Here is a 72,089-nt window from a genome sequence, read left to right on the forward strand (position 1 = left end):
TTTTGTGGAGAGCAGAGAAGCAACTGTGTAATAGGTCAAAACTGAAATTGCTATTCAGCCTAAAATAAACAGTGAAATACTGCAGAAAATTGTAATTCTAAATGCTGATGCGAATGGGCTTTTGGCAAATTCATGTGATATCTTTGCTCTACTGTCATGCTTGGTTTGACAGCTGCCATTGCCTGTCATTTCAGTAAACATGATTATTATTTTTTTCTCCTACAGGTAACAATAACATTTACAGTGTATACATTTCGTGTTCCATTTATAACAATAAAAGCATATACCTCTCTAAGAATTGCTACCTATATTTACAAGAAAATGAGGTTAAATCACCAATATCTTGTTGAACACTAAAAAGACAAAAGAAAGAAAATAATTCTTGTTACAAAGTATGGGTTTTTTTTACAAAAGGTACTGACAATTTATGCAAGAAAATGAAGAAACCTGTCACTCACAAACAACTCTTCCTTACAAGAAACACAGCAGATGCTTAAAAGATTTTACAGATTTAGGGTGGAATCCACTGCTACTAAATTTAACATCTAAAATATGTCCAAACTGTTCTTCTTAATGCATAGTGGTGATGCCCAAGTTCTCTAGAGCTGCAGCAAGAAGAGGCATATGCTTCTGATAGGCAGGTGCCTATCCTATCAGCCTAAATTAGATGGACTGGATTTCATCCCTGGGGTTTTCATCATATTATCCCACCTGCCCTGCTCTATATCAGAAGCAATGTAGGCCATGTTTGGGGAATTATTTGAGAGTTATAAAGCTGAGGACTACTTCAGTATTTTAATAAAAAAGCTAAAATCAAACAGTGGGAAAAATTCCATCCAGTCCAAACATTCTGCTCATCTAGCAGCTAGAAATAGGAGGATCAGTATTTTTTTTAATAGGTGCTCATTTTTAGACCCAAATTTTGCAGTCTTTCATCAGAAAGTGTGCAGGATGGATTGAGAACACATATACTGTATGAGGAATTCATTTCCAAAGGGAAGGCTGCACCATGGGACACTCCCTGGATTGGAGCAAATTACCTTTTCTCTGGATGTCAGAGGAGTGATTCCCAGGAATAAGTACTACAGCCACCACCCTCATGCTCCTTAAATATCAGGCCCTCAGGAATCTGACCTAATTGCTACCAAAAATAATACAATGGCTGAAGGACATGTGCTCTCATGCACAATTAGAGAAAAAAAAGGTAATTTTTTATTGTTTAATTTTGTTTTTCATGACTGGAAAGAGCAACTGCAAATCACACTAATGCTGCCTGGGGAAGGAACAATATCTGAAGCCAAACAAATGACAGCAACTGTGTCCCGAGCAGCAACTCTGCCAAGGAGCACATGTTCTTGACTCCAGAAAATGCCATATCAGTGGATGTGAAATGTAAAAAATCTGAAAAAGCTCTATTAGGAGTTGGATCCTCAACTGATTAAAAGAAAGGAGTCAGTTTGCAGAAGTCAGTGCAGCTGTAATAATTTATATTAGCTCAGAACCCAGCCCTAAGCTTCTTTAATGCATGAGGTTTTATTTCTTAATAATTTATTAAGCATGGTTTAAAAGACAAATCATTGATGGTGATTCCTGTCAGAGAAAAAGCTTTCATGCTAGTTGCATTGTGTCTGACAAGGCAACACATACGGTGGTCCGGCTTCTATTGTACACAAAGAACAGGATTCAATTGCTTAAACATTGGCATCTGTTGCCACTTGAGACATCTCAGGCAACCCCACCTGGTCTCCAGCTGCCTGTCTAGGAGGACACGGGTTTCTTGTAAGTCCTGTGACATACCTGTCAGCCCCATGCAGATGTCTTGAGTATCCTGGGGCATATCAAACGGCACTAGACACTTATGTTCACGCTACTGAATCCCTCCAAAGGTATTTAAGGATAGCTGAAATAATGTGTATTGCGCAACTCCTCTTGATTTGTTGTCTGCTCCTTTTACTGTTTTAAAAAAAAACTTTGCTATCAGACTTGAATTTAGTAGCATTTTTAGCAAGATACATTTCTAAAGCAAAGGAGATTTTTTTCAGTGCTTTGCCTTTGGTGGGGACTATGCAAAGCACAATGCAAAATATTAAATATTATGCAGATCCATAGGTCAAAAATAAAGCAAACAGGTAGCTCAAGTTTCTAACCCTGTGACAGAGTAACATCTGTAAAAACAAAAGCTTGCTAAATTGACAAATTGTATTTACAAGTTTACTAGAAATTGAATTAATTGCCCGTAACTTTGGAAATGGGATTCAATACCAGTCTGCAGCTATCTAAGAACCAAATGTAGCAGATGTTCACATCTGAGACAGGTGTGAAAGGTCTTACAGTAGTGGGTGGGATCTACAGCTCAATTTACACAGCATGAAGTACCATATTCCACCTTCTATCAAATGGCGCAGATCGTCTGTAAACCCATGTTACAATGGATGGACAATGTCTCACGCAGTCTAAGCCATCCCTGATTGTTTGTGTTTAGACAACCAGAATATGTCCAGCTAATAAAATATACTACATATAAATACATATATGTATATACATATACATACATATACATATATACTACATATATATACATATATATATACAACTAGAGAAATACGTGCTCATCCTGAAGAGGGCATCTAAGGCTGGAATCACTCACAGGAACATGGTAATATTGCATGTATCCTATAATGCCTCAGACATCCACAAGGGCTGTCACAGGTCTTTCAGACTAGTCCATGGATAGAATTCAGTTTGAATAACTTTAGTAATCTTAAAATTCATCAGAGTTCATGTTTAGCCAATTGTACTAAATCACTCACTGCATGTGGGCTAATCACCCTGGGCTTCCCTTAAAATCAGTGTACAAAAACAAGGGCTCTCAGGATTCTGTTCATCAGATGTATGAGAGATGTGCATATTATAGCAAGGTAAATCGTGCCATTTGAATGCACACTTTCACCCACTGACTATAGAACTAGTCTAAAGTGACTAATGGATACATGGACAGCCACAGTGAAGGCTGCATATCATTAGATAAATCCCTATAATTTCACATTTAAAAATAATGCACGGTTAAGCAACTTCTTTAGTCTTAACTCACATATTAATCAATATATTTAGTAATGACATTGTGACAACTGATCAAATGTTTTAGCAGGGTAATTGTGAAGGTTAGAAATAGTTCTACTTATATATATAAAACAAATTTCAATAGAGCTTTAAAAACATGGTTGGCTTTATAGTTCCAATGCATCATTAATATGAAGTGAACCTAATCACCTGCTACAAATATTACTTATTTGGCCGTTTATGTTGGCAAATTAAATCTTCATACTGCATATTGTGGAGACGCACTCAATCTTAACTCCAAAAGCCACTGGGAAAATCTTCTGTAATCCACTCAGCTGTGCTTGATTTTCTGCTGATATTTTTTAAGTTTTGTAAACCTAGATGAGATAATATTCTGGCCTTTGTTTTGGCTGCCTGCTTTTCTTACTTACATGTCTGAGTGTAAAGCTTTCATTGCTCATTGAACAGAGAAGGCTCTTGGAATCACTGAGGCAGTACCTTCATGCCCACCTAATTATCCTTCTGAACAACTACAATTCTCTGGATGACTGATGCTTTTTTGAATATTTAGATAATCTTCCTGTGAAGCTTTTTTGTGAGCCCAAACTTCTGATGGAGTCATTGATATCTCTCAGTGCAGTTAAATCAGTTTCAAGTTGCTGTCTTAATAACAAGGACAGTACATTTCTTAAAAAAAAAAAAAAAAAAAATAAAATTAAAGAATTCCTGTGGGTTTGCTTTGGAAGAGGTGCTGGATTTAAATATTAAAGACTCAACAGTATTAAAGGCTACAAAACAACAATATCATTGAATTGAATAGATTCTAGAGAACATTTTGATATATAATTTATATATGTAAATTATTTAGTACTTATGCAAATTAGTCTATTATGAAGCACCCCTGTGCTGTGAATGGCACTTCAGCCCATGGACCCATCAACTTGTAATAAAATAAATATTGAGATAAAATTTGGGTTTAGTTTAAATTTATGTATACTGAGGGGATAAAGCTGCAGGGAAAGTCTGAGACCACAGTGCTTCTTTCTGTACTGAAGATTTAAGAATAAAGTCATCTATGCATTTTATGAAATGGCTTTCATAATGTGAATGTTCTGAAATAAATCTCAGTCAGGATTACAATTTATATCATTATGGCTTCAATTGAACTGTGAGGATTTTTTCTGGTTAGTGTCATACATAAAAAGTACTACAATGCCCTAGAGATCTAGACACCTGAATGGGCAAGATAAAAAAGTAAATTCTAGTCCCAGTTTAATCACAGGTAAAGGCTGTCACAGTATAGAGTGTGATTAGAGAAAAAAAGGAAACAAGATGAGAACCACAGGCCATTCTCCTCTTCACAACTGTAAGGAACAGTGTTAGTTTGTCTAATTAAATGAAAGGAGAAAAAGACAGAGCTTATCAACACTAAGCTGTCATTATTGCCATAGGTTTAGTGAAGTACTCTCCTGGCCCTACTGTTTTAAAAGAGCAGGAGAGCACCAGTGAAACTTAAACTTCTTGCTGGAAATTACCACCTATTCATTGGGTATTCATTCAGGGGATTGTGAGCAACATCCAGCTCTGGGGGAGTAATGAAAGTATGTAATACTTTTGCAAGGAACTCAGGCAGTATACATGTTTGCAACCACTGATTTCTAGCAAGACTTAAAATAAAATAAGACTTTTTCCTTGATGCAATTCAGTTCATCTTTGATGTGATGAAGACAATACTCCTGATCTGGTATAAAATATAGTTTTACTGCATGGGGATGAAACAAAGGTGAAATATCACATTAGGCAATTTGCTTATGCTTATGCTTAGTAAGTCACTACAAAGTAAAACTGAACACAAAGAAAAAAAAGCCTGTAAAATGCGTGTATTTTAGACAGAAAGCTTTCAAAAAGCCTAAGAATGGAGTACCAGAAGGGATTTCATGGGTCATCAAGTCTGCTCACCAGCTGTCTAGTTAGGATTTTCTGTCCTTTCTACTGGAATAACCTTTCAAATCTATACCAGATCCTCACATTGTTATCAGGACTTTTACTCAATGTTATTCATTAGTCTAAAGAATTATTCTCCCTCTCTACTCTGTATTTACACATGCACTTTCTTTTATTTCTATTATTTGGAGTAATAACATTCTCTTTACTCCTTGTCTCCCCTAAGCTCTGCAAGTTAAATTTCTTTTCTAATCAAGTTTTTCATCCTCTGACCATCCAAACAGACCCTGTTCTAGATGAATTTATTGCTTTTGAACACTGGGTAGTAGTTTGGTATTCTAGGTGAGATCTCATAAAGCTTTGTATCATAGCAGTCATGCCCTTTGTATGGTACTGGAATTTTTTTGCCAGCTTTAACAGAAGGTCACCAGTTCCTTGCATCCCAGCAACTTTCACAGCATGCCTCTTTACTTTACATATGATCAATAAGGTGATATTCCCCTCTCATGCAAATGTCTCCTGGTGCAGGAAGTAACTTGGACTTCCTGGTTTACTGGACTTTACCTCTGTTGTAATTTCAGAATGAAGGATTCAGGAAGGTTAAGATGAGAAAAAAAAATAATAAAAAACCCTGACAGTAGCTCTGTACAATAATTACTTTATCTAATTCCCAAAGCTACTCACAGCACTTATGAAACTGAGCTTGAAATTACTACCATAGCAATAACAAATACAATATTATGACCCTTCTAGACATCTGCAAAATAGCTGTTGAGGTTTTTAATGCATGAGCACCCAGAATCATTGGCAAGGCCACATCAGATTCACAGCCATCCTTGGAAATCAAGGAAATGGTGAAAAAATGGCAAGAAGAATACCTCATAGGAAGAGCTTTCAATGCCAGCTACCTAATTTTGCTGCCAGTCATGAAGAATTTGAACTAACACATCTAGATTGCAGTTCTCTCTGAGAAATGAATTTGATTCAACATACTCAGAGGTAGATCCAACTTGTACTAAATAATCACTGCTGGCTATGCAGCTGAGGGCACTTCTGTTTCAAGACAGAGTTGGAGGAAATTCATTTAGACAAACTTTACTGAAGGAAATAGAGACTACTCCAAATCTTATGATTGTTGATTCCATCTTTTACAAAACAAATATCCTAACTGTGTTTCTTTTCCATTCAGTGTCTACAGCCAAGGCAAGAAACAGAAGTGCTAAACTAAAGTGACACTGCAGGTTTGACAAACTAAAACAAGATCAGAAGAAGATGGAAATCCTGGGAAGAAGACTGTACAGGATATCTTTCAGTTTCCTTTAGATGACAATTTTCAGGTAAGAGATGAAGAAACACTAAAAAATTTGTCTCCCCTCTCTACCAAAACAATCTGTAAAGGCCCTGTTGTGCAAGGTCAGAACACCCATAAATTTGCATAGAAGGACAGTATCTTGCACTGTCTGATATTCAAATATTCATTAAAACTATAATTGACCCTGTAGAAAAGCGTAAATAAAACTAAGAATTGCTCATGTTTAGAAACTGGCCAATCACTCTTTCTGGTTGAAATCCTTTCTAGTTTCTGAATTCTCTTTGTGTGACAGACAACACCTTAGAATGGAAGAAATATCACTGTCTGAATTTTTTTCTTTTTTAATACTGACAACTCCACAGAGTGTTGATGTTTATTACAGTAACTCAAAAATATTTTTTTTTCTCATAGCCTTAAAATTCTAGTACTCTGTGATAAATAATGCACAAAATTAACTTTTCTTAAAAATCTGCAGTCCCAGCAGTTGACTACTGAGTCGAATGAAAGTCTGGTTTGGGTAAGGAAGATGGGATTTATCAGAACTAAGTGCTCAGGAAGAATACAACTGGTGATTTCCAGACACTGTAATATTCGCAGTAATACTGATCTCAGCAAATCTCACCAAACTGCAGAGATTTAGCCAAGAGAATAAATAACTCTAACATTACATGGGACTATGAGGTTTTATTACCATCATTTTCCCTGTGTTATCATCTGCCCTTTCTTCAGACAGCCAGATACTGGTAGCAGCTTTAGAAGTAAGAAGTCTTCTTTACAGTCAAATTTAATGCCCATCTGCGAACTGGTTTTCCTCCTAGAACAATATTATTCCTGAAGAACTAAAATAACACTCAATTTTATTAGGAGTTTATTGTTTTGGAATTAGAAAGAGAAGAGAAGAAAGGAAGAGGGAAAGTGCTGTGTCTTTAAACTTGATATCAGGGCCAATACTTCTCCTGGCATAAACCTAAAGCCAAGCTTAAATGTTTGCCTGAGATCCAGAAGCTATAGAAAAATAACACCAATCAGGAAATATGTTTGGAGCCAACTGGACGTCTTTACAAACTCACTGTATACTTCAGCCTATGTTAGTTCTTCTAAAATGATGGCACTAGATGAAAGGCATGAGTACAACAGCGTTTGCCCATTTAGGATAAATTACCATTTACAAGACATGCTTAGTTAAAATAACAGGGCAGTGTTAAATGATATTTTTCTTTCCTTTTCCCCTCTCCTCCCCTTTCTTCTCTCCTTTTTCCTTTCCTTTCCTTTCCTTTCCTTTCCTTTCCTTTCCTTTCCTTTCCTTTCCTTTCCTTTCCTTTCCTTTCCTTTCCTTTCCTTTCCTTTCCTTTCCTTTCCTTTCCTTTCCTTTCCTTTCCTTTCCTTTCCTTCCCTTCCCTTCCCTTCCCTTCCCTTCCCTTCCCTTCCCTTCCCTTCCCTTCCCTTCCCTTCCCTTCCCTTCCCTTCCCTTCCCTTCCCTCCTCTCCTCTTTCTCTTCCCTTCCCTTCTTCTCCCTTCCCTTCAAGAAAAATGATAAATCACATTGAAATTAAAATGTTGTCTTAGTGAAATGAAATCACTTTGACCATTTTCTCACTGAAATAATATTAGGCCTTGTCTGGAGTTCATTAAGTATGTCAAAACATGGACAAGGATAAGGTTCATTTGATCAAAAATATATTTCTACATTAGATTTTCTTGCAACATCAATGGTTTCTGCAAAGATTTACCTGAAAGTCTTCCCTGTATGAGAACATTTTTTTAAATACTGCTCCTCTTCTTCTTGACAAAGCAATAGCAGTGCTAAATAAACCCAATGAAAATGACACTTCAGTTAAAAGAAAGGTTATTAAGAGAATTAAAAGTGTTTATGATAAACTCTTCACTGGGTGTTAGGAAAACTCCCTGTGATCAGTATTTCATATAGCTTGTTACTGGAAAGTAGATAAACTACTCAAGTGATACCACCTGGCATACCCTATGCTCCAAATAACTATTATCATTTGAATATATTGAAAGTAAACTGCATTTATGACTTTTTTTTTCCTGTGGGGCTTTGTAATTTTTTTTTTTCTTAAAAACAAAACAACAAAACAGAATAAAAAAAAATAATAAAAAAAAAAACACAACATAAAGTTCAACCTAATTTCACCTATAGGATTTTTCCTTTCTTTTGAGCCATGTTAAGGACAACAAACGACTGACTGATTACTAGAAAATATTGTAAGACATTTCCCTAGTGTCTCTTTTTTCCTTTCTATCTGTATTTCCAATTACTTTCCTGGCTTCCTATGTGTTTGGCAACCCAGGAGTTGTATTTCATTCAAGCTGTACTTTCATATTTTTTAAATTGCTACGTAATACTGAGTTCCTGATTTGCAATGCATAATGCCTTGTCTCCTGTGATAACTCTGCTAAGTGGGACAGGTCCTGCTTACAAAAGCCACAAACAGCAAGGTAAAGCAGCACTTCTCGTTTCTTTTTCTTGCATTTTGCATAGATTTTTAGCCGTCTGGCTGGGGAGGGAGGAAACACACACTGACATTGTCATCCTGTTGTACTGCAGACTATAACTTTAAACTTAGGAGGTAGGAGATCAGGACTGGATCTGCAGAAAGTTGTACTCTGCAAGGAAAAGATAGCTGAATCCAACACCAGGTAAATACTTGCTTATATATCCTCCTTATACTGGAGGAGGCCTAGCAGCTATACAGGGAACACAGAAGATGCAAGCAGAAGGAGAACTACGCAAGTGGAAGACTAAGTGGGAGAGTAGTAAGCATGTGAGAACAGAAACTCAGAAAACATCGTTAAAGCAAAGGCTGAAGATTTTGACGTAAAAGCACCATCTAATAAAAGACTCTTGAGAAGAGTAGAGTGGTTGGAACAATATACCATTACAAATAAAAAATCAAAACACACTCATTTTTTGTAGGCAGTAGTGTCACTTCCCTACCTTATGCATTAAAATAACAAGGAGTTGATTGAGTGATAAGACATTTTACTCCTTGCTCAAACTCTGGCCAAAGCCAAAAGCAAATATTCAGAAACGCTGTAATTACATCTCCAGAAGAACTAGGAGTATCAGTCCTTGGCCGACCACTTTTTGGCACTTGTATGCCATCTGCTCTGAAATTTCTTGACTTTCTTGGGCTGTAGCCTTTGTCACAAAAATCATCTGTTAGAACTGATGGAAAAGACTTAGCTTAGAAGGGAGGTGGGATTTGATGCCATTTTTGTTGGCTGGTGTGTTAATTTCTAAAGTACTTAGTTGACTAAAAGTATTTTATCTGATTATAATCTCAGTCACCAGTAGAGTGCATACATTTCCATCTGCTGGAAAGCTGTAGTCAACTTCAACCAAATTCAAGTGGCTGTGCTCTCAGGGCTGGCAAAATCTCGTAAGATCTGGGGACAGGGTAGAGGTGAGAAAGCCAAAGCAATGAATCACTGAAGGAAAGGCATTAATGGGAACTCAACCACTGTTAACGTGGTGCCTCTTGCCACAGGATGGTGAGCAGGTAAATGGGAGCCACAGCACCATGCTTGCTGGTTTGGCACTGGGGGAGGAAGGATGGAGCTGAGGGAGATGGGGGCAGGCAGAAGGGAAGGGGAAAGAAAGGAGGAATGGGTGAAGCCATATATGAGATTGAGGGGTTTCAACAGCCATCCTACTTAAATACGCAGAAAAACACATGTTCATATTTCATTAATTCTACCACACACACAAATCTCCTCAGTTGAAGAGTTTGTTTCACTGTGGATATTTGGGTTTTGTTCTTTGGCTGACTTTTTGTGTTTGTTTTTTGTTTGGGTTTGTTGGAGTTTTTTTAATATGTATGTACATGAGTACATACATTTGAAATTCTTAGATTCTTCACTTGCTTTTTTACTAGATATCAGTTGTGGGCAGGACTACTGGATTGACTTGAGCTTGTTGCCTATCTCACGCCCCACACCAGGCCCAAGCACCCTGCCTTGCTTACCTTCACGTGGCATGTAAGAGACAACAGGTCCCACATTCTCCTCATCCCCTGGATGTGGCATGTTTCCCAAAGCATTCACAAGAGAACCCAAAAGCATACCCAGGAGTTACAAGCAGCCACTTCAGAGCATAGACCAGGAGGTTAGTCGAAACCTCTGGCTGCAGTAGGACTGCCTTTTCCCCACACCAGGAAGCTTTCTTCTGCTAGCACACTATTTTCTGTCTCTAAAGCTCTATGATTACCCGATTTAAGGGGTAATAATATTTCCCTCAGCAAGTCTGCCAATGACACCAAGCTGTGTGGTTCAGTTGATACGCTGGAGGGAAGGAATGTCATCCAGAGGGACCTTGACACGCTTGTGAGGTGGGCTGATGCCAACCTCATGAAGTTTAACCATGCCAAGTGCAAGGTCCTACACCTGGGTCAGAGCAATCCCAGGCACAGCTACAGGCTGAGCAGAGAAGAGATTCAGAGCAGCCCTGCGGAGAAGGACTTGGGGTTGCTGGTCAATGAGAGAATGAGCATGAGCCGGCTTCAGTGTGCGCTTGCAGCCCAGAAAGCCAACCGTACCCTGGGCTGCATCAAAAGGAGCGTGACCAGCAGGTTGAAGGAGGTGATCCTGCCCCATTCCTCTCATGAGACCTCATTTGGAGTATTGTGTACAGTTCTGGTGTCCTCCACATAAAAAGGACATGGATCTGTTGGAACAAGTCCAGAGGAGGGCCACGAGAATGATCAGGGGACTGAAGCACCTCCCATATGAAGACAGGCTGAGAAAGTTGGAACTGTTCAGCCTGGAGAAGAGAAGGCTGCGTGGAGACCTCATAGCAGCCTTCCAGTATCTGAAGGGGGCCTATAGGGATGCTGGGGAGGGACTATTCATTAGGGACTGTAGTGATAGGACAAGGGGTAATGGGTTAAAACTTAAACAGGGGAAGTTTAGATTGGATATAAGGAGGAAATTCTTTCCTGTTTGGGTGGTGAGGCACTGGAATAGGTTGCCCAGGGAGGTTGTGAATGCTCCATCCCTGGCAGTGTTCAAGGCCAGGTTGGACAAGGCCTTGGGTGATATGGTTTAGAGTGAGGTGTCCCTGCCCATGGCAGGGGGGGTTGGAACTTGACGATCTTGAGGTCCTTTCCAACCCTAACTATTCTATGATTCTAAGAAAAAAATTGATAATACGTTTATCTTATTATAAAATGACTATAGTAAAACTGTAAGTGGAAAACCACCTCAAAGTTAACAGCCCTTCTGCTGGGAGTTATGTTTTATTTATGCTAGCCTGGAACTGGTTAAAAAAGCTGCTGTTAAAAAAGCTGCAGCTATATACAACCGCATAAGCTAGCTTTACTGAGGCTAACTTTATAAGTCTTTGGCCAATGTTTACTTAGCCACAATAAGCCTACTGTAAATAATTAAAAGGCTTCTTTGTTTCCTTTCTAGCTTGTCTCAAGGTTGGTTTATTGTTGTTGGGTGGCAAGTTACAAGGATTTTGTAGGCCAACTCATTTATTTTATTTGGCTATTGGGCCTTGTTGCAGTTTGGAAATTTCCTGATTTCAGTTGTATTTTCTAAGCTGCTGTCAGAGGCCTTTGAGCATGAGCAGTCTAAAGGTAGAAACTGTGATGGTTAATAAAGGACTGCAGCTGTTAGCACCAGCCTCACACAGCAGCCCTGCTGTCATCCTTGAACTCCTGGCATCTTTCATCACCGGCCTCCCAACCCTTCTTTCTCTTGAGATCATGAAGCAAAGGTAGCTAAAAAAGTGATGTGGGAGAGCAGGAGATGAAAAACAGAGACCACCTATCAATAACAAGTTCATGAATCCTTATGGCCCCACAGGAAGACAACTTCATCCTCCATAAAAATACACAGGGAAAAAATGTTAAGAAAACCCATACAAGTGACCCAGGCTCATTGAGGACACCTGCAACAGAAGAAATCATTAACCCCAGGTCTTCTTGGTCACTGAGTAGCCCTTAACCAGCGAGTCCTTTTCCTCCAAACTGTGCAGAGAGGAAGAGGTGGAGAAAGAGGGTTAGGAAGTAGAAATATCTGTAAATGTATTATCAACGGCAGGTAGAAAAAGTTTCTGATGGTGGAGACCAGAAGAGGATTTTTAATGCCTCCTTTTTCAAAGAAAGTCCACTTGATACACAAAATGGGTACAACACAGCACTAATATTGCTTTCCTTTTTTGCCAGAGTTAAAAGTCCTGTGAGATGATGCTTAATAATAAGGTACAAAAGATTACCTTCCCATTTCCAAGTATGTTTGTGCTCCTCAGCCACACTCTGAGTCAATATCACAGGTTCAAAACCAAACTATACACTTCCTCCTACCTTCAAAGCCTGCTTTAGAAAACATGATCATTCAGGCCAAAGAACGGATGAGACGATTCATAGCAAATAAGTCTAAAACCAGCCTGATTTTGTTCAGTCCATATCCTTTCAGCTGTGACAGCTGATGGTAACAGTGCAAACTGTGCCACTGCCTCAGTGCTAGATCTGTATTTTGCAGGCTGCAATGCTGAACTGACAAACAGGTTTTGCTGCTTGCCATGTGCTTCTGCATTTGCTCATCCATCTGGATTGATATGCCTAGTAAGAGATTAGCTCAACGGGCCCTTGATCCTTTGCAAAGGCCTCTAGGCAGTTCCGTCTCACACACAATAAATAATAAATAACATTAATGGAATGCCAGGAATGTCATTAATAATTTTCAGATATGTAGTTCATATTTAGAAGCATTTCAGACACTGTAAAATGCTCAAGTACCAATGACATGGATATGTTTGTCTGAGTGTGTGACGAAGAAACTGTGGCCACTAAGAATGTATCTCTATTGTCAGGGTTTTTTTGTTGCTATGTCTTTTTCTTCTAACTTGAGTCTAATTAGAACTGATTGAAAACTTGGCAGTTGAACACTGATAAGAACTGAGCTTATAACTTAAAAGCTCATGGCCATGAACAGGACTACCGAGGTTGTTCAAGGCTAATGATATCAATACAAGTAGTCTGTGCTAATAAGGAGACTTTAGAGCTAATAAATGAGTCATTGCATATAGTCTGATCATGAAATCAATTCACAGCAAATGGGTCCATGGAAACATACATAAATACTACACAAAAATCTGTGTGAAGAATAGTCACTAATGAAAGATCAGGGCACGGAAAAACATCCCCACAGAGAAGGCTATTAATGTTTCTATGTACCAATGAAATATAAAATGGCACTGGAAGTTGTGTGTATTACAAGGTGAACAATCAAGTTGTGCTTCTTCCTGTACAACTTAGTAATTATTTGCCCCAGACTATTAGAAACTCCTCCTTCACTTACTGAAGTTGGACAGTAAGATTTCTCAAATAAAATCCCAACTCTATATAAACACTGAACCACCTCAGCTGATGCAAGAATATTATTTTTGTTCTGTCATCTTCTTCATATTATAACAGAAATAGACCTGGCACTCTGTAAATGAAGAAAGACAACGCCAGTTTTACAAGTTTGTTCCTTCAAAGTGCTGGACAATTCTTGTGATTTTGGACACTTAAATAAGTCCACAGACAAAATATTTTTTTATGTCCAGAGTGCCAATATTTTATGGATTGAACCTAGTGGCAAAACTTTGTCAGCAGCATGAAGACTGGAAAATTCTTGTGCCTGGAAAGAACCTGCTGACAGCTGACAGGAGTTGGGGCAGGACTCCCTCTGAAAAAACAGGTATTTAAATGCAGTCTTCCCTAGACTAATATCTACATTCACATTGTAGTCAAAGGAGATAATCAATACAATCAATGGTTTTCAGTAGGTTTGCTCACCTAATTCCCTTTGCCATGACCATTTTGCCACTCCAGGAATGCATGAGTCTTTAGTAGTGTGTGGGTCATGTGTCACCTCTGCCAGCCTTATAAAGATGTTCTGGTTACTATAAGGCATCTTAGGTGGCACAAGGCACCTAAGTTTAGGTGCAAAGAAATCTAGATGAATTTTTAACTGGATGAAAAATAGAGGTCCACTTTAGGGTAAGCGCTAGTACTGCATGATGGAATTTCAAAAGAAATCCCCTTCTAGAAGGCCAGATTTCATTTTAATTTGCAATAATTTTAACACCATTAATCCTTGGAACATTTCCAGAGTACAAGATTTTGGTTCCTAAGTGCTCCTGCTGGCCATCGTATGAAACACCATAGGGTATTCAAAAATTCTGCTTAGAACTTGCAGATAAAACATAGGACTTTTGGGGGACCTTTACAGTTTCAGAGAGGGTTTGATTCAGTTGTCTAAATACAGATTCCTTTCAACTATCCTTGAGATACCTTAGCTTACCACACCTGGCCTCCATCTGCAGCTCCAGGTAGCACAGGTGTCCCAAAGTTCTTGTGATGCTTCTTCCACGTGTGTGGATTTCTTATATACACTAGAACATGACAAATAGGACTAGTCACTTATATTTAGTCAATTGAACCAGTCAAGACCACTACAAAGAGGCAAAATATAGATGGAGGAATAAGCAAGAAAAAGCATAGGGCTTTTTTTTTGAGCACTGGATTTGGACCACAGCTGAATGCCTCACATTAATCCACAACTATTCAGTACACCTCAGATAATTAGTAGGAGTAGTCTGGCTCTTGTTTTTGAGCTTCTTTTAGAAACAGTCATTACAAGATGATGACTTAAAAGAGGATAGGCCCAATTTCATTCACAGTAGCTACATGCTGTTGAACCTGTCAGTCTCAAATTTGTAATAGGTGCTCCCCATCGCTCCACCTCTCCACACTCCTCTTTTTAGTAAATGTATTTGCCTCAGCAAGTTTGCTGGTGACACCAAGCTGTGTGGTTCAGTTGATACGCTGGAGGGAAGGAATGCCATCCAGAGGGACCTTGACACACTTGTGAGGTGGGCTGATGCCAACCTCATGAAGTTTAACCATGACAAGTGCAAAGTCCTACACCCCGGTCAGAGCAATCCCAGGCACAGCTACAGGCTGGGCAGAGAAGAGATTCAGAGCAGCCCTGAGGAAGACTTGGGGGTGTTGGTCGATGAGAAAATGAACATGAGCCAGCTTCAGTGTGTGCCCGCAGCCCAGAAAGCCAACAGTACCCTGGGCTGCATCAAAAGGAGCGTGACCAGCAGGTCGAAGGAGGTGATCCTGCCCCTTTATTCTGCTCTCATGAGACCTCACTTGGAGTATTGTGTACAGTTCTGGTGTCCTCAACTTGTTGGAACAAGTCCAGAGGAGGGCCACAAGAATGATCAGGGGACTGAAGCACCTCCCATATGAAGATAGGCTGAGAAAGTTGGGACTGTTCAACCTGGAGAAGAGAAGGCTGCGTGGAGACCTCATAGCAGCCTTCCAGTATCTGAAGGGGGCCTATAGGGATGCTGGGGAGGGACTATTCATTAGGGACTGTAGTGATAGGACAAGGGGTAATGGGTTGAAACTGAAACAGGGGAAGTTTAGATTGGATATAAGGAAGATGTTCTTTCCTGTTAGGGTGGTGAGGCACTGGAATACGTTGCCTGAGGAGGTTGTGAATGCTCCATCCCTGGCAGTGTTCAACGCCAGGTTGGACAAGGCCTTGGGTGATGTGGTTTAGAGCGAGGTGTCCCTGCCCATGGCAGAAGGGTTGGAACTTGATGACCTTAAGGTCCTTTCCAACCCTAACTATTCTATGATTCTATAAAACACTGTAATTCACATCAGCAAGTAGGTCTTTGTAAATTATTTTAACAGCTTTTCAAATTAGTTTTAACTGGTGCTTGGAATCCTGCAACTGTACAATGCTTCTCTTAATAAAAGTATGCGTAAGTAAGAAATCAAACTGATAACAGGTGCCTAGAGCTCTGTAAATAATACAGATTCAGTAATACTCCAAAGAAATTTTCATGTATTTGCATTCCAGAAAAGCGTGAAAAGGAATCTCTCCTTTCTCTTCTTTTTGCATTATCAAACTTTCAGGAGTTTGGTTTTTTTTCTCCTTAGACTATTTTTCAGTGTTAATGTGTCACAGCATAGAAACGCAGTATTAGATTAGCAATCATCAATATGGTTGATTGCTTTTTATCTTTTGTAGGGTACTAGAGAGGCAACAAATGGAAAAGACATAATCAGTTAGATTGCACATATAAAATATTACGAAAGTCGACAGTGTTCTTGTTACTTAATACATGCAGCATGACACTAGGATTGTGATATTTTCTTATGTTTTATAATCTACATCGTGCCATAGAATATTTTAAAATATAATAGAAAAACAAAGTAATTTTACAGTATTTTAAATGCAACTGCATAATGTCACATGTACTTTAGCATGTGTGCAGCAGATGTTTTCTTACATTGAATATATCTTACTTTCAGAGAAGGAGTATAGGTGATGAATGACAGGTTTTGCTGAGTTCAGTGCTTGAAATACAGCTAATGCATCAAAATGCTTTTTCCTTACAATAGGTAGATCTGACCTTTAAAACTATAGTGTTGGAGGGTCACTCATCCTGAAGTCCTTATGAAAAGAAAACCCAGAAATACTCTGATTGATAGCTGTCATAATGATCCACTAATATTTTTAGGACATGGTATAAAAGACCACAAAGGCTTTTCCACTGTACCTTTGGCCCAACTTCCCTAGAAATCATCTGATGTAAGATCAGGTAGGACACCAAAGTTAAGGCTTTTAGATATTTTTTACTTCTAAGGTACGTGAATGGGCTGGTTGTCAAATTTTCAGTATTTGGTCATTGAAATCTTTCAATGTTATCAAAGCCCAGGACATTTTCATAAATGCTCTTAATCTAAAATTCAATCCCTTTCTCATTTAAACATAGTCATGTTAACTTCATTTCCAGGGCATCACACTGGCTCAAATGCTCATGTTAATAGCCATCTGCCCCAAGCTGTTCCACAACCACTGCAGCACCAACTGACCCTCTGACTTTACACGGGTTCAGAAGCTTTTCCACGGTATATTTTGAGGAGGGGAAAAGGACTCAGTCTGACTTATACCAATTTCAGTGGGAATTATGCCACTTAGGTCAAGGGGAATGGTGTCCTTTTCAAAGACACAGTGTCTGCTGTAAGAAAAACATGGATCATTCTTGGGGGGGGGTATGGTTACATTTTTCAGTTTTACACAAGGAGGTTGGTATGGAAATGTAATTGAAAACATAAATAATAAATGTATTACTGGCACAGGAATTAGATGTAGTTTCTCAAGTAGTTGGCTCACGCCTGTGGGAACAGCAGGGTGGCATATTTTTCATGTGGTTTAAAATCCAAGCTGTTTTAAATATTACTGAGCACCAAACAAAGTAGTAACTGAAGTCCATTAGGCTTCCTAAGAATTTCCTTCTTGGATTGTACCTGGGACTAGACAACTAAAACCACACTAGTCTACTCATCCTTCTGGAATTTCTTAGTAGATTTCTAGGCTTTCTAATGTGCTCATTTCTATACTATCTGACAAATAACAAGTTTATCCTTGTAACACAGACCAAACCCCTTTAGCAAAAACATCACTGAGATTCAGAGAGGCTTGTTAAAACCCTACAGGAAGTCAGTAGCAGGACCTGGAACAGAGGCTAGACCTTCTTAGGCCTAGACTTGTATGTGAACCAGAAAGCAACTCCTATTTCATCCCTTGATGAGTAATTCATTAACATAAACTTTTCCCTTGTGGTGGCCAATGAAACCCAAAAGACAGGCTTGTGACTTGTCTCACTGGATTCTAGTAACTACCTGGTAAATATTTTCAGTACCAAGGGCCTGAGAAAGCGAACTGAATCCAGCCCCACAGCAGCAGCAGCAGCACCACAGTGGCTAGCCACCTGTGAGCCTCAGAAGGTTCAGAGGCTCATCATGAAAACCTACCAAAAAGTCCAGATATTTGTACAGAGTTTATCCAAACGATCTGAACCCTCAAGAATGCAGACACAGGCCTCATGAGAGCAGACATTTTAGTTACTTTTCCATTTGTTTCTACTTTCTTTTATGCCATAAATACAACAAAAGCTGCCTTTGTTTTGGGTTTTGGTTGTGGGGTTTTTTCACTTAAGAGCTCTAAGTGGAGCCAGAAGCACCACACAGACTTACATTGAAGTGATGTGCAGGGGGGACCTTATCAAAACTCATCAAGGTTTGGTCTGAATTTCTAAGTGTGTATATATGCTTGTGCATGCACACATATGGGTGTAACTTTTCTCTCAGTCCATATCTTCTGGCCCATTCAGACGGGATACTGTTACAGTTGATTGCCTGCAGCCCCCAAAAGTGAGAAAGTAGCCACTTACCAACCCGACAGGTTGCCATTTGAAAATTTTTCATTAAGCACCAAGAATCCCCATTCACAAATTGCTTTCAGTGTTTGGTTGCCTCCATAAACAAAGGAAATTGCAGCTACCCAGGGTCGATGCAGGAGAGTTCAGTACATTACTCACTCATCCGCCTGTCTGGGAGGGGATGCTGCTGAATGTTTAGGGAGTAACTGCCGGTGCAGTTGTTAGAATTGTTACTGCTAAGTCATATGCTTTAAAACACCACTGAATTAGTACTAGTCTTTCACTCTTTCTATGTCAGAACAGGGTCCTATGCAAAGGCCTGTAATGATGGATGCAAGTAGGACTATTCCATTACCTTTTCATTGTATGATAGCATAAGATAGCAAAATACTATCTACTACACAGAGTACTAATTTGCCTACCATTGTTGATATGAACTATCACAGGTTTTTTCTTTGCTTGCTCTGTTATTTTGGCTGTTTATTCTCCTTTGTCACATCCTCCACAATAAAAACTGTTTTTTCAAGATAATTCAGAAAAAAATCCCACCTTTGGGTACTAGGCACTTGAGAATCCCACTCTGACATTCTTCAAAGTGGGTTTACAGATGAACATTTGCTGTTGCACTTCAGCAGTAACTCAGATCCTAACCAGCTATGAAAGGGGAACCAAAGTGGATCACTGGCTTTCAGCTTCTGCAGTCTATAAGAAAAGAGAGAGAATGAAAATTCTTCCTCCTGCTTTGGACCAAAGAAAGCCCTAGAGGTATCAGAGTAGCTATAACTTTTGACAGTGTTGTCCATGGATGTGTGATTACTAAATTGGCACCATAAGCTGACATGGTTTTCTTAAATTTTTTCTTGTTTTTAATAAAATATTCAGTCAATGTCATGACCTTTTAACCCTTTGCACCTTTAAGGGTGTTAAGTTTATAAAAGTGAAAAAAATAAACACAATAAAAGCTTCAGAAATGTACATCTCATCCTGCTGAGTAAATGTGCAGACCAATCTTTCTCAGATTTTCAAATAGAGCTGGTTTTATTCAAAAATTTTCAACTTAATAGCCTTAACACATTGTATGAAAATATTTGCTCAGGTTCATTGTTCACAAGCCTTTTCCTTTCACCCTCCCTCCTCCTGCCCTACACTTTCTCTGCTTAACTAAACACATAGGAAATTAACAAAGTCTGTGACCTAACAAGTGGCAATTCATAAATTCATTAGATTAAAAAAGACTAGTAACATAGCTATTCCTTTAATAGGTTTCTTTCCAATCTCTAATTTACATTTCTGTCTGCCCTGGCAAAGATATTACTTCGTTAAAACTTTTTTTTTTCTTCCCCTAAATTAGAGAAATGTTAATGACTTCTCTTATTTATTGCTTCCATATGCAAGTAGTTATCTTTCTTGCAAATGGAAATGAGACCCAAAATTGCAACAAATGGGGCCAAGCTGCTGAGTGCATATGTTCCTTTTTGGAGAAAGTACACATGCCTGATCAAATTAACTTTAACCTCTCTGTCCATTGAACAGACATCCTCTAATGTGGGGGCTTTTAAAACTGTTCTCGTTAAATTTATTTTGAATCGCTGAGAACACTCTATCACGGTTTCAGCAAATAACCTATGATAATATTAAACACCTGGTAAGCACGGTACCCAGGGGACCCTGTGCTGCCGTGTTTGACCCATGACCTCCGGCAGTGAAGTTCGGCCCGTGTGATCCACTAGGATTCAGACAAGAAAGCTATTCTGAGGGAAAACACCTGCTCATGAGGGCTGACCCCAAGCCAGTGCACGGTTGAAAAAAGTCAGCTGGGTAGAAAAAGACCAGAGCCCCATGCAGGTGTTTCCTACAGCACCACATGTCTAAGAAACAAGGGAAAATAAAGGATAATGTGGGTAACAGTTAGGAGTTCCCTCAGCTGTTTATTTGGGTTTGTGTAGCTCGAGCTTCTCCCAGTGGATGCCAAGGAAATAAGGAAGAACCTACTGGTTCTGCACTTCTGAATCTCCCAGGATCTAGCATTGGCCAGCATAGATCCCAAGCCTGGTGGTCTCCAATGGGACTTACAGCCGTGTCAAAAGACAAACCTGGAGGCCTCACCCCTTCTTTCCTATGCATTGCCTTTGCTGCTGTTTCCATATTCAGAAAAAAACAAACCAGGAAATCAGTGGATGGCTTCTTCCTCAGGAGAGCCTTTCTGGCTCTTACATTCCTTATTTGAGAAATGCATTGAAATGAGAAGTTAAAAGCAGCAACAACAAAACCTCCTGCTAGGAAAGGGGAAAGGGTAAATCCTTCCCTAGCTAAGTTAAAGTTTTTACAGTATTTTATTTTATGCAGTGCAATAATGATGCCTTTTAAGTAGAGTGGGCCCCATTTTCATTCTGTATTTGCTAGTCAAATGTCACATTACTCGTTTTTGTCAACAGGTCTGCAAGTGACAGGGCAGTGAGAAAAAAAATATTTAATCTATCTCTTTATTTATTGAGTATCACAAAATAAGATGACAGGGATGGAAACCTAACCCTTTTGAAATTCTTCCGTTAATTTCTTCATACACTTTTCTCCATGGTCACTGTTGGATGCAGGACTTGAATGTCATTCACTCACACACCTGAGGGCTGTCAACACACCTCTAGTCACCTGATGAGAGCACCTTCAGCTGGCTTCAATAAAACCTTTTTATTCCCCACAGTCTCAGACTCTGGAACTCTCAGATATTAACAGCCAAATCTGGACCATTTAAAAAGATCCAGGCAGCAGGGGGAAAGGAATGGTTGTTTCTCTGCAAGAAGAATTTATCTTCCAGGAAGGAAGAAGAGTGGAGAAAGAGAGAGAAGAGAAAAAGAAAGGAAGAAAGAAAAACAGAAAGAAGATTAATCGTTGGCAAGCAGAGTGGTACTAACAATTTGCCTTCATCTTTTGCCCAGCATCTTGGACCTGATAAAGACCAACATCTGAAAACAATCACTGAGGTATATGAGGGGTTTTTTTTCCTAAGCCATATCAAACTACAATGTAATAATGAGACATTTATTCTGCAGCAGTTTAAAGTTTAAACAATTTGCAATCTACTTCCAAGATGACTGAGATGGGAGCAGGAAGAACACAAGTTCTCTAAGTAACTTCCTCACTGTTCCCTAGTTGTACACTGGGAACACTTGACACCCAATTGCATTCATCCTGCTGGAAGTAAATGCAAGTCATCACTTCGCATAAGGCTGTTGGTATGATTTCTGCCAGGGCTGATAACAATGTCCTATTGTTGATGAGCCTCTGTCAGTTCCACTTAGCAGTGAGAATGTCAAATTGTCAAGTGTTTTTAAGAGTGGAAGGTGAGAGACAAGTAGTACCAATTTCACTTGGAGCCAGAGGATTCAATCCCCCCAGATGTCCTCACCATACAGGGTAACACAATGTGATGGGAGGCTGTAGCCACTGGAATAACAGTGAAAACATTTTTTAAGATTATGCTCCTGGGAGTGTAAAAGGACGGTATCTTTGCTTAGTCTTTAGAGAAACTCCAGGCTGTCTCTAGCAAGAGCATAAAAATTAAATCAATCCAGATACTAGACCTGAAAATTTTGAGTCCCTATGTAAGTCCTCTGTTCTTATGGGACTTCCTCCTTCCTGCCTATAGCACTGCTATTACTTAAGCTTCACTACTTTTTCCAAATAGTGGTACAGTCATTATTCCACATGGAAGGAAATCTGAACCTGTAAAGAATCACAACAGGTAATCGAATTGCTTATTCCTTGCTCATGCATTACTGACAGCCCAATCCAGGTCCTAGCAGATAAATGCACGCAATGCACCACTGTCTCTACTGAGGCTCCCTAGGCTGAATGAGCATAGGGACACGGGGATGGATTTCTCTCACCTGAATTCCACCAAGATCCACTGTGGGTGCTGCTAACAGAGAAAACAAGGTGCCTCTGAGGTTCTTGATCATTTAAATAGCCAGAAAAGGGCCCTAACAAAGGCTAGAGGGAACAGTAGCAAGAGGGACTTGGAGTAGAATTTAGGACTGCTGAAAATAACCTGTATACTTTTGTATCTCATGGCATTTCTTTCAAACTGAACCTGGTAGGGAAGCCAGGTCACTACAAGTCACCTTCTTGCTGCTCTGCAGACAAGAAACACATCAACTCCCAGGACTCTTGTCTCAGTAGCTTTCACAGGCAAAACATCAAATATGAAGAAATACCACCATAAAGAAACCTTTCCTCTTGTGCTCTATTAATCTTTGTCTTCTGGTTTAACCTCAAGTAATCGTCTTTCAACACTCTCTGTTTTAATAGCTTACTCTTCTGTCCTCTACAATTAGCTACATCTCCTAAACTATTTTTGCATGAGCAGAAGCCAACTACAGCACACATGACAACCTACTACATACAGTTCCAGGCTTCTCCATTTATTTTGCACGGGCTAGGTGTGTGTTTAGTTTCCTCACTGGTTCCTCACGCATCCATATTATGCCATAGCACTCTCCACATAGCAACTGAGAAGTAGTCAGCTTCCCACTGAGTACTAATCCACAAAGATGATTAAGGGAGTGGAGATATTCAAGGCCCGCCTGGACAAGTTCCTGTGTGATGTACTCTAGGTTACCCTGCTCTTGCAGGGGGGTTGGACCAGATGATCTCTTGAGGTCCCTTCCAACCCTTGGGATGCTGTGATTCTGTGTAATCCTGCCAGCAGGTTTTCTATAAAGTTTTATTCACTGTTGTGCAGTCTGATATAAATATTATTGTCTCACAATATTTAGGTGTTAATGACAATTTTGTTGGAGGGGAAGGAGTGAAAAGAGGTTGTATTTTTCTCTTTCTGCAACATCTGCTTCAAGTGCTATGCCTAAATTGTTCTATTCAATTTTAAAAGGGTTTTTTTTGATTTATTTTAAATTGATTTTTTTCCTCCTGTTTTGCTCTCATGAGTAAAAAAAAAAGTAAAGGCAAAGAGCTGCTTTGTTTTACGTAAAATCATCCTGCACAACAACAACAGACACCTGGCAATGAAACTATCCAAATTGTTAACAGTAGGGATAAAATTCAACAAAGAGTTTTCAAAAATATATCCATTCTCTTGCTCTTTGGCCTGTGCTACCCTCTAACTAATGGGGTTAAGATTTTTTTTCCCTTTCTGAAAAAGTAGGTTATTCCAGAGGTGCTTAATGCAGCTATGTTCTTGGGAAGAAAAGGGTTCCAGAGACAGAACAGCAGAGTAGTGAGTTATTTGGCTTGGTACAACAAAGCTACACTTAGCTTATGAAGATTTTGTCCAAAAGAGTTTTTAGGGCTTAAAGGGGCAGTGTTTTCATATCCTGCTGCACCGTCTGGATCAGACTTGGAACAGACAAGGCACAACTCTGAATATTGCACTCGTGATACTCAAGAAAGCATGGATTTCTGCAGGTCTCAAGGGATTCCCATCAGGATTATTTCATTTATCATGTCCTTGATTCCTCACCCTGATGTTCCAACAGCATTGGGGTTTATTCTCTCCCCCACTCATATGAAATCTGTATTTGTACAAATGAAGAACACGTGGGAGACAATCACAAAGAAGCTGAGACAGTCTTTACTGGTAATATCTGTTCAGAACCAAACTAAAGAAAAAATCATTGGTAGTCCTTGAAAACAAAAGCAGCACCTCTCCTGTTGTTCTCTAATCAGTTCCAGGTATAGATTTACCTAAGAAAGGAAGGTAAGAGGCTAAGAAAGGAAGCACAATTGTTTTTACTACTGCTTGCCAAAAGCATAATTGTTGCTGTTTAGGAAAGAATGTTATTTTTTCCCAGCTTGTTTGAGTGGTAAATTACCCTTTCCTTAGTTTTGTGGAAAAACACATTCTCTCTGGAAAGCAAACCTGATACTATACATACTTTGATTTTTATGCCTTTTCTATTAAACAAGTTTGGCTGAGTAACATGTGATCCGTTTTGGTACTACATATGTGTATAATCAAGTAATAAAGGCCTGCCACAATTCTCCACATAACAACATGCAGTATTTTCAAATATTGCTTTATTCAAACAAATGGTGTTGAATTTACAAAACCTCTTACCTGCCATGCTGGAAAAGTTCACCCAAGAAACTCTGAAAAGGCGAAGAGAGAAAGAAGAGAGAAGGTCTAAGAAGGTGCATAAATTATTGCAGCCCTGGAGCAGTGTGTGAGTTTTACAGGACTATTTATTTTGCTTTTCAATAAAAATGTGTAATAGACCCACTGGACCTATTACTTACCCACTGGACCCATTACCTCTATTGAACAAGGGTAGCATAGCTTAACGTAAGGGGTGATTGGCAGTCGAGCCTCCTCTAGCCCAGCCGGGACTGCACTGGGCTTGCTCAGTCTGTTTTTCACCTTTCCCCCAGTGAGAAAATGCAAAGACAGAGAGGTTGCAGGAAGCCCTGGCGCCAGGGTGGCAGCAAAAAGAGTACATTAAGGGGGACAAGAAAAGAAGGTGAGAGCTTTCTGTTGTTCAGCCAAGTATCTTTATGGCCTATAGCTGTTTAGCAGGACAGGTTTGGCCAGGCAGAGCCTGCTGTACAGCTGCAGCTGGGACAGAGCGTCTTCAAGTAGGAAGGGATTAATGGTAATCTGTGCCCCTTGAAGTTTTGATCTAGTGAGGAGCTGAGCACTAGGATCCCAGCCCAGTTCAGCACAGAAGTATGGGCTTAGGTACTTAAGGTTAGACATATACAAAAGTGCTCTCCAGCTAGGTCCTTCCCAGTTTTCAGAGTTGTTATATTCTTGGCACAGCATTCAGTACTTTTAAAGCTTAAACCCACTTCACACAAATATTAAGACTTCATGTAATTGCTAAATAATTAATCACTATAAACACAAAATTTAGAAAAATATGCTTAATACTGGTAATTATAAATGAAATACTTCATATTAGTTGAAGTCTCACATTACTGATGACCTCTTTGTAGTGGTGTGAACTGATGCAAAGAGACACCACCACACTTCGCTTATATTCCCAAGTCTGGTATGTGGCAGGAATGTGAAAGTACCTAGCAGTTTCCCATGGAAGGTCCACAGAATTATAGAATCCTTAGAAGAAACAGAAATAAAATAAAGCTTATGACATCACCAGAAAAATTTCTACAAAATTTATTCCAGTCAAAATGGATCTTGCATTCCATGAAGTCAGAAGGTTCTGGTGGTTTTTTCTGTAAGGAAGTGGGGGGAATCAATTATAATAACATAATCTATTAACATAGACTGAATAAATTAAAGGATTTTTTTAATTATTATTTTGTTCAGGTTTTTTTTTTTTACTTGCAATTTTCAAAGTTATCTGTAGTTCATCAAGAATGTATTTTACTTATGCATAATATAAAAATCTACCAGAGTAGTTAAATGTCCTGTAGCAATGAAAGACAGTATTGTGCAGTGAAATACTCCCAGTTCTGAAATTCTTTACACGTGCAGACCTCAGAACCTCCTGCAAGGAAGATAATTTCCCCTATTTGCCTTTTACAGTTGTGGAAACTGATGAGAAGTGGTTTACTTGTCTGAGGAGCTGTTGGCAGTCACAGGAATGCGTTTTGAGAACTGTGCTCCTTCAGCACATGGAGTGCATTTCCATTGCTATTGCAAGCAGCTTCATCAGAAGATTTGCTTCATTTTGCAGTACTGAAGCCTGCCCCAGACCCCTCTGATTCATTTGTGCCTAGTTCTAGCCAAGAAGCTCTTGGCAGTTTTGTATGCAGATACCTCAAGAAGTCTTGATATGGAGAGCTGAGTTGAGACCTACTAGTGCCCTCACAAGTCAGCCACTCCCCCTACTACCTGCACCTTCCTCAGCTGTTACACACTTCGTGCTACATCAGACTCTTGCAGCACCAGACTTGCAGCCTTTCCAGTCCCCATTACTACTAGCTTAGGGGCCAATGTACCAACTTCAAAGCTCACTTTAGAAGCAGTGAAGACCCAGTACTTGTGTGAAGGATGAGAAGCCAAGTACTCTCATTTACATCTATATGGTATCTTCCCCAAAAAGTTTTGTTCGATGCATCCTCGCTATATCTTTTTTAAAAGTAAAATCAATGGTCTTGCGTTGCCAGAAATGAAGTACAGAGTTGTTTGGCTTTCTTCTGTGGCAGTTGAGGCCACAGGAAACAGATACTCTTCAATTCCCATCCAAGCACATGTCCATGTAATGTTTTTCCAATGGTTTTAATTCAGCCTCTAATTCTTCTTTTTTAAAACATTTAATAATAATAATAATAGTCCATGATATGGGTCCTTCTAGTGGCTTGCCTATAACATAAAAGTATTTGTTGGTATAGAAGCAAGTTGGAGGAAAGAACACCGCTAGTTGTTGCTCTTTGAATGCTGTGTATATTCATGGTGGAACTGACATTTCTGTAATTTTACACAGAAAAAAAAAAACATAGAGGTTTTTAGACTGTTCTTGGAAAAATTATGAACAATGACAACCAGAAATCTGGAATTCACTTAGAAATTGTGTCTTATTTACCCTGTGTTGGGGATTTTTTATTGCATAAAACAATCAAAGGAAGAAAATTGCTATTTAAGTGCTAAGTTGGCTGCCAATGGTGATTTGTACTTTAATCTTTTAAAATACTTTTTTTATTTTTTTTGTCTCTATAGAAAGATTGGATGTAATGTGAGCATGAAGCAGAGGATAAACTGGAATGAAATCAGTCCCTGGGCCAGAGTATAAAGCTGTAAAACAATCCTTCCTGGCCACTGTCTTGGCCCATATATTGGGAAGAAAGCCACTGAACTTTCTATTCCTTCTTAAGGGCAGTGAGAATCACTCAAAGCAGCTGCCAAACCAAAGCAATTTTATTTTTTTTTTAAGTTGGCTCAGCCTAAACTAAATTTTGTTTTGTTTCTTCTTGAAGAAATAAAAAAAAAAAAAAAAGAAAGGTGTTTGGGTCTATCAAGAACAGAACACTTCATTTACAGGCACTACTTATGAAAGCAAATGAAGGGAAGTGCCAGATCCCAGAAGAACTGAGATGGTTCCCTCCTTTTATCCAAGAGAACAGTAGTTAAACTGACATATAAGACACAGGAGACCTGCATTCCACACTGCTTGTGAGAATTTATGTGAGAATGTATAACCAAACTCACAGTCTGTATCTACTTCTGCCATACGTTAGTCTCATTTTCTCAACTGCATGGAACTGCATATGGGGAATATGGGGAAGAACAGGCTCAGTCAGTGGATCAGGCCATCACACAACCACATGGACTGGAAGGCATCTCAAGAGCTCTCTGGACCCACCTTTTTCTCAGCAGAGGTCAAGTTGTGCAAGGTTATGTCCAATTTAATCTCGAACACTTACAAGGACTGAGGTGCCATAGCCTTTCTGGGCAACCTCTTCCAGTGTTTGACCAGCTTCATGGTTGATTGCAAAAATTTCTTGTATCAAGAATTTTCAGATTTTCATGTGTTTCCAGCAGTGTCTGCTGCCTCTTGTCCTATCCCTGCACAGTTCTGGGAGGAGTTTGGCTTTGTCTTCTTCTTTGTTGGTTAGACAACAATTAGATCTTTCTTGAAAGCTTCTTTTCTCCAGAATGAACCAACCCAACTGCCCCAGCTTCTCCTCATATGGCACATGCTTCAATCCCTAGGAGCCTGGTAGCCACTCCTGGGATTTCCTATGGTGTCTGGGAAGCTCAAAACTGTGCACGGTATTTCACCAGATAGAGGGGAAGGGTCATTTCCTTTGCCTGTTGTTAGGTATGAAACAGCTAATGCCACCCAGTCAACTAAGCCCCCTGGACTTCATTGCTGCATGGGCACATTTCTGGCTCCAGCTCAACTTATTCACTAGGACCTCCTAGATCCTTTTCTGTAAAGCTGACTTCCTTCCTTCCTTCCAAATGCCAGGTGTCCAAATGTGCTAGACAAACAACTACTATATGCACAGTAAATCTATATGCATATGGTAGTTCACAGTGGAAGTCAATCCCCTAGTCTCATACTATTCTTACTTTTTTATGGTGAAAATTTACGAGCAATGAGCCTTGCCTCATCATCTTATTCTCCTCTATATGTTAATTTTCATTCATTTTAGTTAACCAGTTAATTAAATTTAACTGGTTAATTTAATCATGGCAATATATAAGTAAGAACAGTCTACCAATGAGCAAAAGAGAATCTTTGATTGCTGAGTAGCAAGTGGTAGGATGGGAGTGGTAAGAATAGTGGAGTATTTGGGATTAGTTAAGATTAACCAATATTAATACCTCTAAAATTAAAGAGTAGAACAATATAATCTTTAAGAGCATACCATGAACTAGTATCATAGAAGGAGCAACAAGCCAAGCAAGTTTTGTGGCACCTAGTAACGACATGCATTCAGTGAACATCTCCCAGGGAGTTATGACACCACTACAAATTGCTCCACTATTTCAGTTCAGTTACAAATGCAGCCATGCAAAGATGGCTGGAAACCTCTCTTTCACTCACTCACATACCCATGCATGCACATACATGCACATGACGCCCACACCCCTAGCATAGACATCTGATTTGTACTGTACATTTCCATAATGTGGTTAAGGGTAAGAGGAATTATTTTAAAAGGCTCATTATTATCACTGCCTTTTCTACACTGTCCTACAGATTGCAGAGATTCCTTGAAAGCGTGACTTACTCTTTCATACCTTATCTTCTGATAAAACACAGAATTGTGGCTTACAGACTTGCACCATGGTTTTGTCCATATTTAATAACACTGTGCAGTCTTTGTGTGCTTTTGTTGGGGAGATGGGAAAACAAATACTGCATCAGTATCCTTTTGCTATATGATGTATTTCTATGAATTATAGAATCATAGAATGAAGATCATATTACTGAAATAGATATTACAAGTGATCATAGTTTATAAATCTTCCCATTAAGCAGAATATGGCTCATATAAAGAAACACAGAATATCGTGAGGGCATTGAAAAATTCATCATTTCTTTTGTACTAAGATCTATTAAAATCCTGTTACACTCAGAATAAAGGTCAAAGCATTAAAACAATGGAATTATGAAAGACAACACCTTCCTCTTCAAGTATGAGGATTTTTACTCCAGTTGGATTTATGAATAATGTATATATAAGCAATTTATCATAGAATCACTGAATTGTTTGAGTTGGAAGGGATCTTAAAGATCTCCTGGTTCCAATCCCACTGCCAGGGGCAGGGACACCTTCCACTAGAGCAGGTTGCTCCAAACCCTGTCCAACCTGTCCTTGAACACTGCCAGGGATGAGGCAGCCACAGCTTCTCTGGGTAACCTGTGCCAGTGTCTCACCATCCTCATAGTAAAGAATTTTTTCCTAATATCTAAATCTACCCTTTTTCAGCTTAAAGCCATTCTGCCTTGTTCTGGCACCCTTCATGTGTATGCATGGGTGTTATACAGCATATATATGTAGATATATATTTATACATATAAACATAATACAATAACATTAAAAGTAGGTTATTCTATTTTAGATAACTGTCAAAATACCTCAAGAAACAGGAACCAAAGCACGTGGGGCAGTTGTACATAAATTTAAGGGGGTACTAAAAATATATCTGTCTTGTCTGGAATCTCAGCAGCACCATTAACCTCAACAGCCCTAAACCTCAAATAGTTTACCACTGCAGAGTCACAGTCTGGGAGGATACAGTTCCAGCACCTCCCTTTCACAGACTGGTTTGTGCAAACACAGACTTCCCCATTATTCCTGTGAACAATAGATGATATACACTGAGTTCAGGGAGATACTCTGCTGGGGCTGGGTTGCAGAGGTAGACCATGCATGAAGCCGTGTGGCAGCAAGCCTCTTGGGACCTCATCTTTTGTCTGTGATTTGGGGCTCACCTCTGAGCCACTGGTTTTCCTAATGAAGTCTCAGTACTTACTGTGCCATCAGCTGTGACTGGCTTTATGCAGAAGGCTGACAAATAGAGTATCTGAGGCTGTAACCTCTGCTGGTCTTAAAGGTTTGTCTCAATTCACTTCTTTTACATAGACAGTAGACTTGCCAATGGTCCATAGGCTGTAAGCAGCCAGACAGCATTGTCTCGGGGCATAAAATCATAGAATAGCTTGGGTTGGAAAGGACCTTCAAAGGTCATCTAATCCAATCCCCCTGCAATGAGCAGGGACATGTTCAACGAGATCAGGTTGCCCAAATCCACATCTGTTGTGGTTTAAGCCCAGCCAGTAACTCAGAACCACACAGCAGCTCGCTCACTCTGCCTGCTTGTTCCTCTCCCCAGCTCAGAGAGGGATGGGGAGGAGAATCGAAGGAATGTAGCTCCCACGGTTGAGATAAGAACAGTCCAATAACTAAGGTATAACACAAACCACTGCTGCTACCACCAATAATAATAATGACAAGGGAAATAACAAAAGAAGAGAATACAACCGCTCACCACCCACTGACTGATACCCAGCCCGACTGAGCAGTGATCTAGCCCTTCCATGTAACTCACCCAGTTTTACATCCTGGCCATGTCATGCTGCAGTATGGAATACCTGTTTGGCTAGTTTGGGTCAGGTGTCCTGTCTCTGCTTCCTCCCGGCTTCCCCTCCTCCCTGGCAGAGCATGAGACTAGAAAGTCCTTGATCAGAGTAAACATTACTAAGAAGCAACTAAAAACGTTGGTGTTATCAGCGCTGTTCCCAGGCTGAAAGTCAAAACCACAGTACTGCACCAGCTACTAAGAAGGAGAACAATGACTGCTACTGCTGAACCCAGGAAAACATCCAGCCCGGCCATAAGCGTCTAGAGACAAAGCACAATTTAATGGCCCCTTAGGACGTGTCCAGCACACTGAGCCCAGCAATCCCTCATGGTATGTTATACTAGTGCTGAAAGTAGCACTTGCAGGCTTGTTTGCGCTCATCTCAACTTTCAGCTAAGTCCCTCAAAGTGCAACATAGTTAAACCATAAGATAACCAGTCATGACTCCTATCTGACAGAGACAGTAGGCTTAGGATTTCATAAGACAAGCTTTCCATTCAAAACTGGCTTGTTAACTTTCTCTTAAATACATTTCTGTTACAGTTTTCATTATTGCCTCCTCATTGCTTAGGGCACAATACGCTGAAGATGTCCTACACAGCATGTGTAAATCATATATTAGTCCACAGGTTCTTGCCAGTCTTCTTTAAATATTTTTAAAGGTCTAATGCCTAACTATTTACCAATCTTGACAGTGTTCATAAAACACTGGCAACTTATTCATGACCAGACTAACTCTTTACAGGTGTTCTATGACTGATTATAATATGTTGTGAAATACAGAATATTAGATTCTGTTGGAAGACCTTCAATGGTATTCTTTGATTTAAGGCAAACTAATATTTGGTCTGTAAATTTTAATGGCTTCATAGCCCTTATTTCTTTTCACTAAGCTGTCCAGACATTTGCCTTCATTCATCACATGCACACATACTTTTAACCAACAATACAATCTGAAGAACTGGGCTATGATTCTGTGTGCATCTCTATGTATTTGTATAAGAATGTATGTTTGTGCAGCTATACGCATGCAATACATGCACTGCACCACATCTCGCATTCCCTCAGTACAATGGCTGTTTCTTTTATCTAGAGATGGTAAATCATCATATATGGATCTCAAATACTTATGAAAAGGTTTAATTAAGAATCTTGATTTTAACTTTGAGCGTGCAAGTCAGATTTTGCCTAAAATAAGTGCAATAAGAAATACAGAATCTGACCCTGCAATTCAAAGCACTAATAGGCTTTCAATAAAATTCTTCCATTTCTAAAGATGCAACAAAACTAAAGTTGGATTATTTTCGCTTACTTTTAATCATAGAAAAATTGATCGTTCAATCTAAGCTTGTCACCTAGGCTATATTTAAAGTCACCGCAAGGGGCAATAAACCTGTAGAAGGCAATTGATCCTCAAAACAAGCATCTAAAATAGGTAGACATTCACATTGCAGGAAATGTGGCTATTTATATTAAGATGTTTATATGTAAATAACTGCCTTAAAGAAGGCAGATTCTAAAATTTTCGCTAACACCATACCTTCTGGGAACTACTCTAGATCATGTGTGCATATCACACGCCATACTTCAGGGTCAGACACCTGAGCAACAAACTGTCTGGTGTTTGTTTTGATCAGTAATTTCTCTCAAGAATTTGGGGTCCAAAAATTTCATTTTTCTTTGCTTCATTTCCACATTGTAAAAAAGTGGAATGCTAATTACAACTTTGGAAAAATGCATCTTCGGTCTGCTGAATGAATATATTGTCATTCATGAGCTCAGGTTTTCCTTCATATTTTGGTAAAGGAAGACAAAATAATTGGCATAAAAAGTTAGGAGGCATTAGATAAAGGTCAAATGCCAAATTGTATAAAATTATAAAGAAAAGTATTTCCTGTGATTTAATATATCTGTAAGAAAGATATGCATATTTTACTGTTTCTACCACATTCTGTACTGACATATACAAAAAGGAACTGAACAAAGAAGACGCAGGAAACTTAGTGTATTACCATGAATATGTCCTTCTACCAAGTTCATTCCAATTCAATTCATTTTAGCAAACTACAGGGGCAATTGCCTAATTACAGGCAATTAATGGTTTTTCTTTCCAGAAGAGGTGACATGTGATATCTGATTTTTAATTATGAATAAATCACGGTATATTCATACCTGTAGTCTCCTAATTAACTTCTAAAATATTTATGTAGGGTTTTAAGAAAACAGCCCTGAATTTAATTTCATGTTTCTTAAACCATTACAAGAGTGTTTTTAATATAATAATAGGTATTATATGGGGAACCATAAGCTATTTTATTTATCCAGTTATTTGGGTATAAAACAATCCATGAGTACTAAGGAAAAATGTCTTAGAGAGCAGAAGGTCAGCTGGTACAAATCAATATCTAAGTTTATATTCTTATTTACTTGTGAACTTCTCCCCATAATCAGTTTTCATGTCTCAATAATATTCTTACAGAAACCATTATAGCTATTTATAACATGAGTCATCTTTAGGTCAGATTTTTGCTTTTTGCTATCATCCAGGGGTTAGCAAATATATATATATGACTAAAGATATTTTGAGTATTATTATATCTATACATACAATACAAAATAGGCTTCTTAATGTTTTTAAATATGTGCACATATGGTAGCAAATACCACACATACTTGTAGGTTTAAAAACTTGTTAGCAAACTTCAATATACTGTACCAGGTCAAATTATCATCCAATGTTTTACTAATTTAGAGTATAATATTTTGTAAGCAAAAAACGGAGATTTATTTCCCAATCTATGTTGTGTCCATACTCAACATATCTTTTTCAAATAGGAAAATGTGAGAATGAATGTGACGGCAGCACACATTTATTATTTGTGCAGACATATCATTTGCAGCAAGCTAAGTAAAAACGTTCAGCAGCAGCAATGTGTGGGAAAATATTTTACATACAAGAGCTCATTTTCATATGGGTTCATTTTTACAGTCATTTTCTTGGAGACCAGGAGAAAAAAAACTTCTGGAAGTTGAATTTAGCCTAGGTTACTTGTGGAAAAATACATGCACAGCCTACCCAACTGCCACTGAACAACCTTGTTTGGTTTTGATCAACCAAATATGTGTGCTTGAAAAAACATATCATAAATATTTGGAGGAAAAAAATATGATTAAACAGGAGAGACAATCACAGGCTTTTATTTTGTTCATAAAAACGCTTTTCAGAAACTGCAGATTTCTTAGTCTGATAGTATGTACTTGCACACATAAAGCAAAAGAAAGTCTGAAAGATGAATTCTCCCATTCACAAACAATCTAAAGGGGAAGTATGGAAAAAAGATTATACTGTTTAATGTATTTGTATATAACATTATGAGGGCTATGTAATACTGTATTCTGGTTTTATAGAAATATAGCATACCAGAAAATGGTACTATATTCTCAGATGAATCCACCATCATAATAAAAAATGACATATTTGATTTCAGGGAAATACACCTTCTACTGATTATGGAACATAAATTCACTTTACACTTTTGAAATGCATCCAAAAGAGCTGAATCACAGTAATTTTCAGTGGAAATACCAATAAACAACATGGTTTTACATACATATGTAAAAATTAAATACTTGTTTAAGGCTAAAATGTGACTAAACTATTCTAAATGGCTTCTTCATTTCACAAACCACAAGCACCTACATGGAATTAGTCAGCTAAGGTGTCTAATTATTTTAAAAAACACCAAAACAATAATCATAAAACTTTAACCTCATCCTTAACTTCATCCTGCCATGCACATACTCCTGCTATAGATTTACATGTATTTACTATAAGTAATTGCATTGAGACTGTTATTCTTCCCGTTCCCAGTTCTTGCTTTATGAAACTGTGTCTACCTTTGGATCCTATTTTAAACCCAGATCTCAATAACAGTATCAAACAATGAATAATGCAACTCTAGATTTGTACATCTACGAATAATGCAATGTTATTCTCCATGCACACCTCTCACCTCTTGCACCATGGTTTTAGGTGCAAATTACTCAAAGATTTGTTTGCAAGTCTGGCTTTACGCTATGTGTTTATTTCCAGTGAACCGCCAAAGCTTATTTGCAGCAAGTAATGGCAGGCACTTGAGCAGCAAATGTCCGCAAGTCTGGGACCTCAGTTCATCTCCTAATGAAGGCAGCATAGAGAAGTGGTGGGAGAAGGGCAGAGAGGAGATGGAAAAGCATCTCCTTTCCACCTCCACAAAGAATGCATGCCGAAGCTCATGTATGGAAGATGAATGAACAGTCAACTTCTATATGATGCTGCAATATCTATCAGTAGCTTTAACAAAAAATGAGACAAAGCTGCGGACTCCAGCAGTGATCTACACAAGCATAAGGAATCTCTATGTTTCAACAGACATCAGTGCAGAGTCAGGGCCACGCACTGAACCATGCAAACCGCTTTCAAACCTGCCGGTTTTCCTCTTTGGAATGTTCACATGAGCAATTGCTCACGGCATGCACAACGGCTTCTGGAAGTGGGCTCTGTTTGCATATCTCTCAAGGCAAGGGATTACAGATAACATCTGATAGAGCACTTGAACACTTTAGGAACATGCGGTGGGAAGTTCCAAGCACGTTTGATGATGCACACAAAAAAACAGAATAGAGATCAGTTAAAGAGACATGAGAACATGGTTCTAGCTCAGGATTATTAATTGCAGGATAATGAAGTTGCAACACTCAGAGAAGCTTTGTGGTTCATGAATGAGTAAATGCAACTTGAAGCCAAGGTAGTATTTTTACATGTGAATTATTAATATACATACTAGTTTTAATTTAATATAACCTTTCATAGATAAAAAGGAATGCCCATATACGTACATCTGTATGTATACATGTCTCTCTTCATTTATATGTGTATATGCACACAACAGCAAAAAAATACATTTTCCATAAATCCGTGAATTGTTTAATTTTCAAACCAGAATGTGGCATTTGTCTGGGTGTGCATGCATAAACTTTGGTTGCTAGTAGCTGTAGCTAAATTAGAAACATTTCCAAGACTGCTATATTTTTTAAGGACCATTAGTCCGTTTAGAGCTCTTGCTATACGAATAACAATGTGTCAGTCATACTGCAAAGGATAAACCAAACTGCAAATATAAACTTTTAAAGTCTCACTGTTTCTCTCTAAAGGAACTTTAATCTGTGCTTTGCCAGTCCGTATGCTTATTCCTGGCTTCTGAGTAATGTGCTGAGCTTGTTTCAAGGGTTTAGCAACACTTGCAACCCAAAAATCAATTATATTGACAACAATAAAAAATATTCTTATTACATGCCATAAAACAAAACAACAACAACAGCAAAAAAAGATACAAAAGGTTAAGCAGAGCAGCCGGCATCTGCACACTAATGACATGATTGTTATGATAGGTGTTTGCTTTACCCTGGAGTGGTAACATTATAATTCATCCACTGCTGAATGAGTGGGGACAATTAATGCAGTCAATGTGTCCCACGTGTTCCCTGCAGCATTAACAAGGCAGTTCCAGGCCCCTCAGCAGACACAGGGCTGAAAATTGAGCCGACTCCCCCGTTGAATGTGATCCTGATTACCTCCACGGGGGCCACCTGCTGCTTCTTGCCTGCTGGTTGTGTGTGCTGGCCGCCTCCATGCACGGGGCCCCAGGGATTACCAGCCAGGGCCGAGGCAGCTGACACCAATCTGGCGAGCTGGGGACGAACAATCGTGCCCCACGTGCCTGACAGCGGCATACTGCGCTTGGCCAAGCAGAGCCCACCACGGGTGCAAGAGCCCAAGCCAGGGCAGGACATCATCTCCACTCCTGCTTTTGTTAGTCATGACATGGGTGCGTCATTGTGCCCACCTCTGCGGGGATGCTGGGATCCTGCTAGGGTTGGCTGGGTATTCTGGCTTCCAAGACTCCGTGCAGTGTTGGGACTGGAAAATCTCGCACTTTGTGTACACTGGGAGCCCTGAAGTCTGTATCCTGCCATAATGGAGATACAGTTTCCTTCCCGTTATACCAGTGCTCACTGAGGTAAATCCATGAAACAAAGTGAAAAGCAGCCTGACTCTCTGGGCCAGCAGGAGGTGGGGGCTCACTGACCTCCACCATGCTCAGGTATTGACAGGTAAGGACCACACTTTCAAAAGCAGCTTGGTATTTTTCATCCTCCCAGGCTGGCTACAGGGGAAAATGGGATGGCAGGAGGATTTATGTGAGTCTGTGATCAGTTATGCAAGTCTATGCTGCTGCAGCTGTGGTCAAAGGGGCAGTGTGTGGCAGCAGCAGGGATCCACACCTGAAAATAGGAGGAGGAGTTAAAAGGGAAGGGAGAGGTGAAAGAGCTGAGTGGTGCCAGGTTAGCACTGTGCTGCAGAGTGGCAAACACAGGCTTCATTATTCTGTAGCGCAAGCTTCTTGCGCAGGAAGTTTGAAAGGGTTTAGCAATCTGCTTTCCTTTGCCCTCTGCTAAGTGAAGGGCATTTGCTTCATGAATATTCTATTACCCTACTATCCACTGCAAGCCCTCAACCAACTTTTGAAAATTAACAACTGTGTGCACTTCTAAGCAGCATCTTTCAGGCCTTGCTTTTTTTCCCCCTTTAAATAGTAAAAAATCCTGGTTGACTTTTGCATGTAAATCATAGTCCTTTAATATATCTCACACACAATATGACAGTATATTGCACATATACCCCAAGGAACTTGCGTCTTCTCATACTTGGCTGCTCATCTTTGGATTACCAATTTACATTATCTTAAGAAAATCACTTCTTCCTTAAAGCTTTCCAACAAGACACTCAAAAGCCTTTTCAAAAGTCTACCACAATGCCTGTAGAATGTGCCACCAACCAACATTGCAGGTTTGACCTCTGATGACTGCCTGTGTTACTGTCCAGACCAGCTGGAACGTGGGCAGGATAATTTTCTCTATTTGTAGACCATGCAACACAGCTAGCACATAAGAAATGGGAAAATTTCTATTTATTATTCCTATTAATTATTTGTATTCAACTGAGGCTAGACTCCTTTCGGTATGTGTTAGAACAGATGTTTCATTTGTATAGATGTGTGAGAAATGGGATTTCAGTTCTGGAGAGATATTTGTGTTTCCAGAAATTTTCCAGATAAGAGGACTTGCTTGCCTTAGAGAGAGATTTGGAAGATAGGAATGATGTTACCATGAAGAGCTCAGAAAGGCATGTCTGTGTATCTTCTGTCTTCTATCTTCTTTCTAGGTAGACAGAAGAATATTTGGTGGAAATTCTCCAAAAGAAGCACTAAGGTGACATCATTAAAAATTTTGAGGGCAAGAGGAGCAGGGAAAGGAAGATGAATGAAAGGAAATTGATAGGTAAAATACAAGCTTTAAAAAAGAAACACTTTTTTTCCTTTTGCTTACAATGGAATGATATTTTTGTGACATGGAAAAGAAGATTTTAAAGGAAATAGAACTGCACTCTGAGAATAGTCACTCATTAAAAGTATCTTTCAACAGGTTCCACAAGGCAGAAAATTCAGTGCCCTAACTGCCAGACCACCCACTGAATTATTTGTCTCCCTGGAGGAAACAGATCATTTTGATTCCATGAAAATAATATTAGTGCAAGAAATACAGATTCCTGAGGCTGTTACTGTCTTTCCAATGCCGAATTAATAAACAAATTTAGTTCAGAGTCACAGTGAGTATTTTTTTACCGTGTGATGGGCTGTTCAATAGAGAAATCAAAATGAATTTATTGACTTCAGTCTGCTAACAGCTATTTTTACAAATATCATCTTTTCTAAAATTAGAGATTTTGGTGAAGAAACCTGAAGGCTGCAGCCATTGAACTGTGAGCTAGAAGCCATGCTTGATAGCTCCAGGCTTTGACCAATTCTGCTTCCCTGAGGACTGGCTAGAATGTTGAATATACAGGGCTGAGGTCAACTGAGTATGCCACCAACATAGCTGCTGGTCTGGTCAGGAGGCCCAGAAGAAAGGCTATGGCAGCTTGGCCAGTGTTTAAACCTGGCAGCTCAACCCAAAGTCCAGCCAGTTTGTTCTGAAGAATATAGTATTGCCACATGGCCAAGTGCACAGTACCATACTGCAGAAGCTTTGATCAGTGTTCTATTCAGACTTCTCAGTCAAGGAAAAAAAATAATTCAATGTGAATAAGATTCAGATTATTATTTGGAATCAAACCCAACAGAATCTGAGGTTTTGGGGTTTTTTCCCAAGATGAGCCAATTCGTGTTCATTTTAGTGGGAGCAGAATTGAGTTGAAGAGTACTCAGCCCCTAAAGCTATCAAGTTTAATCTGATACTGTAGGCATAGCAGGTCCTTAGAAATGGGAATCTCAAAGGGTCAACGGGTTCCTTACTTTACATTTGAATAAATTTTGAACATGTCCCACAGGTTTTTTACTAAATCCAATCCAGATCCTCACTCAAGTTCAAGTGGCCTTTATACCCCCTTACCCTTAAAAACAGCTTCTTCCAATTTTAATGTGTATTGAGACCCCTATAGGAATCTTGTGGAGAGTACCAAAATATTAAAGATCAGGAATTATTTTCACGCACTTCAACTTCACTTCTTGGCGTGCCCAGTCTGTGAAGAAAAAGCTTCTTTCTTGTAATTCAGTGAATGTCGGCTATTGAATTCTTCCTGTGTGGTTATATGAGACACCCATACAGAGGTAACCTTTGTCAGTCAGGAACAGTCCTGCCTCCATAATGCTGATTTGATAAATTATACATGGGTACCTAATGTACTCTCATAAATTGTTATAGGCTCTTATAGCCCTGTGTTTTATGGTGATATGTCATGGCACAGAAGCAGACAATATATTGTCCCAGAAGATGCCCTGGACTCTGAGATGGTGTTAAAAATTCTGCCAGTATAAAATAACAAATTAAGAGTTCTAAAAGCAGAATACTTGACAATGCCTTTCTTAATTGGAGAAAACACGCCTAATGAAAGTGAGCTGTTGCAGCAATTGGTGTTCTGGTGAATGAGAGACAGGGTTTGATTTAGGATCCCCTCTGGCTCTCGTGTTCCCCTAGCAATCAGGAGGAGCTTTGAGTGCTGGGTCCCTGGGGAAAGACATGCCTTACATCACTTACCAACTACACCTCACATGATTAAGGGAAGGGGTAGAAGACTTCAAAAGGATTTTCATCCAGTCTTTCTTACTAGGAGGATGCTGAATAATATCTTCACAATGTGGACTTAAAAAATATTTAGAAAGGTTGGATGAAGAAGGGAGAGGGAATAAAAGATCTGGAAGAAGAAAGAGTCATATCCTGTCCCAGGGACAAAATGCAATGGGAAAACTCAAACACTTTAAATGGGTCTGATTTTTATGTCAAAATTAATATTAGTAATTTAGGATGCTGTTCTCCAAAATGTATCTATACATAGAAAGGGCTGTGGGACAACACTCAATAAAAAGTAATATGCAGTGTCAGAAGGGCTGCCACTACTCAACCCAGGGACACTGAAGTTGCCTTTCTCCACTCAAATGCAAGAATAATAGCACTCACAAAGAAGTCATATTTAATTTTGAAAGTCTTAAATTATCTGCAGTACAGAGGACGATGGGGATATCTCTTAAAATATTGACATACCTTAGGATTTGGAAGACTTTTTCCTTTAAAAGTTTTTTAAAATTTTACATCAGAAGCACATTGATCTGTATCCATTTTTTTCCCAGACACATTTACACTGTACAGCAGAACTTCAAGGCCAATGTGGCCTTGAGGTTAGGAACGGTGAAACAACAGTGGCTAGAATAGCTCCCCACACTTTTTTTTTTTTTTTCTTTTTTTTCAAAGAGGTTTCCTTTCAAGGGATTATCTTTCTTTTTTTTTTTTTTTTCTTTTTCTTCAGAAGAAATCAATGTGTTTGATTTACATGAGAAATTTGAGAGTTCTGGAGGAGATCAACTGTTTTCACAGTAAAATGGAAAAATTATATTTAGGGTTTTTTTCACTGCTTACATAAATCACTGTGTCAAGTCAGCTGTAGGAAAGAGTTCAGCAGTCCAACCTAAGTGTTTACTGCTGTGGATCTAGAGCCACAGTGTAAATGACACTACGCTCTGGAAAATTTTGTGTTGAAACCAGAAATGCCATACTTGAGAGGATGAAAAATTTTTTACCACCAAAATTTTGTGCCTTTACAAATTAGACTGTTGTAGAGATTGGGGGATTCTTTTTTAACACGCTGCTTCAGTTGAATGCTGAGTGACTGCATGCCTTGCTATCTAAAAAAGAGTAGTTTTCTTGACAGCATGTGCAGGGAATGCAGTGTTTATTTAGGAATCCTCCATGCTTTAAAAATTGGGCAGGAGATCCTACCTTACTGTATGTCAGTGGATATCTGACTTGTATAATAGGGACTTGCATAATGTTTGGGTTGCTTGTGTACTAAAATGCCACAGCAGTTAGCACTATAATCAGCTAATGGTACTTTTTAGTAGGAGCAGACATACAAAGGAAATTCAGTCATTAGAAATTAGATGATTACCAAGGCAAAGTCATGTGTTAAATATGAGAATAATAAAGTAGCAAGTAATGATGATATATGGCTGGTTAGAAGATATTATATCAGAAGATTTTTAAACTGCTATTCAAAATTAAGCACTGATATCTATTTCTACTTTTGTAAACAAAGAAACTGAGACTCAGGAAGAAGTGACTCACGTAAATGCAGTGGTGACAAATGCCATGTCATTTCATGGCTGTCTTCATGGTTGTGGATTAGCCAATGCAAGTAGTTCACAGTCTCTCAGCAAGAAAAATATGGTTGAATAAACAGACCAATTTATCAAGAATGATTGCACCAGGGGTTCATATTGCAACATGCTTAGGAGCATGTTAGAAGCAGTGCTTCATATGCTGTAGTAGTTGATACTGAATAAAACAGCTGAGTAGAACTGCCCTCTTGGTATCATCTGCTGAATTCCTAGCAAGTGTTGATGGCCCTTCTCCAAGGGTATGAATAAAACGTCTATCCCAGAATTCACCTCAACAGTCCATCAGTAAAAATGGTGATACGCACCTAATCATTCTTAAGCAGCAGGCAACTGCCACTGCTGCCAGAAAGGAGTGGGCCCTAACTTGGAGACCTGAAAGTGCGCAACCCATACGCCCAGTGTCCCCCCACCAGCCAGGAGAGCCCATACCATCACCTTCCCTCCCAGCCATGAGCACTGGCACCAGTTTGGCACCATCTAAACAACAATTTACTAACTGATGATGTGTATATAACTGTTTTAACAGTGTGGTCTCTCAAGGCGGGAGCAGCAGCATGACACAACCAACTGAAGAGCTGTGCAGCACCTGGAGGCTGTGACAGAGGAAAGAGGCAGCAGTAGGAATTACCAGTAACCATGACTATGGAGTCAAACTCTGGCCAAATGCAAACTGGGTGGATGGAGGCAGACAAGGGAATGATGCTTAGCTGTGAAATTAGCTCATATTCATGAAGACAGAAAAAAAGGCCAGACTGCCTCTGGTGAACATTTGGCTAAGCTAAGGAAGAGATTAGCAATGGACAGTGACTACCATCTAATTACATTTGAGGTCTTTCTCAGAATAAATCAAAAGCCAACACAGTGATGTTGAAAGTGGTATTTCTCTTTGGTGTCTTTATTTTGTTGGGTTTTTTTTTCCCCAAATGGGGAAATTAGCCTCAGTGGCCTCAGGTAGCTGCCACTGACATTAGGCTTTTCCACTCACTTCAGTAGAAATTGGATTGGGCCCAAGTAGTCTAGAAATTAGATGTTGCATGGAAAAAAACAATATTTGCTGAAATAGCACGTCCTGACTGTCTGTTATATAAACAAAAACTAGCAACAAGAGAAGGCTGCTTTGCTATTTTCTAAATGACAGTGTATGAACAGACTCTCTTGCTGTTTACAAATATTCCCTATTTTATAAGAATATAAAACAAAGGCCTGAAGTGAGAATGCAGTGGTTCAGCATGAGGTTATTCTAGGCTGAACCGTAACAGCTGTAGGAGAGTTAGTCAGATTAACCTGATTTACAGAAATTAAAGAGCTGTCCCACTGTATCTGTGGGGCAGTTACTTCATGTGACTACAGTCTCCCTGCTGCCCATTTTATCAACATATACAGGTGTCACTGCAGCTGAAATTTCATTCACTAGTATGTTTGTGTTCAGAAACAAGTGGCCAGGGGATCCAGCATTAGTAGCTTCACCCAGATGAGGGTGCCTGTTCGTGTTAACATGCTATTTACAATTTTCTTTATATTTACTCTCTAAAACTGTTGATGATTTTTGCTAATTTATTGTCCTCTGTGAGTGGTCTCCCCCTACAGTGGAAAGGTCTCAGCTATCTTACCCTCTTTGAAGGCTGATACACCTCAGGGGAACCAAAATTCACGCAACCATATCAGATCAGCAGTGAGTAGAGGAGCATCACCATGGCAGGATTTACAGCCTCCTCTGACCACTGTTAAGTGCCAGTTCAACAAATCTAAGTTCCAGTTGCAGGTGGGAGGCAGCCAGAAGGGTTGGAAGCTGGTTGGAAAAGGTTTCACACCCCCTTTTGCTGTTATGATGCTATAATGCTGCTGTACACAAGCATACAGGCAACTAGTAACACAGGATCTAGAAAGAAATACTCTGGTCTGCACGGAAATTCAGAACAAAAAGACATCTAAAACTGCTAGAGAAAAAAGGCAACATTATGCCAAACTTTCTGCCGCTTGCCTGCAGCTTTGTAATATTTAAGTTTTTGAAAAATTTCAGAATTCAGTTATTTTATTTCTTAAATATGGTTCAGAGCCTTAACACATCTAATAACAGAGGATCAATAGGCTCATTGCCCTACAGTGTATCGCAGCACAAGCAAATACCTATGTTATGAAACTAAGTAAATTTACTGGAGTGCAAACCCCCAGTGAGTTGTCTGTAATCAGCCAGCAGGCCTTCAGGGCAAGAGAATTAATGTATTTTAATATTTTAGGTTATCTTCCGTACGGCATAATGCTATTCTCCATCTGTATGTGTGAATGTGCAAGCAAATGTTGGAGGCTTTTTTCCATAAATAAGTTTCCCCTAGTAGAAGCTCACCTACCTTCTAATGTCTTTTAGCATCTACTGCTTCAAACAAACTCAGAGCAAAACTTGGAACAGTTTGAGCCTACAAATGGTGTTAATGTCTCTAGAGTTAAATTAGATTATTTCAAAATTTTCCATTTTACAGTGTTGAAATGCCTGTTCTATTCTAAAGGACTCTGCCATTTAAAAAACAAGGCATCCTTAAAAAGAATTCCACATTTTTGTGGACCCTGTCACTGAATCACAAAACAGCAGGTTAAAGATTCCATATAATAATTGTTTTATAACTGTGCAGCTTGTATCGTGGTGTAACATGGTAGTACAGCCTGTACTGCTCCTGCTCCTGGCCTGTGTGAAGGGTTACCTGCAGCACAGAGCAGCATCCACAGGCTGAGTTTGCAGAGCCTAGATTTGGATGCTGAAGAGTTTTGGCAACGACATGGGAAGCAAGTAAAAGCCAGCAGATGGTTTCGTAACAGGAGCTGATTGAGTCAAAATACAAGAGAACACATAATTTTGAGGGAGAAATAAGAACTTAGCATGAAAAATGGTGGAGCCCTATCACTTAATCACACCCATACACCATGCCTACATATGTTGATTTAGGTCATGTCCACTGCATTCCTCAAAGCCTAAAACCTGATGCTACATATTTTTGCGTAGACCTCTCCAGAATAATGTTTCAAAGTCCTCATTCTGGGTTGTTGCCTAATGAAATTGGTTATGAAATTATGCTATCAATTTCTGTATCTCTGTTTCATACATTTATTCTTGATCCTTTCTTCTTAATCTAACTCCTATTTTTAAGGGGGAAGTACAACAGTCATAGTACTGCTAACTTTGTTCAAAACCAAAATAAGCTAAGAGAGGTTTTAATATTTTTTTTCCCTATTTTTTCCTGACTGAACTAATTTCATGGGTTTCTGTTCCACATATACTATAATTTGTACATCTCTAGTTTGTGTTGATTTTCTACATCTAAGAAAAAGTGTAACAGAGAGGAAAAAAAAATAAAAAAGGCAATATGTATAATAGCCCGAAAATATAATTTGGATCCAAAGTGCATGTAAAGTATATGCTAGAATCAAAACCAGTAACATTTGCAGGTTTTTTTCAAAGCAGCTCCTGACCTACTGCTGCATTTAAATTTTATCAGTTTTTAAGTGTGCAAACTATTAAAAAGAATTTCTTACAAAAAAAAAATAATTATACAGATCACAGTTTTATCATTAATTTCTTCACAGGTTGACACTGACGTTTTTAGCTTTTTTTGTTGTTCTTGTTTGAGTTGAAAACTTGCTTTTAATTTTGCTTATTTCTTCAGCTATAAATGTTGTCTGTTGACTTCTTTTTCAGATAGTTTTAAGCCTGGAAGTTGATGATCATCCTGTCCCTAATAATGAGAAGCGCTCTAAGACAGCTCTGTGACAGAGCATGCACATTCACCTCGGTGTGAGAAGTTTTCCTTTGAACAACATATAATGATATCTATTTAAACAGCAACTCCAATATAATCTTTCATGAGAAATGCTTATGTATATACATATGTATATACACACAGGCATATTTTTTGTCTGTACTGACTGACCTTCAGAATTTCGCTCCCATTGATGCAGGGATCAATGGGCAAAAGAACAACATCCTACTTCTCTTTAAAGAAACTTTGAACATATCACAGACTTGTAAATACACAATGTCATAGTAATTGATAATGAATATGTATACTGGGAACTGAAAAACAAAGTGATTCTCATGGGGATTCTAAAGTAAACTGAGATTAAAAATGGATCATGATCCAAGAAGTAAAACTGAGCAATATAGTACTAACTAATAAGGATTTCCCCTGCCCTGTATGTTAATTGGTGTTCATTAATTTGTATTCACAACTTCTCTACAGGGTGTATACTTTATTATTAGAGAAATTGAGGCAGCAAAAGTTCACAAAATTTAACCCAGAAAAAAAAAGAAGAAAGCAATACTCAAACACAGACTCTAATTGAAGAGTTCCTGGCATGACAACCTTTGTATCTAGGTCAGTGCAAACGAATCCAAAGAGTGCTGGTGTAACACAAAAGCAGCAGGAGGACTGCTGCTACCTGTACAGACTGCTGGTTCCATAGGAAGGATACACTGCCCTTTCCACTCCCAGACGAAAGGGTATGCAACAAGGATGGATGTGTCTGGCTCCCTTTTTAGTCTAGTCTCTACCTGTCTCCTACACAAAGTTCGTATTATCTCCTTTTTATTATTGTAAAAGGAAGGACAGCAAGACTTATGGTTAAGACTGTAGACTTGCCATGTTTCATTGGCACCAACACCTACTTGCTCAGTGGCCAAATGTAAGGTATCCAAACGACCTGGGTGAGATTTTCAGGCATATTTTATGAAGTTATTTGGAAACATGAAGATGTAAACAGGCTTACAGTTCATGGAAGGACACGTATTTTACCAGTTCAGGTACTTATCCAGGTTCTTCAGGGGAACTAACTTTCATCTTTGAGGACCTAAGTGCTAGAAATAGTTAAACACTTCAGGTGAAAGGGTTTTCCATCTGAAAGGGTATTTTTCGTCAGATTAAAAGCCTTTCACAGAAATGTGTCAAAGTGTTATGACATTTCCTACAATTAAAAGTCAAACCAAATTGGCTTGGTCTTATCTCATTATAGTAGCCAATATTTCATGCAAATAAAATGTAAAACTTTTTTCTTTTGACAATTTATTGCATACTCAGCTAGACAATAAACATAACCATGTTATAATATTAACAAGCTATTTGACAATTGAATGTCTGGTGTTTTCAAGCTGAAATTTTAGTTCTAGGGAAAATTTTGAATCTATTTTCCAATTTGGTATAAAAAATAAACTTCAGAATTTCCTAAGTAATGGGAATTTTTTTATTTTTTTTAAATCAGCTCTAATAAGATCTCTGAAAATCTGGCACTTAAAGCTGGCTTAACTTTGCTGGCTTTCATGTTCTTTGTAATATTCCTACAGACTTCAAAGGAATCAATTAGCTTAATGTTAAGTATTTTTTAAAATCTCATTCTCTTTCTGCTCACAATCTGTATAATGGGGAAAGTGATTAGAATATCTATACTACAGAGGTATTCTGAAGTTTTAATTAAGTTCTAGAAATTAATTCAGGATACTGAGATGGGAGAAATGGAAAGAAATAACATCCTCCTGTGTGCTGGAGCCTCTGGCTGCAGACTGTGAAGCTGTAGCCACTTTTACCTTATGAAAATCTGGAACTTTTAACTCCCAACCATATGATCTGGAGCTGCATGTTTCTCCCCAGGCTGTGAAATGTGAAAAAGTCCTTGTGTATTTGGACCTGTCTCTGCTAATGTTTTGTAACATGATGTCCAGCAGTCTGTCTTCAGTCCTTACTAGAATTCTTTTTGTCAGTTCAGTGTCAGGGGGGACTGACACTGTCCTTTGTGTCTCGGAAGATCTCCTTGTTTCAATAACACATCCTAGGTGCTTTTAGGATTGGTATTGTCATAATTTCCACTGGTGCCTTTATAAATACTATTCCTGTCTGACTACGGTCCAGACTGACAACAATACATATTTCAGGATGGGTGCACATCCTGTGACACTTACCTTTAGAGGAAAAAAATATTTAAATGTTTCTCTTATCCACTGAGAAATGAAGAGGCCTTTAAGTTGTGATAGTCAGCCTCTTTAGAACCCCATAAGGTCAAAAGCCATGTGTGATTGGAGGACATGGGAGAATACCTGCTACTCCTCCTTCGATGATGTTTTTAAGAGACATGCTAGAGATGGCATGCATCCTCTTGCTTTTGTGAAGACACCACTTCCATATATCCCCACAAGGCAAAGGTTAATAACGTCTGCTGCACCTGCCTTTATAGGACTGACAAGGAATGTTTCTTCAAAGTAGGTATTCAGGAAACCCCACAAGAAGATGAGTGTTCCTGTGAACCCCAGCGCAGGGATGGTGACGGAGAGCGATGATCCCTTGACATGGCACTCAGCTGGGAGGTTTTAAGCCTGAGCCAACATGACAGTTGTCACCCTACTCAACAGATAAAGTAGATGAGGTAGGTTGTATCTGCAAACCGCAAGTATATGCCTACAGGATGCACACACAGGGAAACACCTGAATGACCATCCACAGTCAGTGGGGTTTGGAAAGTGTCTAGACAACCTGATACGCTACTTGTAATACACAGAGCTAGACAACTCATACTTTCATTTCCAGTGGATTTTCATACTCACTCTGCTTCTACCTTGGACTCGACACTGAAACTGTCATTTCAGAATAAAGGTACTTCTGTAACTGCCCTAACCTTAGGGTTGAGCTCTGAGTGTTTTGTTTCTGGATGCATTTCCTTGCTGTACTTATCACAAATAGTATCCCAGGAACCACTGCCCCTTATAGCATCCCTTGTCCCCCCTTCACATAATACCTGTAAACATTGACTGTTTCTGCAAGTGGGACATAGCAGCAGGAGCATGGGCAGAACCTGGGGCAACAGTATGATGGGCACACTGCTGCAGCCCCGGCACAAAGCAGAGGAGTGTGGGTCACCTCAGCAGGTGCTAATGGGCTATGAAGGGGTCATAACTTCTGGTTAAAACCCTCCCTTGCTGATTTGGTTAATTTGCATTTCTAAGATCTTTGTGATCAAGCAAGTTAGAAACCAGTCTGGCTGTAAATGGATTGATTGGTCTGGGTGGAAAGTGCAAGCAAGGCACAGTATCATAATACAATTGAGCTTTGAACTTTAAATTTTGTCCACTTAGGTGGTCCAAGTCCTGATAGTTTCCTACCCAGAAAAAGACACTTCGAGAATTTTAATAAATAAACAATTTGTTCAGGTGCATTCTGAATAAATGGCATCTGAGAGTTTTCAAATTTAGAAGTGGGAAATTAGAAAAATGTCATCCAGAGGACAATTTTCATCTTATTTTTCCAGAGCATGCAGCCCCTGTGAAAGTATAATAGTATGGTTAAAACAAACAGAAGAATGGGTACCACTCTAGAAATGCAACAACTCTAAAATCCCAAGTTTATGGTTCTGAGTTTAAAACGCCTGATGCAACTGGCATTCATACATTATTTTTTTTCATTGAGATGGAGGTTTTTAAGTGAACTCTTATTCAGGTATTACCTTATTTGAGTTTTAAATATCTTTCTCTTAGAACTAATAATTCCTTCATCTTTTGTCCTAAATGGTTGTATGTAATATGGCAGTTTCACACACAAAGTGCCTGCACTGGGGTAACAGATAATCCCTACCTGCATGACTTCCATAGTGTCAGTTAGTTTATAGTCATAAAGTGTTGTGGTTTATGATTTACCAAGGTAAAAGGATGTCACAAATTTCAGATCCCTCCATGACTCATGAGTTTTTCTTACAAAATGAGACCTTAGCATGATTCAGGCACTCTGCTTAGGCAATTTAAATAAATGCTTAAAAAGGAGCAACAAGTTTCTTTGAGCTCTATTTCACTGCTGTGATGTCAGACATGATTTCAGCACTGCACAGCTCTTACTCTACAGGCACCTCTCTCTGTTTCTTTTTGACATGACACTTACTTACTGTCTCCAGGTTGGGGAAGAGAAAAATCAAAACTTTCAGCCTAGAAAATTTAACCAAAAGCAACAATTCATAATCCAAAGAGTAGATCTCCTGTACATGCAACGTGAATGGAAAAACTTTGAAGTTTTCCCGCTCCGTTCCTTCCTTCTTTCTTTCCCCAACAATCTCACAACCAAACATTTATGGTTATTCAGTTGACAGCCAATAAATAGTGAAGTGTTTGAGGGAAATCTGTAGGGTTTTTTGAAAAAAAAAAAAAAAAGACTATAAAAGAAAGAGACGCAGAGAGAGAGAGGGACAGAGGAGGAGAGAGAGCGTAATCTGTACACCATCTGTTGCCTAGTGCAATTCATGCTGACACAGGGCTTTTTGACATTTTATACCTCGAATGCAAGCACATAGATCATTTCTACCTTGTACTTTTCCCGTCTCATTATCGGAATTTATTCCCTCGCTTTGTTGTTGGTGGAGTCCCTATTCTAATTGTTTCTTACATGTGCTGTAAATCTGTCCTCCAATCAGTAAAGCCCTGGAACATGAAATTGAGACCTAGCAATTTCCTTTGCTTACCACTGCATCTGCTGGAGCGTAGTGTTGAAATAAAATGAAACATGTTTGCACTCTTTTTCTATCATACTGTAATGCTCCTTTCATTTCGCTCAAGGAATTTTTAATATTCAAGCCATACCCTGCACATGAAGTCATTTCCCTTCGATATAATTGTAATGGTAATACGCATGGCCCAACTGGCAGTGGCACAGCTGGCTGCTTGCCACAGCTGAGCCTCTGACTCAAAGACTTTAATTCTGTCATGCCTCATCTGGTTTTATGTACTCTTTTGTAGTTAGTTCACAAATTTATTCTAGGGTATCCATTCAGATGGGCAGCCCATTGACTTTTCTCTAAAGATAGCACACTAAACTAATGAAGGGTATCAAATATGTGCATTGATGACCCTTGCACATACAGAATAGAAGTCAGATTATAAGTCAATGTGCCTGTGTGGTCAAGACTTATTGACAGATGCTTAGGCCCTGATTGTGCAAAGATTTAGTGGCAACACATGAACATAAACATAGGCAAAGTCTTGTCTGCAGAATCTGCTGTCACAAGTGGCAAGTGGCACAGCGTCTGCATAAACTGCATTAGCAGCCTGTTAGCCCACAGGACCATTTAGTGAATTAATAGTGGTGTTTTGGTTTACAGGTTTTAATTAACTGAGTCTTTCTGCAAAACTGTGGCATGGCTTCAGCCACAGGGAGCTTTTAAAGTCTCTCTTCAGGTTTATTTTCCCTTACAGAGCATTAAAAAGTTCTTCACCCTTACCTATGATGTCCTGATGCTTTGTACACTTACCATACCTCTTTCCCCACGTCTGTCACTGAGCCAAAAATGCATGCCCCCAAAGCAAGGTTCTGTGTTTATCTTTCTGCTTTCATCCCTTTCTGCTTTCAGTAAGACCTTCCATCTTTCTCTTTCTAACTCTTCTAAAAAAGTGATTGTTTCAAGAAGCCAGAATATCTGACCCCTGCTTCCAATTACTCACTGGAAATATACTTCAAATGATGGTTACCGTCTTCATCCATCCTCACCTTTCTGAGTCTGCTGTTTGTCTCCTCTCTATTTGTCCTTAATAACTTAGACATAAGATTTGCTTTTGTCTATAAAGCTTAGTGCACATCTACTGAGTTACAAGAGCAATAAAGTGTTATTTACCAGGTTTATGGATCACTCGCTTTCAGTCTATCGTTCAAATGTAAGCCCCCTCTGAAAGTTAAAAGCTGCTGGTGTGAATCGATTCGGACTTCATTTTATGCTAGCTGAAATCAATGACCAAGCTTGTTTCTTGCTGTGGGAGAAAGGTCTTACTAGCTGCACACACTGCAGATTTTCTTGATTTGATGGTCAAGCCATAATGTTGAAAAAACATTATTTGAACAAAAAATTTTGTTCAACCTGAGGTGAAAAATATTTTTTTTATTGTGGGATAATTATAACTATTCTAAAATGATGAAGCAAAATCAAAAGAAAACACTCATTCAAAATGGGAAAAATACGATTTTTATTTTTTTAAAAAAAGACAAAACAACAAAACACCTTGCCCAGAAGAAGTGAATTGTCATGTGTGATCTTTTTTTTACAAAGAGTTTGGTCTTTTAAATTCACACTATTTTTCCTGTCGTGAAATGAAATAAAATAATAAAAAAAAAAAAGCACTAGATCCTTTTATCCTTTTATTAGGATTAAGGGAATTGCAGAAAATATGGTAAAAACAATGAATTCTGTCAACCACATATTTACTACCACCTTCAAGTGGTGATTCAGCCAATCTTCTGTATAGACCAGCTCTGATCAATGCTACAGAATGCAAGAGTAATGATCAGATAGAAGGGAATAGTGAGGTCTTGTCCTGATAAGAACCCAAACACAGTCATAGTATACACCTAAACCTGAGTTCACAGATGTCCTTGTTTTAGGTGCAGCCTAAAAGAACAGAGCTGGAAAAGGACGTTTCAGCCCTCTTAAGAACATATTCTGCTATCCTGTTTTAAAGACTGCTTCAGGAATAACAACTACCATAAACAAGCTAAAGTTTTCTAATTTGAAACCTAGAAGCTGAATGGGTAGACCTAAGAAGACTCTCAATATACAGGCTCAAATTCTCAAAAATTAGTGCAAATTTTTAATTGTAGTATCTATTGGTTTACTTAAGCACTTAAAGTTAGACAATTTATTCACAAGCTCCAGCCACTAAGGACTTACCTATAAGCATTTAGTTTGTAAACTCTTGCTTCTCCTTTCTACTGTGCCAATCTTCTCCCCTTCCTTCATCTCAAAAGAATCTAAGCTTGGAGTGCATGCCAAGTAGTCACTTTCTAATCTTTCTGATAATCCACACAACTGACGGATATGGTAATGAGGTACAGGAGTCAATTACATTTGGTGGAAGTACAAAAAAAATCATTTAATGCCTCCCCCCATCTCTGAAATACTATCCTGGCCCATGTTCTTCATACATACCCATGTCAAAGGTAGCCTAAGGAAAAAAAAAAATACTTGTGCCTCCAGTATGTGCTTGGGTTTAGAATTTTCCAGCCCCCATTTCTCTGTTCACAATTTATTTTCTTCATATCAGCTTTAAATATGAAGTAGGTTCCCAATGTTTACTTAAATTTTTCAGTTTTTAAAAATAGTATTGCAAGCATATGATTCTCATAAAGCACCTTGTGCAGGGGGAAAAGTAAGCCTAGAGGCAAATCCTGTAACTCTCCAGACTGTAAAGACAGAATGATGACAAATTGTATAAATATGTGCAAATTGTCCAAATGATGTCATGTATCCAGGCTTGCAAAGTCAGGAAGAATACTTGAGTGTAAGGTCAGCACAGAATCTTTGTTTAAATAAAATTGAGCAATTACGTTCAATTTGCTTAAATTTATCACCAAGAAAAATGTTTTGTTTAATCTTAATCTTCATTTTATTTTTCGAGCATTTTAGAACCTACTGTATTACTACACCAGTGAGGGCCTCCAATAAATTCAGGAAAACCCTGATAGGTAGCAGCATGCATTAAACACACTGCCTGTTGGAAAAGATTGGTGAAGTAGGGCAGCATACCTGTGACCTACTACATGAAAATCCCTAATGCAATTTTAATAGCAAATTGCAGAGCCTTGTAAAGGGTTATTTATTTTCTTTTTTTTTCTTTTAAACAAGCAGCACTTTAGGTGACTTTAGAAAATTGCATATTGAAGCATTCTGTGGCTAAGGGACAGGCATACATTCTCTAGGCTCCAACTGGTCTATAAATGCTTATACTGAAGTCTTCTTCATTTACACTACACAAGTCTTCATTCCTCTCTTCCTCTTTCTTTACCTCTCTCCCTCCCCTCCCCTTTCAGTATCGAGGTCAACCTTCTCCAATTATTTGTCTGCAAACCATTTCTTTCTTCAAGTTTTCCCATTTCCATTACATAGATTGGTGTCTCCTTGGGTCAAGCTGCTTTAACTTCCACTGCATCTTTTTCTCACCACCGGATGCTTTGCTTCCTCTCTGCTCTCACCCTCTATCCCCAGCCCTTCCAGGTTCGAAGAGAGAAATTTCATGTAAAAAGGGAAAGAAAAATAAATCCCTTCTGCTTTCCTGACAAACTTCTAGCTGCAGCCACTGGAACATGGATCCAGTGGAACGTGCAGGTGTTTTTTTACCAATGCAGTGAGCTGTTCGTTGTCCCTGCACATACACATTTGCTTGTACAGGTGACAAACAGTTCATCAGCTGTTGTTTGGGTTGTATGCCTGGGTGGTGGCTGTGAATGCCTGTGTGGATACTCTCAAACTTGTTGATGTCTGGACCCTTTGGGGCACTTCAGTAATACTTATTTAATGGATCATGAAATGGTCATTTCTGACAGTAGAACCCTATACCAAACACCAGCTAGACTTCAGTTCCTATCATTAAAAGAAACAAAGTTATATTTACCTGTTTTTACAGGTGTATGAATCAGTGTCAAAAGAGAAAAGAACGATAAATTTAAAAAAACCCAAAAGTTTTAAACGCATGCATTCTGATTCTGCCTGGATGATTCACAGGTTTCAATATATAGTAACAATAGTGCCCACTGCATTTGAGAGGTCAGAGAGATTAGTTGTAAATAGATAACACACGCTTGACTCTATCTCAGGGCCAGACTGCCAGCACGCTTTTGCAAGCCGTGACTCACACAAGGAGTCGAAGTGAGTAAAGGGTTTGCTTTCTAGCCTGGCCTGTTTAGGCAAGAAATTAAGAACAGATGGAACTTGTTACAAAAGAATTTCTGAAGCATGAGCTTTAAAAATGGTGGTGGTTTTTTATTGTCTTTTAAGAAAAAGAAAAACTCTTACAATTTTAGTGGGATGATATGTTGTGTATGGCTAATTTGGTATCATGCAATCTGATCTAACATCAAGTTAACACTAAAGCAGCTGAATGAGCTATTTTCCAAACATGTTTCAGCTGCAAATGTTAAAGCCCCTGTAATTGTTACTTTTAAGAGTGCATTAAAAAGGTTGTGAAAACTGCTCGTTGTAATGATTTCTACAACAGGATCTCTGCAAACACGCAGCTGGAGGCTGTCAAACACACACCTCCCTAATAGACAGCACTCTGTGTACAATTAACACGTTAATTTATGGAGTAAACTGATCAGGGGAGACTAGAGCTTCAAAGCCAAGCACTCGCCATTAAGGAAGAAGTTACGTGGCAGGAGCCACCTTGCTCACCACAGCCCTTCCTAACACAAAGGCTTTGCCTGTGCTGCTGAGCCCAGCAATGCTCCCCAGTTCCTGCGCCTACGTGTGGGCTTCTGCTGGTCCCTAGCTCCAGATGGGGGTAGGAGAGAGGTGTTCTCTTCCCCTCCCCATCCTTCCCTCCTGTCCTCCCCCAGTGTTAATGGAAACCTCAGGACAGAGACCAGATGGACATATTGCAACCAAATCCTCTATCTGACTGACTGACTGAATGGGGAGGAGGTAGGTAGCTTATAAATACTGAATCACCCAAAGACACCATGAAACATGTCACCACTATAATTTAATATGAGAAACACTTTGCACCTAACCATGTGTCTGTCAGAGCAGAGAGTAGTTTCTTTGCTGGGTTTATACCCTGGTTTTACATGGAAGAGCAGAGAGTTTGGTGCAGAATGTGGCTCAAGGCACACCACATTAGGCATGGAGACAGCAAAATTCAGTCCCATTCATCGTGCCAGGACTCGGAATAAGCCAGCAGGGAAGCAACATGGTCTGGTTAACCACCATCACTTCTCAGGGCTGAAAACACAGGTCTAAATTGAAGCCCTAGGTGCTGTAAACTCCTTTTAGAGCAGGATGTTTAGGCTTTTTCTTTAGAAGACAGCCTCTCCTTTTTTTTCTTTAATATACTAGGATTTAGGCTCCTCCTGTGTTATAACCTGTTGATTAGACTATTCACAAAGAAATGGCTGACCAATGCTCATCTCAACCAGAGGCATTCAGATGCTTCTATACAGCAAGGTGTGCTGTGACAAGAAAATACTGAAGGCTGTTTTGGAGGGCACAGGTCTACTTTGTCTTTCTCCTGCTCTCTTCCCAGCCCCACCTAACTTTCAGTAACTGGCACACTGATGCCCTCTCCAGGCACGATTCTGTGTACCTGCAATTACCGCTGCTCTTGAACTCACAGCCTCCTCTGGATTACCTTTCCGTATATCTCGCACGGGGATTCAAGTACTACAGTTTTCAAGCCCAAAATGAGTTGTTGGATCTTTCATTCTCTTTTCTTACCCAGTACCAGCTCTCCTCTTTTTCTTTCCACTGTCTACAATTCGAACATCTCAGAGGAGAAAAGTTGGATAATTCTGAAGTTGGATTATGGTTCTACTCCTGACAGTAGGAATTAAAAAGTCTGAAATCTCCCTTGGGAATAGGTTAATGGTTAGACTTGACAATCTTAAAGGTTTTTTCCAACCTAACTAATTCTATGATTCTATAGTTCTTTCTATGCTTAGTTCAGAAGAATCCTGTACTTCCCCACCACAAGTCTTCCCTTAAGTAAAGGTAAACGCAGTTGAGTGTGGGCAGGGTATATATAGCATCAAGGGCTAAGTGGATCAGCAGGACAGTGAGGAAAAAATATGATCTGCAGAAGGAAGAGAAGCTCAACTCTGGGTAACCAGAAAAGAAGTCCTTAACGTTACTGCCTCTGCAGAGAATATTAGCTGACTGGTCTGGTCAACATTTGTTTGTGTGGTTCATCATTAGATTCATTTTTGAGGTCAAAATAAGAGTATTGCTGAGCAAGATTCAGATACTTGGAGGTTAGGGGTTTGGGAGCTCTGCTTTCATTTCCTTCCTTCTGCCACAGCCACTATAGATGCAGGCCAGGTGTAGCCTCCAGGACTGTTCTCTTTTGTTTGTTTTTATTCTGTTTTGTTTTGCTTTCTGAATAGAACCCATACCTGCCAACTCTGACATTTCTGGCCATAGATTTTCATTTCTGACTCATCTACCTCCTCTTTCTCATGTTGCTGACCGTTTGGAGCAAAAGGAATTTGTCCATTTGCTCATAGTTTCTGAATCTACTGAGTTTGTGGAGACTTGCAAATCCCACAAAAGTGTTCATGTGCCTGTATAAACCTGATTCTCCTATTCATGCTGAGTGCAGTGAGTTTACTGAGCACAAAAGAGATACATTTCAGTGACAACACAGGAAATCAGGTATATCCTGGGTGCACTTGGTTTTTATGTATACATAACTGTATAAATCCTGAGTAAAGTGATGGACCTAGTGCACAAGCCTACCAGTTTTGGATTTCATACAGCACCTATAGATTCATATTTGGGGATTTCAGATCTGAAATCAATTCCATCTTCTGTCCCATTTTGCTTCATGCCTGCAATGTCTAATGCATTCACCACTCCCCTTTGCTAAATAATTTAATAATGTGTCTATCAATTAATTCTCTTTGTAATCCATCTTTACGCTGCTTTGGCTGCTGTTCCTCCTGGTGCCCAAGAAATGTGCCTGCCAATGCTAGATCTCTGGTCCAACATGTCCATTTTGCAAAATTTTCACTGCCTCTAAGATGACAGGCACGCAGTCACTGAGACCGGGTACCCTGCTCAGAGGATCAGTAGTGTCTTGCCTCTTCTAACAATGACAGCAAAAGGATTGAAGCAGAGAATCCATGACTTTTCAGCAGGGAAAGCCAGCCTGCAAGAGCAAGAAACTGCTGGCTTCTCCAAGAGGTGGGGAGAGAGAGGACAGAAGGCTTTGCAGGAGCAGGCAGCCATAGGAACCAGACCCAGCCTATCTGCCAAGTCTACCACTTTGAGCATTTGAAATGTTTTGGCAGGTATGCAGCCAGAGCATGGTTTCAAGAGCAGTTGTAACACCCTGGTCTTCTCTCACACCTCCGATGTTCACTGACAGCTCTCATTAAATTAATCCTTATAAAGCAGTGGGGATTTGAACAATTTTGCCACTCTCCCAGAAGGTGTTGCATCACTTCTTCACCACCATTAAGAAGCCTGACCACCCAGTTTCTTGTGCCATAAAAAGTTAGTATTTGAAAAAAATCCCATCAACAGAATGCTAGCAAAAACACAGTTGCCTAGGGAAATCTAACCAAGAGTTAACTCACATGGACTCAGAATAAGTAGAGACCTACAAAAAGCCATCGTAAAACTAACATTTGCATGGAAACTGAGGGAGACATATTCTTATAAAATCCAAAAGAGCAGCAGCCGTGAGGTATATCAACACCTTTAGAAAGAAAGTTTTCAATACAGTGATTTAAAGCTTTGTAGTTGAATTCTGGATTTTAAGTTTCTCACAGGTAAGGATGTGTAGATCCAGCTGTCATTTGGACTGGGCCCTTAGGCTATCAGTGGGCATAAACGATGAACATGTTGCTTTGGTTAAACCATTTCTGTCTTCAGACAGAAATAAAAATCTATTCACCACCATTTTCAAGCTAAAAATTTTTAGACTTTGCCTTAGCTCCAAAAATTACTTCATAAAAGTATTTTCTGCCAAAAGACCATGAGGTGAAATTAATGACATTAAATCCTTTGTCTGTCTTCTCCTCTTGCCTCTTTAATGCCAAACTGTCCTCCCCTACAATATACATAATCAAAAAATCAGCTAGAAATAAACCTGTGAGAGGCCTACTGTGATAAACTGATGAGACACAAGGGATTCTGGAGAGCATGACTCGTCTGAAGTGATGGCAGAAAGATCCTACGATCAGTCTGCCAACAACTTTATTTTACACAGTAAGGTCCAGCCACAACTGAGAAGCCTTATTAGCCACCAGCAACTAATCAAAAATAACCTGAAAGTGTAATATTCTCTGTCCAAGAACATGACCCCTTCAGACAAGTTGTCATGGAACATGGAACATGGACAACTCACCAAATAAACTTCTATGCTCCTGACCCCTAGAAAGCCAGATATAATAGGGAACACATGTGAACCTTCTTTGTGGATATTAAAGACAATTTTCATAACTAATGAAAGAGCAAAAGCCTCATTTTCAAGAAAAAGTCTTGTCTTATTTAAAGATTTAGAAACCTTGCTTAGAGTTTTTCCTAAGTACTTTGTTTAGGTTTGATGGTTAGTACAGGACCCCACATGCAGATATCTTGACCTTTAACTGTTATATGCTCTATACTCAGAATTTGGCTTCACCCTCTAAAGAGAGAAAAATTACTTAATTTCACTGGAACATTTCCAGTTGTCAACTTCTCAAAGGGCATGGAAGAAGTCAAATGTCTCTTCCTCAGTAAAGGAGAAATACTGTTATTTGAGTTTAATTCTTAAAAGATCTGCGAACCTTAAGTTTAAAAGCATAGATTGGGCAAAGTTAACAGCTTAGACTGTGGTTAAGCTATAACTGGATTTGGCGGTTAAATTTTAAATGCTCAACACAGTCTAGGCAGAGGGACTCAGTAAGCCTATATTAGCCATAAACATGCTTTGCTGACTGTAAAATTCAAGTTGGAGAATTTTCATTAGATCTGTGTGCTTTACTTTTGGCTGCAAAATGTGTTAAAACCATCTCAGACAAACCACTACAGTTAGAGGAGGAATATAACCAACAATTCCAAAATTCATAATCCATGGATTATATGTAACATAAATTAATATTAATAATCACCAGTTATTGACCTAAAGCTTCTTAAGGTGGGTTAAATTCTAAATAAATGTCTTTGATTTCTTTTGTGTTTGAACCTTATAGTTGTTGCATGGAGGAATAATCACTGAAAAATATGACAGGCATTAATCATGTTACTGTTGATTCCTATTTATCTAGGAGAAAGAGTGTAAAAAAAATGGTAATATTGTATCTCTGACTACTAAAAACTTCACTGGTTGAAGTGCAAAAGCACATTTGAAATATAAAGGGACAAAAGCATCTGTGTTGGAATATGCATAAGCAAATCCAAGGAATTCAACAAATACTTATGTGGGTGCTCTTTCAAGCCAAGAGTCTGCATAGACCATTTTTAAGCCTTAGTCACACATTCATTTGAATATTTGTGTCAGAAATTAACTGACATCATGTCCCTCTAACTGCATGTTTAATTGAAGCTTCTGAATCTAAAAACAAATATCTGGATAAGCAAGAGAAAAAATTATGCATTATCTTACATGGGTGATGTCTTTCTGGACAGGCTGAAATCACTGGCAGCAATTTCAGAGGGTCTTCTTATCTTTTAGACAGCCCTACCTCCAAACACATGACATTTCTTTTATTTCTTTCTTAAAAAAATTATCTTTTTTAATTTTGCAATTATCACTATGATGGATAGCCATCTATCCTCCATTTTCTTTGCAATACTGCCACAACATTTCAGTTATGCACAGCTTACCAACCTCAGTATTACCGCAACTGGCAGTGAAAATTCCAGCAAAGCTTTTCAGGTTGCCAAAGATGCAACTGGAGGGAAATACTGTTGTCATAAAATAGAATTGTGCTAGGTTTTTAGCAGTCACCTGCTACAGAGTGAGCTCCTCTTCTCCAACTGTCCTGGAGACACCTGTGCCTTCATGCACTGGGGAATTTACCAAGGGATTCAAGGCAGGAAACTGGCTGAGGCAGGAAGCACTTTCTCCTAGCCAATTTATTGTTGTATTGAAGTTGCTTTTTTGCCAACCCGGTATCAAAGAGACTTTTAATTTTTTTATTGCCGACACCCTCAGAACAATCAGTGCAATCACGATTACTTTGACAGGCATGCTGGAATTGGAGTAGGCAGAAAATGGCCTTAATGGGAATCTTTTACAAAGCAGCTGTTAGAGCGTGGTAACAAGACTCTGAATAAATGGCAGCTACATAACTTCCCCTAATCAGATTGGAGCAATCAGCTTGAAAAATTTTCCCATATGTTGAAGAGTGGAGCTTAGGCCTAGGGTTATAGCAGGGACACAGGCCATGGTAAGGTTACAAAGTCTGGCTACAATTAAACACTCACTGCAGAAATTGTGATGATGCTTCGGGGAGCTATTGCACTTTAGCCATTTGTAATTGCGCATTCGGAAATTACTCACTCCAAAATTACTCAGGGCCCAGTTACGTGGTTTACAAACATATGTTCTCAGAGAAATGGAAAAACATTATCCTTCCAATGGGCACCATTTACAGATTTGTTTATGGTTATTAATGAAATGTAACTTTGTGTGATTGTTTATTAATAGTTGCATGTGATTTTGGGGTGTTCTGTTTATCATTAATTTAATGATTAAGGTGTTTCTGCCTAGCAGGGGCAAATCTGCAGTTCTTGCAGTCTGTTAATGCCCTGGTTTAATGCCTCTCCTGTCAGCACTCATTGAGTAATCCAGCCAGAGCATTTCTCCTTACTAGAGGTATTTCTTCTTAATTCTTTACAGACTAGAACATGCTTCTGTGTGTTGCATTATCTATGGCAGGATATGTGGGCTGGCACCTGATCTGTGTATCAGTGCTGCCACTTCAGATATATTTTAGGGCTGATAAAGTGTGAATGTTACGTAGAAAATTAGCATTGCACAAGCTTTGTAATTATACAGCTTTTTATGAATTTAATGAAAAAAGACAAGGCCTTCAGGGTGTCTCTTTTTTCTGGTAGCTAATGCAAGGAAATTTTCCATTGTGCTCCAAAGCCTATCCTTCCCACATTTCCCAAGCCTGGGAAACAGACAGTGAGCCCAATATGCTTCTCAGGTCTAGAGAACAAGATGTACTGGTGACTGACAGCACTAATGACCTTTCCGTTTATTGAATGTGAAAGGAGAAGTATAGGGCGCCAAGTATGTTCATGTGTGTGAAGAGGGATGATCAGTGAACCAACAGGAGGAGGTAACATCATTTATAGAAAATACAATCTGCACACTTTTCAAATGCACCTGGTTCAAATACAGTTTCAGTAAGATAGAGAGGTGTAGTGTTTGGCATGCTGTTTGGAGACTTTTCTCCATGCAATAAGACCTACAGTAGTTTCCAAACAAGTTTTTGTACAAAGAATCTAGTGTGATAATCTGTACCTCATGGGAGGCTCTAAACCAGAGAGAATTTTTCCAGCGCTGTGGGCCTTTGAAAAGATCTGCAGTGTTGTCTGATGACAGAAAATTGATGCAAAAGCAAATAAATAAACAGCTACATCATTTGGTTTAAACAAATAGCTACGATTCCCCATAGTTTTATTAATTTGTTTTAACTTCCAGCAGAGGTGCAAAATTATGTAACTGAGGAATTTGAAAACATTTGCCCTTGTTGACTAAAGTTGAGTGGTCTCCCTCTTCTCCATATACAGTTAGGAAAAGGAAACTGGCTTTCTGAGAAGGTAGTTTAAACCTGTTAACTAAAAAGTCCTTCTATTAACAAGGTGCCGATACATATTGCTACACTTTTTATTGGAGACTGAAGATACTAGCTTGGCATTTCAACTACATTTGGAAGTACACCTTGGCTAACAGAGGGCTGTTCATGCTGTTTCCCGGGGAAACAGTGTTATAGTCTGCATTTTGTCATTTCATAGATGCATAGCAAGCCAATGTGAAAAAATCTTTTTTTTGGGGGGAGGGAAGAATTAAAAAGACCCCTGCCAAGATGATATTTTTTAATTGAGAATCTTAAATTATTCAGTTTGTTTCCTTTTCCGTCTTTCTTTCCTTTTACTGTTGTGAAAAAGATATAAAGAAAAAGTAATTCAGGTTTTACTAAGTATCTTAAATTTCAGTTTTGTGAGAAAATTCAAATGAAAAGAGTATTTGCATTTTTCAACTGCACTTGTTTAATTTTCACCCCATTCTGATGGTAACACAAGAAAATAAAGAACACTTTCGTGTAGACAGCTTTCTGGCTCAGAAGCCATTTCCAGGACACACCAAGCACACAGAGCACTGCTGATGGCTTCTGGAGCCAGGCAGCTGTCTACACTAAGGCTCACTCTCCCATTAATACCAGGCTAGTGGAATCAGTGCCTCTTCAGATTTTAATCAAACTACCTGAAATGTTGTTGAATACTGTGTGAGCTGGGGGACAGAAGGACTTGAACTGTTTTCAGCACTGTTCAGCCACAGTCACTGTTGACACCAGTCATCAGCAGAGAGTACTTTTCCTAGGGTACATGAGGCCATTACATCCTCACAGCTTGAAAAGCATTCATTCTCACAACACCCACACATTCTTCTTCATGTGGTATGCTTTCTTGGAGAAAAAAAAAGTAAAAAATAAAAGAGATAGTCCAAATAAAACAGATTCTTGCATTAAAAAAACATGGCTATTCACAGGGGTTATAGAAATGTACTCATTTGTAAATTGGTTGTAAAGATTTGAAAACTTGAAAAGACAGCCACACTCTGTGGTTGTTAGACACATGGATTTCTCTCTCCCTCCTAGAGAAAAGAAAACATTTATTTTCAGCTTAAAAATTGTTTTTGGAACTAAGCTGCAATTTTGCAGATTCATTGAAAGAGAGCTAAAGGAGTGTGGAATTGTAACCTGTCACCTGAGAGCCCCAGATGTAAATGAAAGGCTCTTAGAAAGAAAGTATAGCTATCCATCCTACTATCCATCACTGAAGTGTTAAGGTTAAAAATGTATTCCCCTTGGTACCATATCTAGTATTTTTGTAACATGAGGAAAGTGCAGAGCTAGACCATAACCTGATTCTCTGGTACAAACCCACACAAAGCTTTTCAACACCCTGGCTGTGTGCCAGTAGTAGAAAATGGGCTATTTCTATCTGAACAAGGCATACTGAGTGACAAAAGTAGATCCACACATGCGTGTGCATGAGCTGATCTCATCATGGATTATTGCCTTCAGAGCGCCCTTAGCCTCTGGTTTTGCCCACCTAATTAAGTTCTCTGATCAGCTGCCAAGTGTCTCCCAGCTACTCCACCTACATTTCCCAGGGTCTTTCAGCTGACCCCTCTGGTCTATATAGGTCTTTGACATCTCCCCCAGAGGGAATGTAAAGCTGCCACCCATCTTGCATATGGACCTTATATGGCACCTAGTCACTGCAGGGGCAGTAACTGACAATACATTTGGCAGCTCTGTTATTTCAGTAAGTTCTGAAGACTGTGAGAAGCCAGAAGTGAACTTCAGGCAAGTCACTGCATGGAGGGTAGTGACTTCTGTTTGCACAGACATAAAGACCGTGCAAGTTTAATATAGAAGACTCCAGTAATTGTTTCAATAGCTCATATCAAATATAATATAAGCTATGTCAAGAGAGGAGAGAGAGAAAGGAATGGAGAAAGGGAGAGGAGAGAAGAAAGGGAAGAAAGGGGGAAAGGAGAGAAAGAGGAAAAAAAAGAGAGGGAAGGAAAGCAAGAGAGAAAGAGAAAGAGGAAGAGAGGGAAAGAAGGGGAGAGGGGGAAAGAACGGGAAAGGGAGTGAGGAAAGAAGGGGGGAGGGGAGGAAGAAAAAGGAAGGACAAGGGAGGAAAGGAAGCCTGAAAGAGAGAGAAAAAAAGAAAAACAAGGACTGAGGAATTTCTAGCAGAGTTAATAGTGAGGAAATTTACAACTGGTTAAAATTATATAGGTTCAACTCCAATGCTGCTGAATGTGTCAAAACTAGTGGGAGCCACAACCACAGTTTTTATTAAACCTATTGGAAAAGCAAAGTAAAATGGTGGTAAAAATAGCTACATTCATAGACATCTTGTCTACTGTGTGGCTCCCACCAGTGGGATTTTTTATTCTTCTTTGCACACTTCCGCAAATCAAGTCAGGCCTATAGGCATGGGCATGAGGTATTTTACAACTATTCTAACTGCTTCTTAGAATAGTACATTTCCATAGTTTAGAAAAGGCTTAAGGAATTGAGCTAGCAAAGAAAAGGAACCCCTGGTTGATTATAACACTTTCTGAAGCTGTACCAAACAGTTTTGTCTGGTCTGCTGTACCACCTGCCTTTTTTTCAAGCTGATTCAAGGGAACCTCTGGCTGCAAGAGATTCATCCATGTTTCTTTATGTGATAAAACTTAGTGTGACTGAGTTTTGAGTTTTACTCAAGTTAAACTTACAGGAACATGCTTTACCATTACAACAGTACCGGCTCCTACAACCATCACATTTAAAAAGCAGAAAAAATCTTATTTTTGATCCATAAGTCCTGCCACTTTAGACAGATCTTAACAACTAAATATACAGGAAGTTGCAGCAACTACAGGTCATGAAGTCTGATGATTAACAATCACAGAACAAAATATCTTCCCCAACCCACACAATGACCCCCGTTTCTTACAGTAAAATCTGCAGCTCTATTTGCCTAATTTCCACTTACACAAAGGCAAAATACTATTCAGCTCTTCATTTGAAATTAATAACTTGATGGCCAGCACATAAAACGTTTACTCCATTGCTTCAATTTCTGCGAAAAACAAGCTGAAGCTGCTTTTTCTCTATTAGCAATAAGAAATAATGTTGAATAGGACTTTTCTCACTAAATTGTCCAGAGTATTTAATAAGTTAGTGTATCCTATCCTTTTATATAATATAGTGAATTATATTTCCCCTAGTGTCCTCTTCAAATGTCATATTATTTCTGTGCCGTGCAACTGCAGGAGGAAAGGAATTGAGAGGATTAAGAAGAAAAACCTGTCCACAAAAGAAAGCTGGTTACCTCTACTTACGTGTGAAGTTAACCTGCATCAAGCACTAGAAACACCATCATATTTCACCTGCCTGAGTAGTGCACTGTATGGATGCCCCCACCAAAGTGAAGAGCTCTTGCTCCTTTCACAAGAAAGTTTCTCAGTGGAGTCTTACTTGGTTACTCCTATTGTCTTGATTTTTTTTCTCTCATAATAACAACATCATAGATCAATGTTACATGGGAAAACTTTAATTTTAGGAAGATGAATGACACAAGCAAGTCTGGCAAACACAAAAAGTCTTTTGGCACTGTCAGTACAAGGGAGTTTTCGTGGCTGGTGTTAGGAACTGCAGTAGAGTTTTTGTCACCTGGACAATATACATACTCTCCTCACATGTGTTCCCCCTCCATCTCTCTTCCAGTCACAGGATTCTTCCCATCTGGGACAACCACCAGGCTCCAGAACTCTGTCCTGAATAGGAGTAAGATCATTACTTCTGCCTCCATCACGGGGGATTTGTTGGTGAAGGTGAAATGAGAGCAGCTCAGGTAAGTCCAGAGTAGAAAGGTGTGGTTTCCCAGGTGGTGGCAACCTGTGTAGTTCCATGAACATCAGTAGAGCTGCACACATTATACAAGCTGGTGATCAGCCCTCGATAGTACTCTGGGCCCGTGCTGTCCACCACATAGTCTTTCTCTCTTCTCCCACCTCCTCCCAGAACAGAGCTCATCTGCCAATTGAATGCATAGTTTTTCCCCTATAAAACCCTGGTTTTTCTCCTCGCTTCAGAGCAGTAATAACTTCAAAGGATTTACACAAGAGACACCAATGATAAGCTCTGGTTGAAGCTGCTGACTTCAGCAAAGAGCAAAGACGCTGAAGGTCTTAGGGCTTAAAGTTCTCTGTGCTAATATATTAATGATAATTCAATATTTACAGCATGATAGCTTGAGCTTTTATTTTTTAAGGAAAACAACACATACTTATATTATGCTCCAAAGGCAAACATCAAAATATTTCAAGGTTGATTTCAGCTATGTGTTATTAATATAACCCTGCAAATTTAAGTATTTTTTGTAACATTTTATCACTGGTAGGAGGAAGGACCAAATTCTTCTTGCTTATGACAGCCAATATCATAAAATAGAATCATAGAATAGTTAGGGTTGGAAAGGACCTTAAGATCATCTAGTTCCATGGGCAGGGACACCTCACACTAAACCATGTCACCCAAAGCTCTGTCCAACCTGGCCTTGAACACCGCCAGGGATGGAGCATTCACAACTTCCCTGGGCAACCTATTCCAGTGCCTCAACACTGTTACAATAAAATCTTGAAGTATTCTTCTTGAAGTTAACAGAACTCTTCATTTAAGCCCAGGGAAAAAGGTTTGTTCCCCGTACATTAAATCTTACAGATTAGCAAAACTCAAAGGGTTGCAAGTAGGCAAGACAGCTCCTTTGTAAACCACGTCTTCAGGAATGTTTAAGCTAGCTGAGCACCCCAGAAGAACGTGCTTTGGGAAACCTTGCAGTGGGAGCGCTCTCTGCCCTCCTGCAGAAGCAGTGTGACATAAGGGGCAGCAACACACATTCCACCACACTGCCCACAAGTGAGGCACGGTAGCTGTAGAGGAAAAAGCTTATTTCCTGTGCCTTTGGTTGACAGTATTTCAGTCACAGCTGCCAGCAATAACTGGAAGTGTTATGGCAATTTTAGTCAGAACCCCACAGTCAGAATGAGTATCAGTAGGCACAAACTCACACAGCCACCTATCATCACCACACAGTCCCCTTTTTTTGTGATAATAATAAGCAAACACTTGACAAGTGAAAGAGGCTCCAGAAATGCAAGAGATGGAGAAGCACTCAGGTCTTTGCTCCATCATTATTTGTCTGGGTGACTTTGCCTAACAATAGGCACTGCACTGAAATACATAGGGGCATCAGGGGAGAGGCTACCCGAGACTACATTTCTCGAAAGTACTTTCTACAAAAAGGCAATTACATTACTAGCTTTAGTGCCCCTGTTAAGCACCTAAAATAGGTGAAATAAATTCAAAAGTTAGTAGGCATATAGAATTCTCCCTCACTCACTGTTTGTTCCTCAAATTTAAAATATAGAGAATAAAACTGCCACTTTGAAGGGGAGTTTTATGCATACCTACAAGAAGAATGGTAACATGCTTAGGTACTGCAGCAACAGAGACCTCATGACAGCTTTAAGTTTGGGAGTACAATCAAGTGGGTACTTATCTTTGCACAGCCCTCTTGCCATCAGCAGCAAAGCAGTAAAGAATGATTAGTTCCCTCTTTCTTTTAAATTTACATTTTAACTCAGGCTTGCCTTTTATTTTTCCTGACTGAGCTTTCTTTTTCTCTTCTCTTTCAAAGCTTTCTTAAGACAATAGGAATGTCACAGATCACACTGGGCAGAATTCAAATTGAGGTCTATGAGATGCTGCAAGCGACATTTAAACTTTGATCATCAGCTTGTCCAACTTCTGTTATTCTTGATTTCACAGTGGGTGAAAGTAGCCTGAGTAAAATGTGCTTTGCGCAAAATATTTCATAAATCCCCATATACAATTAAATGATGTATTTCCTATGCTAACTCTCTTCCTGATCAGGCAATAACTTCTCTGCAAATGGGCATTTCTTATGTTTGGGAGGAAGAGGGTCCTTGCAAAAGGCTCATGTAAGGATTTCATGTATGAGAGCTAATTATTGCTCACAGGTTAATAATTCATAACAAAAATCATATTTGCTGAATATGCCTATCTGTTCTTGGATTGTTTCTGAACAAACTGATTCTGTCAAATGTATTCATTATTTAAAAAAGCATTCATTATTCTGCAAGTTCTTGATCAGCATGTAGATTATGCCTTGTTCATCTCTACCTAATTCTCAATATATTTTTGAGGTGTGAAATTGGGGTTACATGATACACATTTCTGTGTGCTGGTTAGATGAGAACTGGCTTACTTAAGCAGATACTTACAACTGCTGTTTTCTCTCTCCTTCTGTAAATACTCTGTAGTCTGTATATACATTTGCTAAGTAACCACAAAGAGCAGCTACAAAAAAACATGAACTTAATTGACCCCTCCCCAGCTCAGAAGACTGCACTTTTTTGATTATTGCAGAACTGAACTAAGGATCATAACATAAAGCCTTTAAAAAGAAAGGGGATAGTGCCTCATCACGATAAGTTAGTGGGAGCAAATATTGTCTTGATCTAATTATGAATTTCACCAGAGAGAGAAATAACAGGCAGAAATCTTTTTGCTTCTCACCTATATTTTTCTGTGGTTTTGTCAAGATTAACTTCCAGCCCTGACAAAATTAATTATAATCTCACTTCATCATTGTACAATTTGATATATAACTTTAAAGTATTGTCCCCAGTTTCTTACTAAAGTATGAAGGGAACCATTTTCTAACACAGATGTTATGATGTTTCTATAACCATCCAAACCCCAAGTTTCTGAATAGGCATCTAAAAGTGCAAATCCAAGTTCTCAATAGCATAGGGATCTTTAAGCTCTGTGCAATATTAACATTTCAAAAAATCTTCTATTACTTATATATCAATATTGAAGAATGTACCAATGAGCATTTCTGAAATTGTAATTAACTATCAGATACTCACAATGTGAGTAAGACATTGCTCAGGGAAAGTTTACTAAAATGAAGATGACATGAAAATATCTCATTTGTATTAAATTAAATTACCCGTGTCATTAGAAAAATACAAGGTTTTGCATTGAGCAGCTTTCTGATGTTACCTGTACAATACACAATACCTTATGCTCCCTTAAAGAGAGCATATAATTCTTTTTTGCTCATTTATGTACCATGAGTCATGTCATATTTGCTATACAGAGTTACAGTTCAGGGAAGAGGCAGACAGTGAGACAAGAAGAGTAGGAAATGATCCAAATAATCATTAGTAAGTCCCCAGGTGGAAAAATCGGAAATGCAAAATGTATCAGTTGCATAAGCTAAAATCTGCAGACCAAGTAGCACCAGAGAACTCCTGCTGCTTCATTAAAATTTAGCAGACCATGCGGACATAGAGCTATCAGCACTCATAGTTATGTTCTTTGTAAACACTGAACTGTCTACAGTTCTACAGAAAAATGTTAATGGTAAGCAAATACATGCATTATTTAGCCTAGATGCATTTGACAGTAAATTGAGCTTTTCTAGAGGAAAATATGTAAGTAAGTACCTTCTGAAAGTGCCATTAGCCCAGAAAAGCCTAGAACGCAGTAGGGGGAAGTCATCTTCACTTTCAGAGATGACTTGTAGGCAATGTCAGCCTACATATTAGCCATGGCCAAAAGTTGCTTATTGCTCTTTTCTGTGCAAGTTATTGGCAAAATTAAAACATTTGTAGCTAAATTGTTTCTTGTGTCTGCGTAGTTCTGAAATTCCTGCTGAGATGCAGTGTTAATGGTTTTGAGTACATGAGTGAGAAGTGCTATGTAGCAAGATTTAGAGCTTGCATGCAGTTTACCATGGAAAAAATGGAGAACATAGAACCACAAGCCCCAGAACAGTCTAAAATCTGAGCAAATTAAGTATGTGTCTACAGGGAGATTCAGTAGTTGTACTCTGCTGAAGTGGTGAAGGAACTTTTATGAACTGGATAGGAAGAGAGATGTTTTTCTGGCAAAAGACAGCTAAGAGGTTTCTAGGCTCAAATAAACAAAAAGGTTTGGGGTGTTTTTTTTTCACAAGTCAAAGGAGTCTGACGTCTCTTTTCAGAGGAGGAATGTACTGCAGCTTACGGGGGTATATGGGGGGACAGCTCTATATTAAAAACAACTTCCTTTCTCTCTGAGTTATTCCCAGCAGAGAATTACAATCTTTTGGATGTGTATGGGACGACTGGTCTAAGAAAGCTCAGGAGGAGAGAGCTGTATGGGCCAGGCCTCCTGATGACCAATCTAAACAGAATACAGAATTAATTTCTCCACAATATGTGGAAAGAAAAACTGGTTTGTTAAAGGGATTTTAATTTTTGGAAGCAGATGCTGAAAAGTATATATAGTCAGAAGTAAAACAATATTAAAGCTTACAAAAGATATTGATGATAACAATTCATCACAAACATTGAAACAGTACAAAGCCATTGCACACTAAACCTCACTATAGTGGTTAAAGTTGAATTAAACACTAAGATGAAAGTTAAGGGTCACTCTGATAAAGGCTGGTTTCTTAGATTGAACAAGCATTACAAAAAGTATAAGAATAATGAAAATTATGGAAATTACATTAAGAGAAAAGTGTACACAAGGTATATACATGAAAAATCAAAGTTCTCAAAACCAGCTTATTAGTTCTCCAGAAAACTTGTATTCCATCTTCAAGACAGAGGTCAGTTCTGCGTAAAATGTCATCCTGGCCCAGGAATGACAGTAACTTTATCTTTCTATATAAATGTGTATAACACACCAAGTACGTGTATGTGTGTAAAATTACTTTGTGTTGTGTATGGAATACATGTTTTCTGACAAAGTGTTTTACATTTGAATTAAGTGTATAAAATAAGTGGTATAAGGTCATGTACTTAGGGACTAATAGCAAGAATTTCTGCTAAGGGCTAATCCAGTTCAGATATGAGGGAAGGAGAGAGAGCAATGTATGCTACTAAGACTGCAGTGAGATAATTTTCTGTCAGCTTATTTCCCCTTTGCTTCCAAAACATTCTGCAATGCAAAACCCCAGGAGCACTGGGGTTTTGCATTGCAGAAGTTTGCTTATGCTACTGAAGTAGTATATGCAATTCAGTATATACTGAAGTAGTATAAGCAATTTTACTAGTAAATACAGAAAGACAGCTGGAGACAACCCAGATTTGGAGGTGTCAATATACTCAGTTATTCATCTCACTCATCCCCCTAAAAGGTACATAGGAAGAAAAGAGATGCCCAAATGGTCAGGACAGCTGCTCCACTCAGGCTGGCCCTCTGTCTGCATAAACAGCAGCCAGATATGTAACACATGAGCCTAGCCTTTCATTGGAGGCCATTACCTTTGCACTATCCATCCCAGCTTCTGCAATCATTGGATTAGGGTTATTGTACAGTATCTTAAGCGTTTTGGTATCTATTTGTAGACCTGCTGATCACAAATTTGTTTCCTCTTTTTCAGTCTTATGGTACTGCTTGCCTTCACACCATATGTGACAGAAAGATACAGTTCACTATAAGCTTGGTAAAGGAGTGCATGTTTTTAAACCAGTCTCCTCTCACATATCACCTCCAATTCCTCTCACTCCTTCCTGAGATACAGACACAGGACAGCACACACAGGACTTGAGGTGTGGCACATTCCAGCTTAATACAGTGGCAAAATGTTGTCATCTCCTTTGTTTTCAGAACTCTACCTGATGATGCCTGATGCTGTTGCCTTTTTGTCTGCACTGCACGTAGAGATGATGACTTTGGAAACCAGGCAGCAATGACTCCAAGATTTCTTTCCTGAGCTGTGACTGCCAGCTCCAAGTTCAGCATCATGTAGGCACAGATTAAATTACTATTCCCCAGGTTCACAACTAAAATATACCTTTTATACCAAGGTTCTTCTACCACCTTTTTACTAAGTCACCTTTTTGAAGCATCCTTGGTTCCTATTGGATAAAACTAACACTAACACTGATCCTTATGGGAGTCTACCAGTGACATCCCTAAACCCTGA

The 72,089-nt window shown here is 39.1% G+C and overlaps 1 long non-coding RNA gene across 1 annotated transcript; it reads right to left on the bottom strand.

Annotated features, from left to right (window-relative positions):
- Positions 1-12,109: 12,109 nt before the first annotated feature.
- Positions 12,110-22,562, bottom strand: LOC133219326 (uncharacterized). The gene is made up of 4 exons (XR_009727400.1): positions 22,466-22,562; positions 19,128-19,280; positions 14,638-14,723; positions 12,110-12,230 (listed from the first exon to the last, which is right to left on the bottom strand). It is a non-coding gene; the product is annotated as an uncharacterized LOC133219326 (long non-coding RNA).
- Positions 22,563-72,089: the final 49,527 nt, after the last annotated feature.

Source organism: Neopsephotus bourkii, unplaced genomic scaffold (genome assembly GCF_033783945.1).
Source record: "Neopsephotus bourkii isolate Nb327-2 ecotype Australia unplaced genomic scaffold, CSIRO-AGI_Nbou_v1 NB_1346, whole genome shotgun sequence".
Lineage (NCBI taxonomy): Eukaryota > Metazoa > Chordata > Aves > Psittaciformes > Psittacidae > Neopsephotus > Neopsephotus bourkii.